Here is a 72089-nt window from a genome sequence, read left to right as displayed (position 1 = left end):
GGTCTGTTTGTTCCGCATTGGTTAATGTCTGAATGAGGTAAAATCTCAGGTTTTCACTTTATAATTTTTCTTTGCTCAAAACAAGAATATCACAGAAGTCCTTTGTGTCTGTTCCTATTTGATTTACATGCTACAGCCATGAATCAGTGTATGACAGAATAAACCGTGATGGTCAAAACCACTGCATTACATAACAAATCACGAGGGCCTGACTTGAGCATGCGAAACAGTGCAGTAAAAGTAGATGTGCCCACTGACTTCATTGTATACTGGTTATAATAGCACTTCCTGTAAGTTTGTGGCATACACAGGGAGTTTCCTGATTGAGACGCATACAATGAAGTGCTTCAATGGGACATTTCCCTCACCACACCTGCAGAAATGACCAAATGTGAAAGAAATATGAAAAAAACACAAATAAACAGTGATGTTGAGATAGCGTTCCTAGTAGCCTGAACCTCACCCATTTGTTTCAAAGCTCAATACTTTTGCACAACTAGCATGCAGGCTTTTCGAACGCACTAAGCCAAACTAGGATAGCTCCTGCTAGAACACCTATATGATCTCTACAACATACTCTCATAATAAATAGTACCAAATGTCTTGTTGTACTTGTTGTTGGGGCAGTACCCTCAAAAAACAAACAACAACAACAAAAAACAAACTATTGTGCATCTTTTCCCTGGAAACATCCCTGCTGAAAACATCAACAAAAGAAACAATCATAGAATTTGTAATGGTTATAATTGGAATTGGAATTGGAATTACTGGAACCTGTAATGATTCCTGTGGGTCTCTACTGGTAATTTGTTTCCTTCTATTGGTGGCATGTTATGTCTAGTGGACACCATAAACGACCAATAATAGTAATGGTTTTAATGGTTAACTGATGATTTGTAGTGGAAACCATTAGAATTTCTGTAAAGGTTTCTGTAAAGGTGTTTGTTTTTTGGCAGGGGTGGATATAGTGTTGTTTAGAGTAAACCTTATATATATATATATATATATATATATATATATATATATATATATATATATATATATATATATAAATAAATAAATAAAGGACAAGGACATTTTAGTACAGTTTAGTAGCCTTTTCTTCTGACAGAGCACTTTAAACTCGACATCTAGTGAGAGGTGGATTGACTGGTTGACATCGAGGAAGAAACAGCTCATTACAAAGCTCAAACAAGAACAAAAACGTGTATTTATTGCTCGCGATCACGGTGATGAGCTGCAATGTGTCAGTCACTGACTTAACAGCTTGCAAGCTTATTATTACATCGTGCAATAATTTATGATTCTTTGCAGCGCTCTTCAAGAACTTAACACCAAGGATATCTAATTACTTTGACTATAAAGGTGGACATGTCCAACCAGGAAAAATAAACTAGTTACTCGTGTTTGTTTAGATGTGGTGTGCCGAATGTTTTGAAACTAATACGCACAAGTGACTTTAAAGACACTTACCGTGTAGTCCATGTTGCTCCTCAAGGGCAGCTCGAGAGAAAACAGGCGTCGTTACTGCTTAAAGAAGTATTAATGAAGAAGTCGACTGGTCAGGTCTTTTGTTCGCGCTGGGTAAATGCGATTGAGCTACATAACAATCACGGGCTCGACCTCAGGAAGTGTACACCGGTGGGCAGATCCGCTAAGCACAGATCTATAAGCCACATGATTTCCTCAGGCGCCGAAGCTCACGCTAAACTATGAGCTAGAGATCCGTGCAGTGTCTCAACCATCTACAACGCCATCGAAACGCTTTGATCGCGTGTGACGTTGTCCCGGAAGATTGCTCGAGCTCGTTTCTGCTTTTATGGTCTCTGTTTAGGTGCACAGGCTGTATATCACTTAAAGAGGGAGTCCAGTCGCTGGGTTTGGGAACACGTTCGAGCTGTAATCAGTATGATGGTTTTACTGCCTTCTTAAATAGTGGTAGAAGTGTGTTGTTCGTGTCTCTCTGGAATAATGTCTGGTTCTTTTCATTTTGGGTCATTTTATTGGGATGGCTGCATCTCTGTATATAACCTGAGACATGTATAGTCTTGTATTCCCCTCAGCAATAAAACTGGACTGAACTCACCCCTTCAGTGGATTCAGATATCTTTGTTGTGACTTTAAATACATTCATAAATTCACATCAACTATGTAAAAGATCTATAATTGGCTAGATATGTGTTGTGTTAGCTGGTGGTCATCCTCTTGGTTTATTTTGCCCTGGTTTCTTACTGGATTCTGCTAACTCACTGTTCTGGAGTCAGGTTTCTCATCATTCACCCTTCGTTCTCCTCACCAGATCAGGTTCTGTCACCCTTAACTATTCAGAGTATTCTACAAACTATGCGGTCTATCCAAACAGCAGGCCTGTGGTTAAATGCTGCTGGAATAGCTGAGTGGTTGTTCTCTGTTGTACCACATGCTGTTCACTACTAAACCTTCCAAATGAGCTGGAATACAGCTCCACGTCTTCAACTGAACCCTTTTTGTAGACCAGTCATAGACTAGTCATAAGAGGAGCACATGGGGCGCTTCTCGTTTCTTATTTGTGCATCCTCATTTCCTTTCCTCGCTTTCCTTCCTTGCATCTTAGCTCCACCCCCTTAGGATGCGAGGGAAGGATGCAAGGATGAGATGCGAGGGGAGAGGAATCGAAGCAAGTCGAATGGAATATCCTCGCTCTCTCGAGCATCACTGCAAAACGACGTCAGTTAATGATGACTGCTCAGCTGGATGACCTCACTGCACTTCAGGGATCTGCTGTTATGTTATTGGAGTTTGGTTAATAACAACAATCTTAATAAAGCAAAATGCACTGAGAGTATTCAACAATTAATTAATGAACAGTACATAATTTATCACATCTTTTGTGCAGCTTTGCATATCCAAGCAGGCATGGGTCAATTCATTACAATACTCATTGTAAGCATATTATTATTTAATTATATTTCACACATAATTCCATCACATCATCATAGGACTTTTTGTTTGATATTATGGCAGATGTAAAGGAGGCGGGGAATATATTTGTGCCTCAGGTTTTTCAACAAGAAACACTTCTGAATAGGATACACCTGTGTATCCTCACTCCTAGCTCCACTGGAAGCTTCCTCGTTCCTCGCCTCTTCCCAGTGCAATTAGAGAATTGATATGTCCTTCAAGATAGTTGACTTTGAATGATTTCCGGGTCACGGACTGGAGGACAGAGGAGCGAGGAAACAAGGAAGCATCAATTTGAGTATTGAGAAGCACCCAAGGATGCTAGGTCTTCAGCCAAGTCCAGATTCTTCTGAGCTGATAATGACCTAGTAGATGAACTGCTGAAGGAAGACTGATGACATTCTTGTCTTATGATATTGCATTTCTTGTGCCACACAACTCCAATAATTTTATCAATTTTATTGCTACCATTGAAGCAATCGACCCATTCTACAGAAATACAGGGCATCCCAAAAGTCTCCATACATAAGGAACTATGTTTGCCAGTACCATTTTGCCTTCGTCAGTCGCTATTCATGGACATCCACTTCTCAGTTGTTTTGAATTTGTTAATAAGTTTGGTAACAGTGTCATGTGTGATGTGTTTACATGTTTCTTGTTAAAGTCCATCGCAACCTTGCAGCAGATTCCTGATCCAGCCATTAGAATGATTTCAATACCTTCTTCTTAAAGGTTATCTGAAAAAATATATAATATACACTAAGTAAAAATTTGGAAGACATTTTGCTTAAAAGTGTTAATTTCCCCAATATATGGACACTTTTGGGAAACCCTGTAGATTCCTCTGTGGGGGGATAGCTAATTGAGGATAAGGAGCAACTGTCTGCCACCCTTGTTTCCACGATGCCAAGTGTGGTTAATACAATCTTTTTTGCTGGCTGTTCAAAACAACAGTGGTATCTGCCCTGGGTACCAAGGTCAGTCCTTGGGCCTGCTGCCAATGCCGGCCTGGAGAGGAGAGCACATGTCTAAAAATCATGAAACCTGCAAGGCCAAACGGACCATCCATGCAACACTTTTAGGTCAATGCAATCTGATTCAATATGCCAAAGTCCACAAAGATTCTGTCTGCCTCATTTAAATCCTAGGTGGAGAGAGCCATGCCCTCAGGCCCATAGCAGGTGCTTGAGCCCCAGCACCCTATCCACCCCCCACCCCCCTTCTTTCTCATGTGGTGAGCATTAAACAGTGAACACCACCACTATAGTGAGGATAGTAAGGATTCTTAAAGCAAGAAATATTGCTCATTATGCAGTGACTGTATCAGATTAGTAAATTAATGACAATTTTACAAGGTTTCTTGGGGCTCAGGGCCTTATTGGTATCAGACCCCAAAGAAGATCTTCTTTTGGCCTAAGAGATTTGTTCTTTCTTGGACACAAACATGATTATATATGTAGACCCCATGGTTCGAGGAACAAGGGTTTTACTTGTACTTCCTTTTTCAGAGGAAGAAGGGTAGTTTCCATCCGATTCTGGGGCTGAATTAGTTTCTATAATTTATCCATATGATACGTTATTAGATTTCATTTTTGCCATGAAGCAAGATCTTTATAATGCCTAGGTTAATGCTGCAATAACCCCATAAACAAGTGCTTTTAAGGTTTGCCTTGGACAGGTTTCAGATTCAGATTCAGAGTCCTACCCTTCTTCCTCTCTCTAGCACCACACTTATTTTTAAGAGCCACTTGTTTTTGAGAGATACAGACAATTCTAGCCATCTTGTCACCACACTATTATAATTATTATATTATTATTAATGACTTATACTACACTATGTTGTATATAATAATAATTACTGTGCGACAGACAATATTATATTTTCAAAATCAGATTCTACTAGGTCGTTATGTGTGGTACCAGCTCCTGTTAAGGATGTTGGATTTTTGATGACTATAGTCTCTTTGGACTAGCTGGAATTACAAGCATTTCACAAATGGGTTATTCGCCTATGGCTGGAACAGCACACTCCACAACAGGGTCACGTCTTTGCCTAAACAAGAGAGGCACACAGTCTCATTTGCTGGAAGCGCAGAGCTTTTCTAACTTAGCAGGGCAGCTTGAAAGCACTTCCCCTTCGGAGAGGAACAGTTACCATGGACACCCTTGGCTAGGAAGCAGTGTGGTGTCACGGGGGCATGTGGATGGCATGCCAGTCTCTCCAGGGGTTTATATACCTATTATGACTTACTGGAAGGGGCAAGGGCCTCCATCTGCCACAATGCCACATTGAACTGAAATGGGTGTCTCTGAAAACTGCCTTTTTGTTAGCAATTAATCCAGTAAAATGAATGGGAGAATGGCATGCTCGCTCTGGTGATAAGCTTGCCTTGTATATGTTGGTAGCCAGGTGACTCTAGGGTGACACTAATCCCGGGATTGATCGATTGATCTTCACCTTCAATGAAGGTGATCTTGCTGAGTGTACCTTGTTGTGCCTGGTGCGCACCCTGTGGTACTATTAAAACTATTTAGACTCTCAAAATTGTGGCATATGTCCATACATATGATTCTCTCTATCAAGGAGTCTCACTACCATTCTCATATTTCTGTGCAAAAATGATTTAACAAGCAAAAATATCTTGAATATGGGTGTTTCTAATATTCTATGATGAGATGAAATATAAGATTATCCTGTCTTTTTACATATGTTTATATATGTTTATATATGTAAATGTTCTTATTCTATTGCTAGATAAAAATTTTAATTAGAAAAAATATCTGCCAGTAGAACAAGACTATTTCAAGCTTGTAATTCATAGAAATTGTCTAGAACAAATCATATATTTAATGTATTCTGGTCTTATAATAGGAAATACTACATAAATTTGATTGTATTTAAGATGTTTTCACTTGCCAAGATGTCTTTTTTTTTTTTGCAGTGTTAGAACCAGCACTTATTCAATAGCTGTATGACTGGTATTTATTGCTTCATACATTACTTTGTGACTTTGTTGGAAGGTCTTGACATTTGTGCATAAGCACACAATTAGGTGTCAAAGTGATTTTTACCATCCTTGTCAGTTATCTGAGTGTATAGAATCAGAATTACATACATAACTAGGGCCAACAGCACCACTAACAAATTTGGATACCTGTGAAGCTCTGGTGTACTCCATGCCCAAGAGGGTTAAGGCAGTGCTGGAAAATAATGGTGGCCACACAAAATATTGACACTTTGGGCCGAAGTTGGACATTTTCACTTAGGGGTGTACTCACTTTTGTTGCCAGCGGTTTAGACATTAATGGCTGTGTGTTGAGTTATTTTGAGGGGACATCAAATTTACACTGTTACACAAGCTGTACACTCACTACTTTACATTGTAGCAAAGTGTCATTTCTTCAGTGTTGTCACATTCAAAGATATAATCAAATATTTACAAAAATGTATTCACTTTTGTGAGTTACTGTATCATAGTGTCATGATTTTGAACCCAACTGATTCGGTATACATTTTAAGGAAGGAGTGTCAAACTGAAAGCAGGCCTAGGCCACATCAGCATTTTGAATCTTTCAAGAGCCATAAGATAGTGTTTGTTTGTTTGTTTGTTTGTTTGTTTGTTTGTTTTTTTAAAAACATATTATTATCTATTCTATTAACACTAAAAACCTAGGACTTGTACCTAGGTTAGGTTATGATTCTGAGAAAAATAATGGCTTACAGAAAATACTCTTCCACTATTATCAACATTTTAAATAATTAATAAAGTTTTTGTTAAAGCTATAGAAGGGGTTGTATAGGCTAGTCGATTTTAATAATTAATTTGTCAGTGCTGTTATGTTGTCGCTTAATCCTGGTGGAAAATACAGTGACGCAAATGCTAAAGAAAATGTAGTTGTTAAAAAACACATTCAAATGTGTAATTCAGAGTAGATGAAGCAAACTCAATTGCACATTAGCCTATGGAAGACTAAGCTGGGAAAGGTATTTTTGTTTGTTTGTTTGTTTGTTTTGTTTTTGTCTTAATTAATAGGTTCCCACCCTGCTCCTGGAGTACCCCCTGTCCTGCACATTTGAGTGTTTTTCCCGCTCTAACACACACACTTCAACTCAGGAAGGGCTGTTCATTAGCTGATTAGTTAAATCTGGTGTGTAGGGAGCAGGGAAAACATTAAAATGTTGGAAGGCGCAGGGTTGGAAATCTGGGGTTTAATTGAACGTTTTTAATTTCTGTATTGAACTATAGAAAACATTTCACGGTAAGAAATTTATTTAAGAAGAACTCCATGTGCAGTCTCTTCCCTCCATCCCTCTCTCTGTCTGTGAGATGAGATGAGATGAGAGCATCTCACGGCCGCGGTACAGTGGCGAGTGAGGAACGCGTGAGGTCGCTGTGCTACAGGTCTGCAGCTAAAATCAGATTTTAAATAATAAGGCTTTATATCTAGTTACAATTTTTTAGTGATTGTAAATTATAGAACTGAGGTCTTTATATATGTGATGCACAGTTTAATATAACATCGATCGTTTTAAAACGTATGCAAAAGCAACATTGTATTCTTGGGAAAATATGTTATGTACAGTAATTAATAATAAATTATGCATGTAAACTTCTATAGGCTAGTGTCTATATCTTAACTAAGAATGGCGAGCTGCAGCTTTTCCCCAAGCGCGTGGGGGTTTCGGTAACACTCTGTAGTGTTACCGAAATATATGCGCAGGGGATACAACGCAATGATCATGACTTATTCATATCTGGCTGCACAGTATTTTCTCGTTCTCGTGGCCACGACTTAATTATTTTTTACCCCCGACTTAATTATCTTGTACCCCCGACTTAATTATCTTGTTCCCAACCACGCAGTAAAATCTTGTTCCAAGTCGTGGCCACGAATGATTATTTTTGTAAGTAAGCAGGCATTAAGTTTAACACATGTTTTAACTAGTATTCATTCTTCTACTTTATGAAATACAGTGTAGTTTGAGGCAAATCTGTGATGATTACAATGGGAAGCTTGCAGGATGATAACTGGTGATAAGAAGCTCTCATTGGTGACTTCTTGTTGCCTATGCATGTTTGAGCTTAATAGCTGTATGTAATTTACATTAGCATTCACTGCAATGGGAATTCGAAATGTGAAATATCACAAAATCGTTGCATGGCCCCAGGGGTTGACTTGCTGCCTCACGACCTCAAGTTAGTGAGTTTCTGTGCTGTGCATGTGCTCCCCATAACCATGTAGGTTTCCCCTGGGTTTTTCTGTTTCCTTCCTCCTCCCCAAACTATGCATGGGTAGGTGGACTGTCCACCTCTGGGGGATCTTGCCTTAGATCGAGTCTTCCTGGCATAGGCTCCAGATCCACTGCGACCCTGACTAGGATAAAGCAGTGAGTGTACTGAAGATGAATGAATGACAAAAATAGCCTTGAATGTACCTTAGAGCTTCTTCATTTGTCGAATTATTTTATTTGTTATTTTTATTATTATTATTATTATTATTATTATTATTATTATTATTATTATTAATAGTAATAATAATAATAATAATAATAATAATTTAAAAAGTCGACGATGATTGCTGTATCAAGGATTCTATTTGTTTATTTTCCCCACGACCATTTAAAGCCAAACGTGGGGGGAAAACATAAATTACCAAATGTAATCAATGATTAAGTTAATTACTTTTTAAAAAATAATGTTTTTAAGTTCCGTCCATGGTGTATTCCTGAGTTCCTCTGTGTCCCCTACATGCTGTAGCACAACATTTGTAAATCAAAAACAAATCCCAACAAGAATATAAATATTTTGAAAATACTAATTAATTAGAGGTACTGTGTGCTGCTCAAATGGGGCCGGGTGTCGAAACTCCCTGGTTTGAATAAACAATCATTCGCAACGTTAAAGCTTGATTAATCTGTGTAACCCCAAGTGCTTAAACGAAACAGAGGTTTACCAAAGTGCTCTTGGCTATTCACTTATAATTGGTGTATTCGGTCATCACAAGCATATGCGTTATACTACAATAGACCGACTCTAAAAGGAACCTCGACAGCACATTAAACTAGCATTAGTTCTTCCAAGAAGTGTACTCAAGGTCATTCTGATCTCGATGCGCACACCTTTCCAAAAGCGCACACGTCTCCAAAAGCGCACGTTTTAGCTCACAAAAGAGTTGACATTGTTTGAGTTTTTTGTACAAGTGGTGTACATATGGCATCCGGGTTGCAATTAAATGTTTTAAGTTGTGTGTTTTTTTTTCCTCCAGAGCGAAGTTTCCTTTTCTTCTTTATATGCAGCCTTTTCCCGTGTCTGAACAAGAGGGAAGATTTCAATAGCTTGTCTGCCAGTTTAGGACAAATGGATGGCAAAAAGCTGGTCAGCGAGTTTTCAGTCTTTCATTGGCCTCTTCATTGGCCTCCTTCAAACAAAAGCTGAGAATGAAAATAAAGCCCCACCTGGTACTTCTGTTTGCTAAAATAATAATAAATAGATTTAATATAGACTTACAACAGATTGCAAAGTGGAGTAGTTGAGGAAGTATTAATCAAGGAGCTGAGGGCAGGTATCACCTGCTCTCGAGTAAGTCTCGTTTATTGTTAAATATTGTTAAATCGCGTTCAGACCAACTCTTTGCCGATATCTCCGATTTCCACAGCAACTGCTCGCCTGTGTTTGCCCATACTTTGCATAACAAGCAGGATATTACACGACACTGATAAAAAATCGGACGACAAATCTGACAGCCCAAACTCACACCTGTCTGCGTTATCCGAACATGGATCTGGCATCACTTGCTATTTGTAAAGCGGTGAGATTTGGTTTACTTTGGATTATTTCAAGGCTTTTTATAACAGCACGACAACATCCCCTATCTCCCTGACTTATTTGTCTAGTTTATTGAAAGCATATGGTTATCAGATACCCTACAAAATACATATTTAGTTAGACTGTAGATGAGTGCTTTTGCGGAGATGTCGTCTACAATGGCAAATATTTTTTGTCCACAGTAACAGACTGACGTCTCTCCAATAAACTAAGATTTATCAAGACTTGTAGGAGAGAGTAAACTTAGGCCAATCATTCGCATTTAAAGGTCTTTTATCCTCAACTGCGAATAGAGACAAACTGCGCACTGGCCTTAGTAAACAATTTGGAGCAATTTGGAGACCACAGGGCGCACGCCAATTTACACAACCTATTTGGAGATGAAGTGTATTTCTTGTCTTGATCAGCAATGGCAAGGGAGATAGAAACAATCTATTTCAAAACATCTTTACCAAAAGATATTTCTACAACTTTTTTTGTTTCTTCGCAAAAAAAACAACAACCCCAAAACAAAAAAACAAAACAACAACAACAACAAAAAACAGACTACGCGCACAATGAAATAGTTTTTTGCGCATGACCATATTAAACCTTAAAATAGGGTTTGAACGTGGTTAATCGTAAATAAAACGCATTTCCTCTTCAGGTCATCTTAAAGTAGAACCATTTTCATTGAATGCTGATGTATGTGGGTAATAATTTCTCCTAAAGCAAAAGTGTGAAACGACGCAGGTCTCCACCGCGCTCTGATATGGAGACTATTATGCTTAGAGACTATGATTAGCCTAAAGCCAGCTGTATGACATACATTTATTATAAATATATAATCTTGGAAAATAGTTGACACTCTTAGCAAAAAGAAATTGTTATCATCATATAGTTTATCATTTTCAGAGTAAAGGCTAATGCATTTGCAATGAGGCACGTTTGCAATTAAACAAACTTGAAATTACGCAAACCTCTGCGTCAGAAAAGGACCAAAAATACAAAGCTATAAAGCTAATCCAAGAAAGTGCATGCGCAAGTCTGATTGGTCTCTTGCTCTCTACACAAAATCCACACGTGCAAATTGGATAAAAGGAACACAAATGAACCAGAGGGCGCGTCACGTCCCCATTGTCCATGTGCATTTATATACAGAGGATTAGGTCTGTATTGAGTCTATCACTCAGTCCAGTTGGACTTAAAGTGCGAAAGGAAAAAAAAAATCTATATATTTTTTTAAAGCTGACTTGCTACTTTTAATAAGGTAAGCTGTGCTGTATTTGTAGATTTGAATTTTGATATTACGTTTTGTTTGTTTATTTTTTGACGCATTATTTAACTTTACAGTGTGTTCTCCAAGTCGGCGCGCGCTTCAGTGGAGAGAAACAGAGCACGTGCATCTCACGTTCATTCAACAGGGTTTTCACGCCCTTGAAGCATGACCAAAGACAGAGCAGTCTTCACGACCGTCCGTGAACCTGGCCAGGAGGTTAGAGCGCCAAGGAGCAGTACATTTTCACTCACGTCATGCAGAAGAAAATCAATAAGAAGTCACCTGAAGGCAAAGCTATCAGCGTGTGGAAATCGCAGGGCGAAAGCGAACGACAGGGAAAGGCATCGCATGCACAACTTAAATTCCGCCCTTGACGCACTGAGGAGAGTGCTTCCCACTTTCCCCGACGACGCCAAGCTAACAAAAATAGAGACCTTAAGATTCGCGCACAATTATATCTGGGCACTGACGGAAACGCTCAGAATTACCGAGCACGTGGGACACACACCGGGTCTGGATATTAATGATGAACATCCGCATGCATCCAGCTCCGTCACTTTCCACTGCAGCTCAGCAAGCAGCTCTTCAGCCAGCTGGACCGGAGCGCAGACTTACTACACAGATCTGCTACTGGAAGAATTTGACTGCACTTTTATAAAACATCTGACATTTGGATGTGATCAAGATGATGAATTTATGAGTAAAGGATTTGACCGTTTTTCACACCCACAGAGCTCTAGCATTAGTAGCTGCTCTTTGTGAAGCACTAATGATTTGATGGGAATTTATCAGTGAACGTTTGTGCTGCACTGGTTCCAAGAGGCGTAATATTCCGTGTCTTGTGTTTATTCTTGTAATATATAATTCCACCACAAATGAACGAAAATATTGCGTGAGACAACATACCCCTCCAAAAATATTTTGTACACATTTTGCAAGGATTATCAGTGTATACATTTTATGTCCACATTACAATAAATTTTGAGGTGAAACAAGAATGCTTTAGTTTGTTATTTGACGTAGGGGGACGTTTTACTTCCTGTGCCCATTACATACTGTGTACACAGTGTAAGGGAATTAATAGCTCAATTATTTAAATACTGTACCTATATTCTAAATTATTTTAGGACTACTGCATAGACCACTGTGTAGCATACATTGAACAAGATAACTACTAACACAATTAATATTTATAATTTGTTTTAGAATATATCTTCTTGTAAGATTTGAATATGCTACACTATCTGTAATTTATTTTAAAAGTCTTAGAGGAGATTAAAGCTGCCAACTGCTCCATTAGAAACAAGCTACAGTAGTGTCATTCACTGTGTGTGTGCTCCGTTTGGTGTAATGTCTGTGGCAAAAGAACACAAATTTTCCCATATATTGACTATACATATGCTAGATTTGACCACTATTTATTTGACTGTTACTTAATATTATTGACTATGTCAGTGTCCAAGTCTTTAGCACATCAGTTTTCATTATGGCTGGCACTGTGAGGTCAGTTGCAATAGTGGAGCTGGGCATGGAGCAAAATGGCAAATGGTACACATGGGCCCTTAGTTAATTATGTCTCCAGTTAAATAAATGTTGCTTACAGTTAAGTCAAAATGTTTGCATCCTAAGCTAAAGATATTCAATCTAAATTTTTTGACACATTTTGCAAAAGTAAAAAAGCATGCACTTCTTTTGTCAAGTTAATTAGGCCATCTACTACATAAAATTAATCAATTAGAGAGATTTATTTCAGCTTTAATTCACTATATCAGAATTTAAGGGGACCAAACATTTACATACACCAAGTTGACTGTCTCTAAAACACTCTGGAAGATTCCAAAAATTGATGTAATGACCTTTAGAAGCTTCTGATTTGCCAGTTGTCATAATTAGACGTTAATTGGGAGTGCACCTGTGGCTGTATTTAGAGCCAGTCCTTTTTGCCCTTGATCAGAATTGGAAAATCCAAGCCACTCAGCCAATAGCTCAGATAAAAATTTGTGGACCTACACAAGTACAATTCTGCCTTAGGAGCAAACAACTGAAGGTACTACATGCATTTGTAAAAAAAACAATTGTTTGCAAATTAAAAAATCTTAGGACCACACAGACACATTGTTCAGGAAGGAGGTAGAAATGATCTACAAAGGATGAACGAACTTTGGTCCAGAAGAATCAACTGAACCCCAAGACAACAACAGAGGAACTGGTGAAGGAGTTGGAGGCATCAGGTACCACAGTATGTGCATCCACCATTAAGAGAGATCTACATTGTCATGGCCTGAAGACACCTCAAAACATCAGCCAGACATTTTAAACTTGGTTTCAATGGAGTCTTCTAGCAGGACAATGATTCTAAGCATACCTCCAAAAATTGCTTAAAGACAACAAAATGAAAGTATTGGAGCATTCATCAGAAAGCCTAGATGTGAATACCATTCAAAATGTGTGGTCTGAACTGAAAAGGCATGTCCAAGCAAGGCCCACAACCCTGACCCAGTTACACCAGTTTTATCAGGAGGAAATGAAAGTATAGTGAGAAGCTTGTGGACGGCTTGCCCCAAGCATATGATTCAAGGTAAGCAAAACTAAAAGGCAATGCCACCAAATACTAACAAAGTGTATGTAGCGTTTTGACCTTGTAAATCTAATATAGTAAATAAAAGCTGAAAAAAATCTCTCTCTTAGCTATTGTTTTGAAATGACCATTTAAGGATATGAAGTAGGTACCTTGATTGACTTAACACAGGAATGCGTGGTAACATATAATGTGCGGAGTTGTGAAAAATTGTGAGTTGAATACCTTTAGCCTAGGTGTATGTAAATATTTGGCCTCAACTGTATATCTGGACATTGTTATGAATGTACATTTATTTGAACAAGATATTTGTAAGGAATTTTACATAGAAAATGTGTTGCATGTTTGCAGCACACAGAAAGTCAAGACAGAGTATGGTGTCTTCTATACTAGAAAAGGCATCTGAAAAAATGGTATCTAGGGGCCAGTCAGTCAGGGTGTTTGACATCTGCTGTGTCACATCATGTATAGCCTATAAAGAGGAAAAGTAACTAGTCAGGGCTCTGTACTGCTCACAAGTGTGGACATGGGGCATCACACCAGACACAGAGGGCCTGTCCCACTCTCAGAGAAATGTAATTATGTTATCTCCACTTTTTGTTAAGGAAAAATAATAATATGTTGCTCAATCCTGAAAATGCATATTTGGGTATATTATAGTGCATCTCTCACCACAATACACTTACTGTGCACTTATAAATCAGAAGCCTTAAGGGCTGTATGTAGAACCCTACAACAGATGTGTGTGTTGTTTTTTTTTAATGGGGGCTAGGAAGACTTAATTATTCAATAAACCTTTAAAGAACTCTTGTTCCAAGTACTAAGATAGTTTACCTAATGTTTTACATGTCTGACAAGTACCCAGTTAATGCATATGCTTGTTGGATAATGTGGTGTGTACAGCAGAACAATGAGAAATAGTTGCTTTTGCACATCTCATCAAGCTGGTTTTCTTCTGTCCACGTCTCACACTGTGGTTTCTGTGATTAAACTTCAAAACTTGACCAGAAATTAAATTTAACGCACACTGCTTTCTCAACAAGAAGGTAAGGACATTCGAAGATATGTTTGTGCATTTTATTTTTATGTAGGCAGCTTTGGATCAGAACCAGAGATACATAACCTTCTGTTTGTCTCCAGATGTAATGATATGGTTCTTTTAAGTAAATAAGTCAGTGCAGAAAGTGGGATATTTTTCCTCTTTCTAATGTCAATGAAAAACAAATCCAAACATATTTAGGACACTAACAATCACATGATGTTATGAAGATGAAAAATAAAATCAGTTTATGTGTGAATAATTTATATGAAATTACAGAAGGACTGAGGCTAATTAAGGTAATTTGGTCAGATACATAGGCTACAATCAGATATTTAACTTCAAGAGCATCACATTCACCTCATCTTTATTCTTTGTAAAAAAAAAAAAAAAAAAAGCAGCTTTTCCTCCTCCCACCCAATAAATAACAAAGCTTTAGCTGTATTTTTCAAGTTGTAATGCTGTTAATGTTATGTAAATCTAAGTTTCCTTTATGAGAGCAAGGAGACTGAAACTGAAAAATTAAGACAGAAAAAAGTGAAATCTTTATCTTTCAATCCATACCTCTTTATCTGAAATTGAACCTAAGAGAGTCTTTGTGACTGTCTAAACAGCACTTTTAAATCCACGTTTTACATGGTAGTGTGATCATTTGCATTTTTGTCATGAACCAACATTATGCTTATTGCTCATTATAATGTAATTTGTGGTAGTCAACTTGACATGTTCAAGTTGATTTATTCCCAGAAGCACAATATTAATTAGGCAAACAAACAAACATGTCTAATATCTTGAATCAGTACAGAATATTAAGAACTAGGAATATAATAACTGTAGGTTATATAGGCTACTACATCGTGTTTTTGGCCACTAGATGGCACATATATACCGCCTTTCATAAGTATTCACACTCCCCGCCCCCCGCCCCTCCCGGAAACCTGTGTAATGTTACAATTTGGCATTTAAATGACATTTTTAAAAACATTGTTAATTAAACAAACAGACAAACTAACAAAAACACACATATTTATTGGTTTGATAAGCATTCACCCTCTGGATCAAGACTTGTTAAAACCACCTGGGCAGTAACAGCTTCAAATCCTACTGTATAAAGGACTATTATGTATATAGCTGTTATATTCTGTTTGAGGTCACTGAGACCTCAGAGTCTCTCATACTTAACATTTTTAATCACTTTTATACTTTATGACCATTCCTATTTTTATGGAAACTACTAATAATGTTTTTTTTAATCATTTAATTTTATTTTACAAAACAAACAAACCGATAGTGTTATAGGCATAGGAATTCACCCTCTGTTTGAGACCCCAGCTATAAAACATGACTGAATTCAATAGATTTTCATGTGAATTTAGTTTATGTTCTGTCTTGAGCAAAACACAAACAGTCTCTCTCTCTCTCTCTCTCTCTCTCTCTCTCTCTCTCTCTCTCACTCACTCACTCACTCACTCTCTCTCACACACACACTCGCACACACACACACACACACACACACACACACACTCTACATATAAAATGGGAGTGCAAGTAATTCCTCTTTCTCTTGTAAATTGTATTTCTTTCTGAGTCATTTCTTTCTCTTTGTTGTGGTTTACTTTTTTTTTTTTTTTTTTTTTAAACAGATACTAAGATATTTTGTGCTACTGAGGCTCCTGCCTCAATTGCAGTATAAGTAATAAGTAATGAACATGTATCTGAAAGGATGTGGAGGACCTGGCTCTGAGGGATCCTCCTCTAATGAGAGCAATTTTTTTAGGTTGATGCTTGAAGGATCTGAAACCCATCAAGACCCTGTTGTTCAGGCACCTATATCAGATACCTTCACAACAATAAAAAAAATTCTCATGGACTCTATCCCCATGTGAAAGACAGGACAATGTGGAAAATACAATCAAAATGCTTCCAGGTCTCACCATATATGCTGCCAAGCAAATCATAGTCTCACCTCCATTTGAAAACCTCATTCTTGAGATGAAAAACATAAAAGGGAGGCAGGTGTATAGACAAAAATCAAATGCTATACAGCTGAATAATCAAAATTATTCAATCCCCACTGCAAATCAGGTTTATTGTACCATACAAATAATATTGAATTGAATTGAATATTGTTAAAATGTACAAACTTTCAGTTGTTTGTAATGAACAAATCAAACAAAAGCAACTGAAATAGTTCAACACAACGAATGCTTCAAGTGGTTTCCCCAAATTCACCTGAAAATGCAACGATTTCTCCAGTTTCAAAATGATTCAACCCCTTCATGGCAAGTATTCTTAGTACTTAGTAGGGCACCCTTTTGCTGTTATGACCTGCTGCAAACGAGATGTATAGCTTCTGGCAGCGTTCCTGAAGAATCTAAGCCCATTCCTCATGAGCTATGGCCTCCAGTTCAGTAATATTCTTGGGTTTGCGTGCTGCAACCGCCTTCTTCTAATCCCATCAGAGATCTTCTATGGTTTTCAAGTCAGGTGACTGTGATGGCCCTGTAGAATCTTCCAGGACTTCTTCTACAACCAAGCCTTGGTGGAATTTGAGATATGCTTGGGATGGTTGTCCTGTTGGAAGGTCCAATGACGCCCAAGCTTCAGCTTCCTCACAGACGGCAGAACTCATTATAAGTTGCATTTTCAGTTGAATTTGGGGAAACCACTTGAAGCATTCGTTGTGTTGAACTATTTCAATTGCTTTTGTTTGATTTGTTCATTGCAAACAGCCGAAAGTCCCATCACTGGTGGCTCAGTGATGCTCTGGGACTGCTTTGCATCCTCTGGCACTGGAAACCTGCAGTGCGTGGAAGTGTGACAATAAACCTGATTTGCAGTGGGGTGAATAATTTTGATTGCAACTGTAGTTATGACCCTCCTCAAAGCCTACCTTGGACTGCTAATACTGGCAGGAGTATACAGGTTAAAAGTGAAGCAAAAGCAAGTGTTTTAAATTCTGATACTAGAAGAGCAATATTTCCTGCTACAATGAATTGTGAGACTTTCCATTTTCTCACCCATGGCAAACCCTTAGAAAACAGGGATGCAAGAATACGTATAAGGAAACATGACAAGCTGCCTTGTCATGTTGGGATCTTTGGGATAGAGGTGTTCAGCAATCTAAGCCCATACATAACTGTTGATGAATGTCTTTTAGAAAAAAAGAAACCATATATGCCCAACAAGTCTGCAAAATTTACAGAATGCAAAATGAAGCTATGCAAATTAAGAAGGCAAATTTATACAAGAAAAAAACTCCAGGTAACACTACAAAAAAGAAAACGAAAAATAACTAGGGCATGTGGGTCATCTTGAATTTGACTGCTGGACTATGAGGTCACAATGCGATTTATGACAGTTTAGTGTCACTCTTGGGGAGGAACTGTTTGGAAGGAAAGCTCATGATTTTGTAAGAAAAAAACAAGCCTGAAGTTCCCAAAGAGCTCACTTGAATGGAGACCAGGAATGTGATTTTACCTGTCTTTGCTTTCACAGACACCATGCACCTGTGTCCTACTGCACCAAGAAAAGCTATTCTCTTGATCAGCACAGTGCATAAAGATGCAACTGTGAGTGACAGACAAGACAAAAAACAGGATGGAGTAAGCAGTTTATACAAAATCATTGCTGCTACACATAGTTGCTTAAAAAATACTCCCCCCCCCAGTATCACTGTACTTTTATCATTTGATTTGAAATCCACAGTGATCAGAACAATGGCAAAATGGACTTGAGGAGAATTTCCTTGGAGCAGTTTGGTCAGGGAAGTCTCAAATAGAGAGGAGATAGCATCTTCCCAGATCACATCTGGCACCAAGACATTAGCAGCAGATCCTTTTAAGTCCTGCAAATTGTGAGGTGGGGCCTCCATGAATTAGACATGTTTGTCTAGCATGTCCCACAGATGTTTGTTCGGACTGAGATCTGGGGAATTTTGAGGTCAACACCATGAACTCTTTGTCGCACGTCAAACCATTCCTGAGCATTTTTGCAGTGTGGCAGGGTGCATTATCCTACTGAAAGTAGCCACTGTCATTAGGGAATACCGTAGCCATGAAGGGGTATACTTGGTCTGCAACAATATTTAGGCAGGTGGTATGTTTCAAAGTAACATCCACATGAATGCTAGGACCCAAGGTTTCAACACAACATTTCCCAGAGTATCACACTGCCTCTGCACTGTGTGTTCTGACACCTTTCTATCATAGCCAGCATGAACTTTTTCAGCAATTCATGTTAATGTAGCTCTTCTGTGGGACTGGACCTGACGGACTAGCCTTCACGCCCCACGTGCATCAATGAGTCTTGGGTGACCATGACCCTGTCCCCGATTCACTGGTTGTCCTTTCTTAGACACTTTTGGTAGGTACTAACCACTACACAAGAGAAACAGCCCACAAGACCTGCACATTTGTCTGCTCGCAACATATCAACTTCAAGAACTCACTGTTCACCCCCACTGCATGTCAGGTTTATTGTAAAAATTTACAGACTTTCAGCTGTTTGCAATGAACAAATCAAACAAAAGCAACTGACATAATTAAACACAAAGAATACTTCATGTGGTTTCCCCAAAGTCAACTAAAAATGCAACTTATAATGATTTCTCCGGTTTCAAAATTATTCAACCCCCTGTATAGAATCCCTCACAAATATGCAAAACAGGTGTTGTCTCAAGCACACCCGATGCAACTATACAAGGGCTTCATTAGTTGCACCAGGTGTACTTGAGCTGGAACACAGGAAATACCTGAACTGGCTAGGGGTAGAAAATGTATGAAATACTTGGATGGCGCAGAAAAAGGAAGCTATCAGAGGCTGCAACCAGATTTCGGAGAAGGCAAGTTGTGAAAAACCCTTGAGTAACTGCAAAAGACTTGTAGCAAGACTTCGTGGCAACAGGCTCTGAGGTTTCCATGAGCACAGTAAGGCACATACTAAATGCAGAATGTTTCCATGCCAGCACTTCAAGACATACACCACTGCTGCCCTAAAAGCAAAACAAAAGTCAGCTTAAAATCATATAAATAAGGCACAGAAGTTTTGGGATTCTGTTCTGTGGAGCAATGAAACAAAACATGATGGATAAGTGGTATGTCTGGAGGAAGAAGAATGAAGAAAGAACACACTGTCCACAGTCAAGCATGGTGGTGGCTCAGTGATGCTCTGGGGCTGCTTTGCATCCTCTGGCACTGGAAACCTGCAGCATGTGGAAGGCAAGATGGATTCATTGAAGTATCAGGAACTCCTAGGAGAAAACTTCATGCCGTCTGTGAGGAAACTGAAGCTTTTGAGTCATTGGACCTTCCAACCGGACAGTGATCCCAAGTATACCTCAAATTCCACCAAGGCTTGGTTGTAGAAGAAGTCCTGGAAGATCCTACAGGACCATCACAGTCACCTGACTTGAACCCCATCGAAAATCTCTTGTGGGATTAGAGGAACGTGGTTGCAGCACACAAACCCAAGAATATTACTGAACTGGAGGCCATTGCTCATATGTGCAGGAAGGGGTTAACATTCCTCGGGAACACTGCCAGAATCTATGCATCTCATTTGCAGTAGGTCATAACAGCAATAGAATGCTCTACTAAGTACTAAAGATGCTTGCCATGAAGGGGCTGAAAAATTCTGAAACTGGAGAAATCATTATAAGTTTTATTTTCAGTTGCGTTTGGGGAAACCACTTGAAGCATTCACTGTAATGAACTATTTCAATTACTTTTGTTTGTGTTCTTTGCAAACAGCAGAAAGTCTGTAAACTTGGACAATAAACCTGATTTGCAATGGGGGCTGAATAATTTTGATTGCAACTGTATATCCCACCCCTTAACAGGTGCCATTGCAACGAGATAATCAAATGTTATTCATGTCACCTATCGGTGGGTTTAATGTTATGGTTGATCGATGTATAAGATGGGTAAGTTGTGGCCATAAAGTAATGTATATACTCAGCAAAAGTACTCAGACAGGCTGTCATTCAAAGGATTGCTATTAAAAAGGTCCCAATATGTACCAAAAAACATTCCCCACACTAGCCTGAACGGTTGAGACAACGAAGGTTGGGTCCATGGATTGCTTTATTTTATTAATTGTACTGTGAGTTAAAACAGTGTATGTAGAAGGCATTAAAAAGAATTAATTTGATTCAGTCATATTTATTACAAAGTTTGCAGAAAAGCAATTGGCAGCAAGGACATAATACTTTACTTGAAATAAACAGTCCTTAAGAAAACAAACTAGATAAAATGAAATGATCTGGTATTATTGCCGATACATGGAGTTTCCAGAGAAAGCTGAAGCACTGAGATTTTTCACTTTTCCAGTGAGCTAAAATTATTGGTCCCAAACATCAAATCCTTTATAGTTACAGTAAATGTGCCAGAAACGTCTAAGTTTACCACTGTAACATATTTACTTTCCTTTATATGCAAGTGCAAAAATTTAGAAAATGTGGCACCTTGTCCTTTTTAATATTAGTATTTTCACAAGGACTTGGACATAAACATAGCACCAATGGACTTATGTTTCACTGCATCACATATGGAATGTCTACGAAACTGGAATGTCTAATATTAGAAGCACTTCATGAGGATAGTCTCCTTGATACGATGAGTAAGTAAATATTCTAATGGACATATGTAGTGTATGAATTTCAATAGACGTAATTGTTTACTTTTTCAAAACACGCTGACAAAATACAATGAAAAACTATCCACATGAAGTGTTTACAATTTGTACAGAATTCCTCAAAACAGGGAAATGTGCAGTTTCTAAGCATCACTGGAGAAGCATCTATTTTGGGAAGACAGTGACGACATCATAACCCTCAGGAGGGGTCACTCGTTCACGTGCATGCTTTTCACAGTAAATCTTGTCCTCGACGAAAAAGTGTCCTTTTTGTTTCAGGTTTGTTCCGCAGTCAGTGCAGACATAGCACTCAGGGTGGCGGTACTTATCTCGCAGTTTGACAAACATGCCCCTATAGTTAAAGACGAAGGTAGTAAGTTAAAAAAAAAAAAGAAGGAACAGAAATAAATAGAACAGTTCAATTTTTCAAACATCAAACGAAATATTAAAATGAGAGGAAAATATGCTATATATCCAGGAAGAAGCCCATGTGGAAAGCTGAACAATAACATACTATGGAGAGTTCCACAGCCTTCCACTAGGTGGCAATAACACTATGCAAGAAATTCTTTTTTTTTTTTTCTTTTTCTTTTTTTTTTTAAAAACATTAAAGCAATAGAAAATTTTGGGTGAATTGTCTTCAATTACTCACCCTCATGTTGTTCCAAACCCATACGACTTTCACTCCTCTTCGGAACACAAATTAAGACATTTTTAATGAAACCTGGGAAATTTCTGTCCCTCCTTTCAGTCCATGTAACCAAAACTTTCAAGGTCCAAAAAATTCATAAAGGCATCGTAAAATAATCCATGTGACTCCAACGGTTTAAACCCAATTTGATAAAGCGATACAAATGCTTTGTGTGTGCAAAACAAACTTAAAATTAAGTCTTTATCACAAAATATCTTCAATTCCGCATAGATCTGTGAAGCGTGTTCATGGGACAACCACAATGCTTGAAAGTTTTGGTTACATGCACTGTAAACAGAGGGATGGAAATCTCCAGATTTCATAAAAATGTCTTCTGAAAATAAATGAAAGTCTTATGGGTTTGGAACAACATGAGGGTGAGTTACCGATGGCAGAATTTTCGTTTTTGAGTGAACTATCCCTATAACAATCTTCCTTGATCCAGGTGACATGATTTTTTCCCCTCAAAAGCAATCTTAATTTACAAAAGATAACTTACACAATCGCTGAGCCACATTTGTCACAGATGGAGAGTTTCTCAGTACTGCCTAGAGAAGAAGCAATTTTTGTAGTGGGTGCTTTCACACTTCTAAACCCAGATGGCTTGTCAGAATCACCTGTGCACGGATTCAGAAAAGAAAAGCTACAAAACTTTTTTTCCAAAACAGCATCTGTGTACAAAAAGTCACTTGAATCATGAATCACTAAATGTGTGCAAAGTGATGGTACACAGTGTAAAAGGTGCAGTACCAGTCTCAAGGATTTCCTGCAGGACTTTGAATGATGCAGACTGACGTGGAGGCTCACATGACTCTTGGTTCTCATTCAGCATTTTATAGACTTCGGAGTCAACAGCAATTGATGGTTTTGGCTGGACTGGTTTGGAGAGATCTGGACTGAAACAGAGCAAAAAGTTTTTAATTGACAACACACAAATGAAACAATTTAAAGATGTATATAAAAATAGTTCACAGTTTAAGTGACACTAAATGTTTCCACTAAGCTAATTACTAATGTGGTAAAAAATGTGATCATTGAGACTGAAATGTAAGCAATTCTTACTTATTACTTGGTTCGCTGGATGTCATAATGGTCTTGGCACCACCAACAGCACTGTTAAAGTTCTTGATGTTATCAGAAGAGTACAAGACAGCTGGATTATTATACTGGCTTGTAACCACCTTGGAACCAGCTGGCGAATTGAACGGAAGAGCACTCCTGTTGTGAGCAGAACCTATGTGTTTCACTTCCTATAGACAGTGAAGGAAGAGGTCAGAGTGTTAAAAGGAAAAGTAAAACCAACATGAATTGCATGGCTTAGAAACCACATGACAAAACAAAATAAACAGCAGTTCAGCTACAGCTACTTATCCATGCAAAAGAACATTAAAGTGTCAAACAAAAGGCAATTGCATTAGGTACAGCATAACATGAAATTTCAGTTAAATGTGCATTCCTCCAAGGTTTCTACAACCTCAATTCCAAAAAAGTTGGGACAGTATGGAAAACACAAAAACAAAAAAACAAAAAGGTCATTTGAAAAATCAATTCACCCTGTACTACATTGAACACACAGTAGCACATTATTTGATGTTTTACTTTGTATATTCTCAAAAATAAACCAAATTCACACTTTCAAGAATAATCACTGCAACACACTCCAAAAAAGTTGGGACAGTCGACTGTTTACCACTGTGTAACATCAGCTTTTCTTTTAATAACACGTAAGTGTTTGGGACTGAAAACACCAGTTGGTTAAGTTTAGCAAGTGAAATTTTCCCCATTCATCTATTATGCATTTCTTCAGCTGCGCAAATGCACAGGGCCTTCGTTGCCTTATTTTGTGCTTCATAATGTGCCACACATCCTCAATCGGCAACAGAACAGGACTGCAGGCAGGCCATGCTAGCACCCAAACTCTCTGCTTACACAACCATGTGGTTTGGTGTTGTCCTGCTCTGGATGGCAGCATTTGTTGCTCCAAAATGTGTACATATCTTTATGCATTAATGTTGCCCTCACAGATGTGCAAGTTACCCATGACATGGGCACTGACACACCCCCATACCATGACAGACGCTGGCTTTTGGGCCGGATGCTGATAACAGCTTGGCAGGTCCTTTTCCTCTTTGGCCGGAAGAGAACACAACGGCTGTTTTGTCCAAAAACTATTTGAAATGTCGACTCCTCTGACCACAAAATGCGATTCCACTGTGCTACTGTCCATCTCAGATGAGACCGAGCCCAGAGAAGTTGGCAGTATGGCTTCTGCTTTGCATAGTAAAGCCTTAACTTGCATCTCTGGATGCAGCGAATGGCATTGACTTAAAGGTTTACCAATGTATTCCCGAGCCCATGTCAGGATATCCATTACAGACTCATGATGGTTTTTAAGACGGTGACGGCTGAGGGATCGGAGATCATGCACAATCAGAAGTGGTTTTCAGCCTTGCCCTTTACGCACCGAGATTTCACCGGATTCCTTGAATCTTTTAATTACATTGTGCACTGTAGAAGGTGAAATGCCAAAAATCCAACCGATTTGTCTTTGGTTAATGTTGTTCTCAAAGTGTTGGATTATTTGCTGATAAATCTTTTGGCAGATTGGCGAGCCTCGACCCATCCTTGCTCTTGAAGGACTAGGGCTTTTTGGAGGCTCCTTAAATACTATGATTAGACGATTGGTTTCAACACGTCACATCGCTACGGTCCTAAATTGCTACTGTCCCAACTTTTTTGGAAAGTGTTGAATGTTTATTTTGAAATTGATGCATGCATCTTTAAAAATATGCAGTTGATTAAGTAAAACATCAAATAGCTTGTCTTTGTACGTTTTTTGTTTAAATACAAGTCAAAGTACATTTACAAATCACTCCTCTTTGTTTTTATTAGCATTTTCCATACTGTCACAACTTTTTCAAAATTGGGGTTGTAGTCATCTACATACAAACTGAAAGATGTTAAACATGTCTGTGTATTCTATAATAAGTAAATCCATAACATAGGACCAGGAAAGGAAAATGCACATTTTTGAACCATTAAATTTTTCATTATTGCTACCTTAATGCACATTATTTATCCATTTTTGATTACGTGTAATAAAGCTACATCTGTGAAACTGAAACACTAAATGTCTAACAGCTCTAAATGAAATGTCTTCATTTAAATTGTCTTTATACCCACAACTTCTGCAAAATAATAATAATTAAAAAAATCATAGAATATAAGCACGCATGGCATAATAATGTGTCTATTAATGGCTTAATATATGCACTGACTCCATTAATCTCTCTGCCTCAGAGTATGTCTAATTCAATGCCAAAAAAAAAAAAAAAACAACATTCAGGAACAGCCTAGAATCAAATGAATCCTTCATGCACATCAGATGTACAACACTGTATGAAGTTCTCTTCAACATGACCTGCTTTAACTTTGAAAACATTCCCACAATGCTAACTGTACCAGAAGTGCATACTTCCGGCATTTGCTCACTCTTTGACCTTTAATTTTAGGTTTGCCTGCAGGGAATGGCAGAAACTCTGCATTACGTCTTGGTCTGGCTCATAAACCGTAGTCTCCATGGATATGGTTTGTTAAGATGTAAATAATGACTTCATTTTGTACCCTGCCTTTGTTTGTTTTTTTTTGTTGTTTTTTTCCCCTCCCATTGCTATATAAAAAGGCTCTGCTCTCTATGACTCTCATTCTCTTCACGGGTCATTGTAAAAGGAAGAGCCTGGCTGGTCAAAGTTCTTTTCAATGTCATGGATTGTTAACGATAGCATGCCTTAATGACACATACCTGTGATTCTGAGGCCAGACTCATCTTGTATGGATGTGTCTTCCCATCTTCAGAGACAAGGGGAGACCACGTTTTCAATTCTGATCTAAGGAATGGAAAAAGCACTGACTCAATGCAAAAAAAATAGATATTTACTGACTTTTCTATGATAATACAGTAAACACAGGATGGCACAATACTAGTGCAGGAAACCTCTAATTAACATAAAGATGCAAAATGACTCTCTTGATTGTGCAAACATTCAACTGCAATCTTGTTTAAATTTTGAAAGGATTACTAACATTTCAAAAAAAGATTTCAACTAATTAAAATAAAGTGACTGAAGAATGGAATCAAGCCAAAGGAAAAAACCCAACATATTATATATCATGGCTCAACCATCTTTCTGTGGCTATTAGAGATAAAATATCATGTTGTGTACCTGTCTATAGAGAGGACCATTTCTTCGACACAACCCTTGATCTTATTCTGGGCTTCCAAGTGAGTCATTCCCTCCGTCGGCTCACCATCAATGGCAATAATAATGTCGCCAATACAGAGGCTGGCCTGGGCTGCTTTACTTCCTGGGGTTACCTGGTGAATAAAGTGGGCACTATTAATTTTTACTCATCTGCCACAGAGTACTGGTATCAGGGATGATTGATACTATGCTGAAATGTTGGATCGGTAACGGATTTGGCATGTTTTCCAAATTCATCCACTGGCATATTTTAAGCATGATACCGACCGACCCACGGGGGCACCTGTATGAATTTTGGGCCGCCTGCTAAGGTTGATTCCTCAGTTGTACAATTTTTGTTCCCATTGGGCCCTTGGGTGCATATGGTACAGATGTTGCATATAAATACAGGACAGAAATGATCCACTGCTACACAGAGCTTGGTCATTGGTGTTGTATTGAAAATGGAAAAAGTGGGATTGGTGTATGACTAAATTTAGACCAGATGTTTTTCAAGCCAGTCCACAGTTTAATTCCTAACACTAACACTAACACACACACACACACACACACACACACACACACACACACTCTCAGTGTTATCAACATTCCACAGCATTACATAGCTCAGGTGATTTTGGAGCTGAAGCTGAATAGAAATATGCACTGGATGAAGGTCCCCAAACAATGGGTTAAGAACTGTTGTTTAAACAGTGTTGTCACTTCAATGGTGCAAAAATAAATAAATAATTAATCAAGGTAAAGCTGCAAGCTATAAAATTTCTTTGTTATCCTTTCACTTGTCACAAGAGGATTTCCTTCTTTAAAAAAAGAAAATAATAAAGGAAGTAAGCCTTCCCTTATCAGTAGTGTCCAAAACAACAAGTCATTCTAAGGCTGTGGCTTGTTAGACGAAGGTGTGTAATACCATTCTCTCTCTCTCTCTCTCTCTCTCTCTCTCTCTCTCTCTCACTCACACACACACACACACACACACACACACACACACACACACACACACACAAAAACATGAAATTTAGAGCAAAATTTCCACTGAAGCGGCCACTGTTAGCTAATGGAAAAAGTGAGGGCTGTGTAATGTCTCTGAAACCGTTCTCACGCTAGCAATATGCCATTACAATGATACTGTTCACATGGGCCTGGGCAGATGCACAAAACATACATATAACTCCTAATAAGCCCACAGAGACATACTACCTGCGAATTACTGAGTAAAATCTAAATTAAAAGTTAACTAGATAATCTACATGGCAGATCATATCATGTCACTTTGGTCAAGGTGTTAAAAACACATTAGCAACACGTTACACAAGCTTTTCCCCCACAAAGAAAATAAGCCTTTTCAGCAACAATAACTAGAGCGTATAGTCAGATAAAGAGCATGCCTTGGTGATACACTATGACACTACTTACCCGTGAAATAGTCAGAGGCTGTTCGAAATCTTTACCACCGACCAGTCTAAATCCCCAAGGTCCAGGACCCTGCATGACAATCCGCTGGGGCATTTTCCCTAATGATTAATAAAAATGTTTTTATAAGAAATCAGACAGATCTAATCCTTTTGCGCGAACTCGGCGAAACAAAACGTGTAACTTTCGGTCTAACTTCAACCTCTCAGGGCGGTAACTTTGTGAAAGTGGGGGACGGGGGCGGGACTTGTACAAACGAGGGCCCAATGGAGTTTAAGGCTGACTTTCAAATGGCTTCCTATTGGATACGTAGTAAGCTACATTGGCTACACAAGGCATTGTTTCTTACCACATGTAGTGCACTTATAAAGGGATTGTGGCGCCATTTGCAATTCAGCCTAAATGTCTGGTTGCTGATAAGAACTACTTTCCTATGTTTGTTTAGGGGAGGGACGTTACGTAATCCTATTGAAGCTTACCATTTATGGTTAGAGCCCAAATCCCAGGATGTGGAATGTGCCACTCCCGACATCGAATTCTTGGCAGCTATAAGCAAGGGCAGATATAAACATGTTAGATTGTGGGTCATATCCTGGACCTGGCATAAGTTAGTTTCGACTAAAGCACAAGAAAATGAAATGTGAGAAATATGTGAACTGTCTGTGGTCTGCATGCTGAATGTGAAAATGATACGCAGGAATGCAGGAGTGTCAGACTCTGGTACCAGAGGGCCTCAGCCCACAGAAATGTATATATTTTCGCACTAACGCACCAAGTTCACCCCGTGAAGGTGTTCATGCTTAGCTCATAAGCTGAGTCAGGTGTGTTAAGTGAAATGGAAAGTTAACACGCATCTCTGTAGCCCACCAGAGCTGGATTCTGACACCACATAGAGGAAACGCTGATTAGTGAAGGGCTACTCAATTCCACTGCTAGCAAACTATTGCCCTGCACAGTTTCAAGTTTAAAAGTGAGCTCAGTGATTTTTTAGTCAGAACACTTTTTGTGTAATACTATATGTGGGTTTGAAGTTCTCACATTTAAGTAGATTCAATAAAATATCTGTTCTGTTGAAAAAAAGAACCCCACTGCTCTCTGTAGCACGCCAGGCTCTGTAAACGCATATAAAACAGATGATCTGAATAACCACCATCTAACCATCCACGACAAGGAGGTGTTGCTACTTGCCTGTCAAGTCATAACGCACCCTCTCTTGCATTAACATTCAGACCTTCTAGCCTACATACTAATATGGATCTTTCACCTGGAGATGGATACAGTGTACCTTTAAAAACTATTTAATGGACCATAGCAGGCACGATGGAGCTAGAGGACGCATTGCTGCTCCAAGAGTCCTTTGTTTGATCCTGATCTCGGGTTACTGTCTGGGTGCAGTTTCACATTTACTTTTTTATGCCATGTAGTCGATTCCCTTATCCACAGCAATTTACATTCATTTCATTTATATACATATAAGCAGTTGCTGGTTAAGGGCCTTGCTCTCATGTTCTCTCCATGTCTGTATGGGTTCCTTCTCCAGTTTCCTACCACTGTCCAAAAACATGTAGATAGGCTGGACTGGTTATGCTAAATTGCTCCTAGGTGTGAATGAATGTGACCTTGCACCCATTGTACCAGGATAGTAACTGAAGTTGAATGAATGAAATAGACCATAATTAGTTTTTAGAGTAAAAATATTTTCCCACGGAGAAAAAACACGGTGGTGGAAATGTTTTGGTTTGGGTCTGCTTTGCTGTCTCGGGGACAAGACAGCTTGCATTCACTGATTCAACTATGAATTCTGCATCATATCAAAGAGTGCTTGAAGATAATGTGAGGCCATCTGTCTGAAAGTTCAAGTTGAACTGAAAGTGGACCATTCAAAAGGATTATGATCCTAAGAACACTAGCAAATCCATTAAGGAATTGCTCGAAAAGAAGAAATGGAGGGTTATGGAATGGCCTAATCAAACCCTGGATTTGAATCCCGTTGACATGTTGTGAGGGGATTTGAAACTAGCAGTACATGCAAGTACCCTCAAACATCTTGTAACTTAAAGTATATTGCTTGGAAGAGAGGTCAAACATTTCAGCAAGCCTGGTGTACAATCATGCAAAACGCCTGCAAGAAGTTATTTCTGCTAAAGGAGGCAATACTAGCTTTTGAGGTCAAGGTTGTACTTGTTTTTTTCTACAGAAGAATATCACATCTATTGATATTTCTGTTGAATACATGATTGAAAAAGCTAATTTTCCTTGTGGATTTGTTCAAGTATATGAACTTCATTAATAGGAGTATGGGGTGTACTGATTTTTTCACACAACTGTGTATTACATTGATGGGAGGGAAAATTAACAGGAGGGAATGCATATTTTTTTATTTTTGAAATTCAATACAACTATCTTTAGTTAATTCAACAAAATCACTGACTACATATTGAACAAGCTGTTGATAAGATGGATCAACTGTGATGAAGTAAGGAACATTTGAAACTGTTCAAAGCAGTTGGTTCCTAAAACTGGAGCTGAGAGCCTCTGGATTAGAAAAAACAGTTAAGTATATTTATACAAAAATAATTTGTGGATGCGATAACCTTTTTAAGCCAGCAGAGGTCAGGTCCATCCTGCTCACAGTCACCGTTCTCATATCTTTCATTTTCTACTCTCTTTTCCATTACAGTGTAAAGGATAACAGTAAAAGCACTTCAGAACTGCAGTAGTGTCTTAAAGATGATCATTTAAGATTTTTTTTACATTTTAGTGTCAATTTTACAGTTCAGATTTATTTGTTGTTCCATATAAAAAGCAAACTACTGGTACAAGTTTGAGCAATAGATAAGTGTCTTCAGTTCATGACAATCATTTATATGTTGTTTAAGACACACAGTAGTAATATTTTCTTTTAAGTATATGAGAGAGGTCTGGATTATGTTGTCTTTGACAATTTTGTTTAGTTAAGCAGGTGTACCTGTCATTGCGTTTCCGCTGTGAAAATGTGCACAGATGAAAAGCAGAAGTGAGCCATGTGACTCATGTAAAGTGTGGGAGGTTGCTCAAGAGTAGCCTGTGCCCTGTTTGGATTTTGATCAGGCAAAAGTCACTGGTGGTCTCTTATGTCACTGGTAGCCTCAGAAAGTATGTGGGTCTATATTACGTCCGTACATTCTCACTTCCAGACAGGGATCTGTATTGATTTGATGTTAAAGTGTGAGTGTAAGAGTGACATTGATGTTTGTGGTTTTGTAGGGTGCAGGGCTCTCGGTGACATTTCAAGTTGTGTTTACACCCTCTCACTCCCACCTTAGCTGTCTCTGACGCATATGTTCTTGACCACGGTGTTAACAGGTGCAGAGGGCACACATTCTCAAATCAAACCTTACAAGATACTAACTAACATGAACTTAAGTGAGAGCAGGTTCTGCCAGTGGGTTCTCACTGCCTCTACATACTCATGTACACCCCCTCAAAGTAGATAACCCACAGAGTCAGCAATTCAGAATCAAATTCTTAATAGATTTGAATTTACAATGAACTGATTTGAGTTTGCATTTGGAGAGAAGGTAATGCAATCAATGATTAATTAAAATCTGGAGTACAATTTAGTTATTTTTGCTAGATTCACACTATCTGTCAGAAGACTTACCATGTCAAATAATATTTATCAAAATGGATCACTTTAGGAAAAGTTTAACCCCTAAAATCCCACAACGTGTCAGCAAATCTAGACTTAGATTTTACATCTTGCAGCTAAAAAGCTTCCATATTTATAGTTACTATAGTTACCAAATAATTAATACTACTTACAGAAAAATGTTGCTTAAGGAAAATAAATTAATAATACGTTGGGAATTACTAAGCTGGTACTTAAATTGAAATAAAATGGTAAGAAAATGTGTAACATTGGTTAATATTAGGCAAACTGATATAAATCTAATATCTTAGCTTTTATTTCCAGTACATAGCACTCATTCGCTCCTAAATAGTGGAAAGTTGAAAATGAAGAAGGAGAAATGCAGACTGTCAGATGTAATTAGATATAGAAATTTCGTATAGAAATCCACAATCAACGATATAGGAATTCTTTTTATACAGCCCTTCCATTTCAGTGGACCAGAAATACCTGGAAAACTTTCTCAATACTTGTTTCTTAGGCACTTGTGTGTGACTGGTAAATTAAATTATTGGATGATGGACAATGGAATCATGAATAATATAAGAATAATGACAAACTGTTAAACAGACCAAGAGTACTATGAAGGATATAGGAAATAAGCAGCATAAATAAAAGAATATAACAGCTTCATTGATGTCAAATTTTAAATGTAACTATGTTAAAAGCTGTGTTATAGTTTGCAATAAAAAGCCTGTAAAGATCTGTTTAAAACTGAATGGACTGACAGGTTATAAACTAAAATGATCTCTCTGTACTGAAGTAGAATGAAAAAAAGTAACTGCTCATGATTCAAACCAACCCACTTCATTTTGAAACATGACTATCTGAGCACTTACAGCTGCCATTGAAACTGGCTTACTTTTCTCCGTTGGTGTTGGAGGTGTCACAGTAGCCAGTGTGTATGGAAAAACACCAAAAGAAATTGCACAAACTGAAAATGACAGTAGAACAGATCTGGCATGTCTGCACTATAGACCCAGGACCTCTCTATGGACCACAGAGTCCATAGAGAGGTCGTCAGAGTTAAGATTATGTTAATTTGAAGATTGAAATGGGAGCATACCATAATGTAGTTCTCAGGCGTGCATGGATGTATGATTCATAGCCAGGGGGTGTGTAATTAGACAAATTTTTCCAGTGATAGGTATCACAACCCACTATTATCAAAATGAGGATAATATTATTGAGTTCTTTATAGTTATTAGCTTTTCATGACTGGTCACTTGAATTTAATGAGTTTGATCCAAACCTCAATAACTTAACAACTTGGGGGATGGGGGTGGAGATCATTATAAATAATGTGAAACTTAATCTAATCTGTTCTGTGAGTGGAAGGAATTTAAAAAAACCTCCATGGCTACCATAAATAACCAGAATTTTATACACATTTGAATAATGGACCTAATATTTGAATAGTTGGATTATGTTTGAAGAAGGTCTGTGGAATTTATTTTACAGCCAGGTCCCTGGCTGCAAAACGTTTCCTAGACTTTTCAGTATAGGTCTAATTACTCTCAATGTAATACAAATCAAATTCAATATGCTGAAGTACTGAACTAAAGTGTCACTACTCACACTCTTTGGGGATTTATTATTATTATTATTTTTAATCTAGGACCCCTAAAGGTTCTTCAGTTTGTGTCTCTTTGAGGATTCTCTGTAGAACCCTACAATACAGTGTATCCTATTAAATCTTATTTACTAGGATAAAGCAGTTGCTAAAATGAATGAATAAATGAATGAATGTGAACGCTTAACTATCCAAAGAATATATGGTAGGGTTTTTTTTTTTAATCTTACCATTTTACTTCACACTTATATAGATATGCAGTAAGCTGATACAATTATCATACAAACAGTATTAAGGTTTCACAATAAAATTGTAAGTGTAAAAGTGAGAGCTCAGCTTTAATTTGTAATGGCATATTCTGTGTTTATCTTAGTAACTCTTAGGAAAATGCCAGAGTACAATGAATGTTCTGCTGTACCTATATTATATAGGGATTTTCCCTGCACTCTGTGATCTGAGATTCACTGTATGAGGTAAGCACAAGCAGCCAAACAGTCAAGCAGCATGTAATTAAGCAATGCACAAGGAACATTATTTTCTACTACACTCTCTCCTGGGAATAAAAAATACATATTGCCATGTCATTATAGGCTTCCTCATGGCTGTGCAGATGGATATGTAATATAGTCTGTTTCTAGAATTAAATACAGAATAAAATATTTATTTTCCCTCCGTAAAATTAGTCCAATTTTGTCCCAAATTAGATTTATGTTTCAGCAACCTGTGTGTACATCAACACATCACGTCTTTAGTGCATGAACTGATATATGGAAATAGGGCGCTCTTTCTCAGACATGGATTAGATAAATTGTAAACACTACGAATAGATTTGTAACCTGATCCTGTAACTTCCTCATTCCACTGGAGAGGGTTGAAACTCACACCGAGCAGGTTTTTGAGGTGTACCATAAAATTCTTTTGTGTGTGTGTGTGGGCTTGTGATGAAGGACATGGGAGGAGCCTGACTGGAACTGATAGAGCTGATTATGATGATGTTTTTGCCCTGGCAATGTTCCAGGGCAGAAGAGTTATTCAAAACTTACACCATTAAACCAAAACACTCAGGTGTATGTCATTCGCAAGTCGGTTCATGTAATATGATTACCAGTCTCCTTTTTTTTTCTTTCTTTTTTACCTTGGTGGTGAGCTTTCTAATTCCTTCCTCTCTCAGACATGTGTACAACACAAGAATGCTGGAGAACAATATTAGATTTTTTCCCCCTCATAATTAGGTCCTAATTGAATATTTCCAATTGGCTAATTGGCTTTCTTCCTTAAATCTAGACTAACAGATTAATCTCTTATCCTAAAAGTCAACCTGTGCAAAATCTTACAGATTTAGTCAGTGTTGTTGCCTTATTTGGGCCACACATTTACTGCATATAATACAAACTGCTCATTCACCTAAATTGTGTAGGCAAATGACAAGAAAGGAAATCCCATAGTGGCATCCTCGTCACCAAAACACCCTAATCTCTCTATCTCTCTCTCTCTCTCTCTCTCTCTCTCTCTCTCTCACTCTCTCTCTCTCTCTCTCTCTCTCTCTGTCTCTTTCTTTTTCCCTATGTGTTTATGCTCTGCACATGGCTGAATTGTTTGCTGTTTGTGGTTTGGTGTGCTACAGTCTGACAGGAAGCATCTGCAAGTGCTCTTGATGAGACAAAAAAAGAGAGAGACTGTCATGTAGCGCATACACTGACATCTATTTAAAGAAATGCATTCTCACTTTTTTTAATGGCAAGAACCATTTTACACATGAAGTCTCTATATATACTACATTACATAATTCCCTATAGCCTCTCTGTGTTGGATAATAGAACCTTGATAAAATCTTAGAGTGGTGGTAGCTCAGTGATTAAGGTTCTGTGCTAGTGACTAGAAGGTTGTGAGTACAAATCACAACTCCGCCAGTATTTGCGCAAGGGTTATTGCATCACTTGTAAGTCAATATACTTGTAAATGTAAATAGTATACCAACCACTCATGTTTGTACCATAAATACAATGGTTTACCTTGATAACACACAATATTAACACATGAAGAAACGGCACCTTGTTCTGTGCCTCTGAAATAGTCATTCTCTGTCTACCTTTACAGTAAACCCTTCAGGCAAGACTTCTTAACAATTCTTGTTTTTTTTCCCCACTTTTCTTTTGACTTTCCAGCAAACAAGGCCATGCAATGTATGAAAGACTGCCTAGGTTTTGGGATGGTCTCTAATTCTAGACTAATCTGAAAACTAGAAAGGAAGGGATTGTGAGTGGGATTCACAAAACCACATATCCAAACGTGCAGCATAGAACACTGGAACATAACATGTCGGATCCTGTTGCTGAGGGTTTGAGGAATGGGGTGTCATAAAAGAACAATCGCAAAGTCTGGAAGCCTCTACTGTCTCTAAATGAGCTGATATTTGTTCCATCAGAGAAGCTTTATGGCTGTAAAACTTTATGCAGAGTTAAAAATGGTTGTCTTGAAAACATCCATTGGAAAGAAAGAAGTCTGTGTCTTAGTGAGTTACTGGTTTGTGGCTGCACTTCAATAATCAGGATAACTTACTATTATTCTGTCCATAAGAGATGTCATTGTTTGATCTATTCACTATAGTGAATTATAGTTGAAAATGTATTACTATGAAATATGCCTTCAGGGGAAAACATTGCAGACTTTGATGGTAAAGTAGAAATGTCTATACAGCAGATCAGAATGAAGACTTCAGACTTCAGTAACAATCTTTCATATTTAGCCAAATCTGCAATAAAAGTATTTTAAATATATCCTTAGACCAATTGTGTTGTCTTCTCCCGTGCAAATGTTCAGAATATGAAAGAAAAACCAAACAAGGAAAAACAAAAAAGAACTGAGTTCTTCTAAGTTGTGAAACAAACAATCCAGAATTGCAAAAGAGGTTGAGTAAATGGGCTAACCATAATGCATCACATAGCACTAGACACTTTTTCAAAAAAAAACTTTTTCATTAGAACAAGTGCCAAAACATTTGATCATTAGAGGTGTGTGTCAAATATGAGCACATACATGCCTATTTAAAAAAAAAAGAAAGAAAGAAAGAAAGAAAGAAAAGCTCTGTACTATAGACAGTTCAGTGAGAGATGACAGTGGTGTGTTGCAATGGATTTTTTTTTTTGAGGATGTCAGAGCTACAAACCAATCAATGTGATTCTCATGACAATTACTTTTAGAAAAAATGTACTTCTGCATCAATTAAAATCTCAACAGTAGGGTGTTTCATAAAGTGATACACAAAGACTATTTCATCTTTTTATTGTATAAAAATACAAAACATAAAAGTTGCAATAGATAAAATGATCTTGATTTCACTGTGAAGCTGAAACAAGCACGCATACACTACAATCAACATATAATAATCTTTTCCAGTAAATGTTTGTAAAAAAATAAGCAGAAAATATCAGCATCATGTTCTAAAGGCATAACTTAACTTCAATTATTTTTTGAGAAGGATTAACCCAGCATTTTGAGAACTTTGGATAGAACGTGTGTTTAATATGACATAGCCATTACACAGGGTCCGAGGGTCCCTACAAGTTCCAGAGAACAGAATTACTTCCTCACACTTGAGAAAGTTTGGACAGGTTTTCCAGAATTCTCAAAGATTTTCCTCAAAATCTATATACATGTTCATTAAAATCATTGCTGCCTTTTTTTTTTTTTTTTAATATGACAGTGATGTCCAACAGTAATGGCTTTGGAGGCCCAATAAGCTTATTGTTAGAGTAAATGTTTATTGCAGCATTTGCTCGAGTGTTACTTGTTCCAGCTACGGTATCATCCACTATAACCATAAACTCAGTGCCTCATCATTGACTCAACTAAATTGTAAGGACTAAAGATTATTCCAGACATCCAGCAAAGCTATATAAACAGTAAAAAATATAGTTTCAGTTATTCACTTTCACACTTACATACATTTATTATTATCCATAGTTTAAAACTGTTGAACTTTTCTCTTATTCGCCACCAAATTGATTGTAGGGCCAGTTGAGGGTATCGAGATTAGCTTCTTGGGCCATGTTCCTGATGGAGTAGGATGGGGTCTGTGTGTTCCTCTGTCCTGACCCACTGGCTCCACTACTGGCTGCATGTCTCATGGCCTCCTGATTGCTGCTGCTGGTCGGTGGATAGTTGAGCATGGTGTAGGACTCAAAGAGGTTGGTGTTAGGGTCCAGCATTGCCAAGGTACTTTGCCCTTGAGGCTCTTGTTTTAAATTAAGACCTGTCTGAGGGCCTACTAAGCTATGAAGAATTTCACTTCCATCCTGACAATCTGGATATGTGTAATTCATCCCTGTGCTTGCAGGCCCATTTTGTGTTCCTGATGAGGGATCAAAGTTAGGCCAGAGGCTTTCACCAGCAGGCATGGTTTCCTTCCTGTGGAGAGGCTGTTGTGAATGCTGGACACTGTGCTCCAGCTGCTCCTGCCGAGGCTGGTTGGCAGAAGCACCTTGAGGATCAAGAAACTCCAGATCCCTTGGACTCAGTAAGGGGAGGCTGTTTCCACTCTCCCCTGTGGTGTTTAGGGAGGGAACTGTGTTAACTTGGTTAACCTGTGACATACCCCCTCCATTACTAGCCCCAGGGTTGCTGCTAGCTGGGCTGAAGTGAAGTGAAGAAGTAGCCCATTGATCTTGATTGAATGATACTGGTGCTGGACATGCTGAAGTGGATGGCATTATACGGGGCTGATAGGAATTATACATGTGTTGTTGACTTGGCCTCCTTGTACCATGAAGAGGATTTACATAGGAAGTTTTCTCTGTGGAAGACGAATTCATGCACAATAAGATACACAATGGAGCGTGATACTTTATAAACATGAAAATATTTTAAAATGTTGCTGCAAATATTTTAGCTTCTCACCATATTTAATCCTTGAGTTTAATCCTTGAGGTTGATATCCTTGTTTTCTGTCCATAGGTCCCACAGGTCCAGATGTGAAACTAGGGAACGACTTCATTAGATCATCAAGTTTTCGCTTCTTTTCTCGACAGCCATATGGATCTGAAAGGAAAACATACATTCTAAGCATGCAACATCTCTACGATTGAGGATCTAGGCTCAACATACATAGCGCAGCAACTTCAATATTACTTTGCCAGAAGGCCTTAGATTTATACATTTTGTGTAAATTTGTAAGAGCTGAAGAACTGGCTGACATTCTGTAACAATTGTGACATGAGAAAAACAAAGTCTTACCTTTGTCATCGGGCAGGTATCTAAATTCCATGGGTTCACTCACTTCCTGGTCAGTGGGGCGGCGCAGCTGCATGTGCACAGTGACGGGAGACGTGATGGAGGTGTCGCAGTAGGCAGGCGTACGGAAAACGATAGCCACCTGCCTGTGCACATCTGCCTGGGAGAAGGAGCCTCTGGCCTCCCAGGTCTGGGTGAAGAAGCGCACTTCTATATCATCTAGTGTGATGAAGCAAGCAATGAAGGATGAGGTGAAAGATGACTGATGTATGTTACATGGTAGCATGAGGAAAGCATGAATCTATTATTTTAAATGAATGGCTGTAACAAGTATGCCAACGAATTACAGTACAATGGAAAGATTCACAGATGAATGGGTAAATGAAGAAACTGATGAACATTGAAGCACTGTGGGAAGAGTCAAACCAAAGTGTGGTTTGGTTCAACAGTAAATCTTTTTGAGTGTTAATCATAAATATAGAAACTTTTCTACCTTTCTGGACTTTGTCACAGAGCAGGAAGATCTCATCACCACCCTTCACGCTGCCACTGTTTTTGTTGACGCGGCAGATGCGCAGCTCAGCTGTGTTTGGTGCACCTGCAGAACAGATCATTGGTTAAAAGTTCACATCACTATTCAGGACACAAATGGTACACAAGACCATCCATCCATCTTCTACCGCTTACTCCTTTTCAGGGTCACGGGGAACCTGGAGTCTATCCCAGGGAGCATCGGGCACAAGGCGGGGTACACCCTGGACAGGGTGCCAGTGTTACACAAGAACATGAAATCAAATACAACCATGAGTTGTGATGTGTCTTAGAATTCCTATCTCACTCTCTGTCTGTGTTTCAGTCTGAAGTGATCACGACAATGCCCTACTCCCTGAAAAGCCCCACACTTCTCACTGAGAACTCTGAAGGGTCCCCTTTATAATGGGTCAAAAGTAACAGGCATTTCAAACACACTATAACATCATTTTTCAAAAACAATAATGAGATTTCAGAGAGCTTATTTACTGCCACACTACTTTTAGCTGTTTTGTTTAGTTGTAATTTACTATTACTACAATTGCTATTAATGCACATGAACTTGACCTACAGTTATGAATAATTTCACTTTTTTTCATTTAGCATGCAAGAATAAATTGGTGCAAAGAGTCTCAGGAGCAAAGTGTCAAAAAGGATGACTTGAACAAGCCCTTTATCACTTCAAAATGTACCTGAATTAAACAGTGCCTCAGAAATCTCAAGCTTTCTGCTTTGAAAGGAAGTGAGTGAATTATTAAAGTATACAACAGGCTGGCAGATCCTGTTTTAGAATGTGAGGGTGGGGCTGTTTTGCACTTCCTCTTTAAGTGTTTTAAACGTGTTAAACTAGCTAATTTAGGGAAGTGTATCTCAGTAACAATGGTTCATGCGCTATCAGTGACCACAACAAAAAGAACTCACCTCACGTGTATTATACACACACATATATAACGCTTTTTCCTTCACTCTATCTTTTGTTGTTACCCAGCGTGACAGTGGCCCATAAAGCCCTCTGAAGAGTGGCTTCCGCTTAGACACTGTACTCACACTACCTAGCAACTCAGGAAGTGCTAAATGGGGCCATACTCACTTCCTGTAATATGATAAAGTCCCACTTCACAGCTCTGTGACATCTGCGAATTCTAACCCAATAAACTTTTCGGAATATTTCGCTCCAAATCATCCATTTACCAAAATATTTTTTTGTAAATAAAATGTTAGTTTTCTACTGAAAGTAATGAATATGCTGGCACAATTATATTTAAACACCGATTTCAAACATTTAATCATAAAAACCTTTTGATCTGAAGGTGTAAGGTCATGACAAACTTTTCAGTCAAGTGTCTCCAAACTTTTGACCAGTAGTGTGTGTTTTTATCTGCATATAATTTTGCATATTGACTATAATGATTTTTCCTTCCACTTCAATAATATGGGTTATTTTGTGTAGATTCCTGACATATAATCCCAATTAGGTCAATTTTAGTTCCAGGTTGTAACACAACAAGATGTGGAAAAGTTACAGGGGTGTAGGCTAATGTTATTCTTTAAATCCCAAAGCAGTCTAACTGCTTTAACATGTCATAATGAAACTTCACCAAATCTGCCATAATCTTAGTTACTGCAAGAGGTGTGTTTTGTGGCAACTCACGGTTGTCATAGATAGGATTGGAGATGACAGGTGGCAGTGCAATGCTGTAGCATCCAGTCTCATCTTGCAAAAGGACCTGGAAACACAGACGCACCACGTTCAGGTCGTATTCCTCCGTCTGCAAGAGCTGCTCCCGAGGAACTGTACATCCAAACACATACATAGACAGAACAGATGTTAGTATGCATCACTATTACACTGTTGTATTATCCCACCACATTAAAAATCAGAGGAATGTAAAAATACAGCGCACAGATTCTCAGATCAGGGACAGCATCACCAGAGTCAGAGTGAAGTCATGTGACAGACCAAAAATTAAGTTAATTCAAAGCCTAATTATCTTGAATATCTCAGAGTGACACTCTCTCTACGTCATGCTGCTGCAAAAGCTATTCAGCGGTATCCCCGGGTAAGTCACCGGCATGTGCCCACGCACTGTGGCTCACATCTAGAGATGCAGACACTCACATCCCACACAAAATGCGTGTGAAGATGTTTCTCAGTACGTGCACCCAAGCCCACACGTTCTCTCTTTCAGGAGAGTGTTCGCAGTGGACTATCCCACCCACGGGCAGTGTGACGTGCGGCTGACAACCGAGGTGAGGTCACCGCAGGTGGAAATATCACAGAGAACCAAGAATCAAGAGAGCAGTGAGAACAGATGACGACTCTGTAGTGAAGAGGCCGCTAACTTGACGTTCGGAGCTCTGCCTCTGCTCAAACCACAAGGCCTCTGAGAGGAAAAAATTGAGAGGGAGAGGTGGATAGATATAGAAACGGAGAGTGAAGAACACACAGAAGGAGAAGCAGGTTTGTAGACACACTGATACATGAGAGAAGGTAGGAGGGGGTGAGTGGGTGTAGCGTCAGAGGCAGAGTGTGAAAATGAGGAGGTGATGTGCGTGCACAGTTTTTGCATATATCTATGTGTATAAAGGGACACAGCAACACACTGATGAACGCACAAGGCTTGTGGGTGTTGCTAGACCCAGCATTTGGGTGAATGTGGGCAGATGGGAGGATAAAATAGGGACAGGGAGACCTACACGAAAGACCTACACATGTCTCCAGCCACTGCTTTCTGCACTTTTTCTCACCTCACTGAGCCCCCCCCCATCTACAGAAAAGTCATTCAAATATTATACAGTTATTAAATGAATGCCAATTACAAACCATACAGAACATGAGTCAAAAAGGCCAATAACTCATGACGGCATTAGTGAAGTGAGATCATTGTTGGCAAGCTCTCCCTTCCACGCATGATCAAACATCCCAACTAATATCAAAAAAGTCATTTCACTACAGTGACACAGCCAAGAGATTTGTTTCACTCCCATTGTACTTAAAAGCTTTATCAGATTCCTCTCTATTCTGTATTTGAACAGAAAAGATTTTGTTGCTTTTAGGAAGTAAGAGTGGCCACGTAAACAGTTTAGGAAGCACTGAGCTCTCAGCAGAAGTGAGAGTTATCTTCAAGTTAAAAGAAGTGGACAAGAGGAAGTAATAACAGGACAACCCAGTCTGTTGCTTCAACACTGTCCAAATGACATTCTAATGCTTCTGTTATGTACTTTAAGTGGTGTTATGGGCCCCTGGGTCTAAAATGCTTTGTGTGTCAATTCCTTAAGCCTCCTTGCTGTTATGATAAGCCATGTTAACAGAGCAATCCAAAGGAAGTCTTTATGAAAATGAGTAACCTGATACATGAATGGACGCTCTGTATTGCAGGTTTCTAACCCTTCTTCTGGAGTACCTCATGTCCTGCACATTTTAGTGTACTCCCAACACACCTGATTCAACTAAATTCAGCTAATTAACAGCCCTTTCTGAGTTGAAGTGGGTGTGTTCGAGTAGGGAAAACACTCAAATGTGCATAACAGGGGGTACTCCAGGGCCAGGGTTGGGAACCTGGGCTCAATAGGGACAAACCCACGAGCATCAAAATGGTCCTACACGTAACAGTTTTGTTTAAGTGTACCATCAACGACATGGTGACCGTGGTAAAGCCTATGTATTCCTTAATGTGCTAATTGAAATTACTTTTACAATTATTTTTGCTGTATTGTTAATACTTACATTTAGATTTTACAAGCACTAATATATAGCTATACTTTATCTTGATATATCAGGCAGAGTCCTCTATTCCTGCACTGAATAAATTTCCCCTGGTCACATGCCATGTGACACTGCAGCCACTTATGCAACAGCAGTACTAAAACGAGAAGTAGCCTTTTTTTTCTTTCCTAATGATACAACTGTTGCTTAAACATAATCAGTATAGCGATAACAGAAAGGATGTAGTGATTTAGTGTCAGACCTACTAATAGACGTGACCCTTTGATTTGTACAAACGATGTCCTGATATTATCCTTATAACAATGAAATGTGAGACTGCAGAGAGAAGTGCTATAAAACCATAAGAATCTAAAAAAAAGAAATCTTACCATTGAAGGGGTTGAGGCCTCGGTTCACTCTCTGCAATATGGCATCCCTGACTTCTCTTCTCCTTACACATTGGATACCCAGGTTCTGGAAGCTAAGGAAGAAAGAAAAATCACGGTCAAACCAAGGATATAATCAAGTGCAGTTAGCGAGCCATAGAACAGGATAGACATTCAGCGTAGTGGGCAGTGGTAGGACAAAGCACTGCAGGTTTAAGTTACACATTTTGCATACCAGGGGAATCCCCTCACTTCAATCCTTCTCGGAAACATTTTGATATTAAACAAAAGATGGACAGACCTTCAGAAGAGAAGTGTTATGAGTAGAAGAGTATTTGCATGGTGGTGTGTGGGCTAGTAAGTGGACAGAGGCCATTTAAATATTAAAAATCAATAAAGAGTGCTGGCAGGGGGAGATGGGTTCATGCAAAACCATACATACAAAAATATTCTACACAAAATAAGCAGTACGTTTTCTAGGCAAAACATTTTGAAGCCCTATTTTATCGTGACTGTTCTGCTTTATGTGCATTTGAAAATATAAAATGAATGCTTGGTGTTTAGCCACAATAACATTAACTTCACACAGTGCGTCTGTGAAGGTAGTTAACTTAGTAAGTTAATAAGTAGTATAGATATCAGACTTACGCAATAACTCTGCGTTCAGGTCCAAATTCTGCCTCGTAATATCCATCCTTGCAGTCTTTCCCCACCAGGTCATGTGGGTGTGGTCTGTACGGCTCATTTTTGGTTACCAATGACACGCGCACTTTTCCTCTTCCACAGGTGTTCAGAATCTGATGGCAAGGAGGAAACAATTTAGGAAGGTTGATCGCGGCTTCATAAAGATGACCAAGGAATGGGAACCTATATGAGATATGGGTTTTATGCCGCATACCTGGATGCTTGGATAAGTCCTATTATTGTCAGAACTTCTTTCTCCAGGTATACTCCCTGCTGAACGGCCTTCGCACTTATACCTAAAGCGCATGCCTCTTTGCTTGGGTTGTTCAAAGATCTGAACACAGGGCTCTCCCACTAATCAGAGAGAGAGAGGGGGGGAACAGAGCTCAACAGTGAATGCAGACTCCATTAGTCTAGTTTATATAAGCAATTTTAGAAACAAAGAAACAATGAACACATGGACAGATCCCCTTAAAAAGCGAAACAACCAGATTTTTAGGGAAACCAGCATGCCATGAAAACAGGCAATGTGATACATGAGCAGAATCTTCACCTGTCCTGAGAAATAATGAAAAATAATCAACATCTGTACACCACAGCGTTTTTTCCTCAGAACCTGATTGTAACCACAACCAACATCAAATAATTTCCCCGTTGGTACACCTGCCCGTATACACTGCTCACTGACGTACCAGTGGACCACAAGGTACGATTATGATTATCAAAGCTTTATCACACAGCTGTTCAGGCACAGCTGTGCATGGCATGAAATGCCCAATTCCTGTTCCTTCTTGTAAACCAAGTACACCATCATCTCTGCCTGTTTTGTTTGGGTGGGTTTTTTTTTTTTTTTTTTTAGCCAAGCATACAGTGTAGTATATCAACACTACAGTTGGGAGCTGAGGTCTGCATTGCTCTCCATCAAACACACATAGAAAGTGCAATAGAGCAGTGAGCACACACAGCTGACCTCAGTCACTATAATCTACCTGCTCTGCATGCAACACACAAGAAGTAACCTCCACTACAACCTCATCAAGCCACCCATAGTATAAAAAAGAAGGAGTTACAAAAAAAGAGGGAAGTAGGCAAATAAGCAAGAGCTGTAAATTATCAATAGCAGTTATTAACTTACTGTTCAGTACAGGGAAATGAGCTGTACAAGAAAAGACGAGAGATAATCAGTATGTGAAAGAAACAAGCGCACAATTTGATAACGACGCTACAGTACTAATGGGAACTTGAAGTCGAAAGCAGTTGACCGATGTTCCTCATTTTAATTTCCTTCTGCGTATATGTCTGCCATGAATGTCATAATTTACTCACAATTTTTCATGTCATTTCAAACTTTCTAAATCACTTGGCTTAAATCAATTCAATTAATTGGCATTTTTATGTTTGTAAACGTAGCAACATCCTCTCAGTTATGAAGTACAATCACTATTTCAAACTGGCACTTCCATTAAAGATAACTAAAATCAAAGTAAACTAGTTCATTACTGAATATAGTCTATGAGATGCTGTAAAAGTTTAAAAGGTAATTATACTTATTAGTCATTATCAGGTTAAAGCAGCTCGCTAAATTTACTCAGAAAATTAAATAATCTCATAATTACCATCCATTTCTGTGGACACCCTGAGAGCAGGTTATAGCACTCGACTATTCAGTGAATGAGTGACGAATGAATTGTGCAGTGATGTTAAGTAGTGATGTGTCGTTCGCGAGCGAGTCGACTCTTTTATGTGAGCGCTGGGAGTCGACTCGCATTTCTGAAGAATCGTTTGTAAGAAGAAAAGTCAATCAGATCATTCGTCAGTACTCTGTATTCCCGATTCTCACATACATTAATTAATTCATCTAAAAGCATCCAAATCCACGACCAACACAGAAGTATTTGGCGCATAATAACGATGTAAGAGCCAGTTCTCGTACAACTAGGCTGCATGTTTCAGTCTGTCTTCGGCATGAAGGTCAGACTGCACTGCTGCTAGTGTGTAGTGCAAGTGTGGTGTTTTGGGGAGACAAATACCAGAACAAAAGACAGGAATTATCTTCAGTTTACCGGTTCAGTTGACAGTTTTCATGTTAGTTCATGTGCAGACACAGCAGCAAAACAATATTAATGTCGTAGCCTCCCTGCTGAACCCCCCCCCTCCCAAAAAAAAAAAACCCCAACAACCCTACAACAAACAAACAAGCAATAGAAACCATAACAGAAATTCTAATGGTTTCCATTACAAACCACCAGCTATCCATTAAAACCATTATAGGTCCTTAATCGTATGCACTAGACAGAACATCCTACCAATAGAAGTCAACAAATTACCAGTAGAGACCAACGGGGACCATTACAGTTTCCATTTAAACCAATACAATTCCCATTATAACCATTAATTTCAACAGTATGCAGTACAATGCTATTTCTTTGCTTTTAATTAAATAGATTTAATAAAAACACACACAATTCAATTTATAGTATTTTTTATGATCACAAAGGGACTAATAAATTTGTTGAAACTGACACAGAGCCGATTAGAAGCCAAAAGTGTCGGCTCTTATTGTTGAGCTGAACCGAATGCACTGACTCCCTGAAGAGAGTCGAAATTCACAACACTTGTCACGTCTCGGGAATTCCCCGGCTAACAGCACGTCCCTCCCCTCACCAACCAATCAGAATAAAGCTTAGCCTAGAATGACACGCCTACTGATCACACCCCTTTTACAAACACTTAATACTTTATCTATTGGTTTTCACGAAATGTAAGAAAACATAAGCTACAAAATTTTTAAACATCATAACTGGCAGCCTTGTAGCTTGTTCAAAAACTAGTGTGAAAACTAAAGACACAAAAATCGATAAAAAGACAAAAATTAAATTAATTTAGTACACTTAGTATTAGTACACTTATAGCCGATAATTGTGACTTCTGGCAAAGTGACTCACTAAATGTTTGCAAATGAACGTTAACATTGTAAACATCGTATAAAACCTACAAAGCTCGCTCTCGCTGTAGTTACTCCGTCATCTGAAGGGTAATCCCCATATAACGTCATTCGCCTACGCGGAGAAATGGGAATCTCCCAAAAAACAAGAACGAGGAAGTTTATTTCAGACAACAGAAAAATAAATAGATAGGGATTCGCTGACTATCAAAACACGACAGGAGCGAAGAGCAACACCACAAGTTAATTGGCTACATACAACAAAATATAAAACAGTGAAAATAGCTTTCGCCGAAGAGATAAACTTGAGCTAAATGCGGAACAACCTAAATACACTTCCAAAAGGTCAGACTCGCGCCCTAAAATGGCAAGCAAAGAACGCGTGCATAAATATGGACGAGAGATAACAGAATATTATTTGGCCATAAACACCTTGCTACGTTAGTGAACTACAGCTACCTCAGAAGGGAGGGGGAATCTTACGGCAATGAATAAACGTAGTTATACTACTATTACGGCACAGGTTCCTTATACTGAGCTTTCATTCCGAGCAAATAAGGAGCGACATTCAGTAACTTCGCAAGACAAATCGTCAGAAAGAAACACTACGTAAACCCGCCTCCAGAGTTCCTCCGAATTACAGACACAAACAAGAGGTATCATCATAAAGAAGTAATCACATTCCCACAAATTTAGTTTATATTACGTAATCTCATTCTACAAAAAAAAAAAAAAAAAAACAATAAATAAAAACATTTAAAAAAAAAAATTCCCCATTACACCCATCATTTCCCTTTTGCTTTTTTTTTTTTAAACTTCCGAAATGAACGACTCCAGGAGCAAGACAGGACCATTCCACCAAAGTTCCTATGAGGAAATGGATGTGTGCGCGCGCACCACGATGGAAATTACGGAGTATATAAACCAATAGATGTGCAGTAAAGACACCAGACTTTATGGGGTTTTGTAACTTTTTTTATGGTCTCAGTTTCAATGAGGCAGAATACATTATATACAAAAATACGTATTGAAATAGAACTTTTGCCCTACCAAAAGGTGGGGGGGAGGGGGAAAAAAAAAAAAAAAAAAAAAAAAAAAAAAAAAGGGGAGACGTGTGTATATATGGTTGGTATTTTCCCCAAAACAAGTTCAACAGGAGATGTCAAAACCTGTTGGTGGAAATGAGGTTTGAAGAAATCTCAAACTGCAATATAAAAGTTATTCGGTACAAATAAGCAAATAAATAAATGGTGAAGAAACCCCAAAATGAGTAGCAAGCCTCGTTTTTAAATACTTTTTGTTGTTGTTGCTTAAACTGTACATCTACAGGGAGAGCAGTGGGTTTTTTTTGGGGGTGGGGTGGGGGTGGGGGTGTTGGGGTTCTGGGGCACTGAGGAATAACATTTTTCTGCATTTTCTGTTTGCTGAAAGTAATATGCTGCTGCCAAAGAAACCTCCATGGGAGGCACAGGGGTGAAGCCCTAAAGTCAGGGAATAAATCTCTCACTCGCACAGACACGCACGCACACACATTTCACTCTGACCTCATACTGCAATAATATAACCGCTTTTAGCAAAACACAAGCTTTACATGACCTGCTCTGTCCACCTTGGCCTTACAAACAATATCCAACCTCAGCCTTCACACTGTTACAGGAGTGGTAAATACATGCGTGCTAAGACAGTGGGTTGATATCAGTAAATAGGTCATGTTTAGGACAAGGCAGGCCCACTCAACTTCCTCAGTCTCCAAAAATGTCCTGGTCTAAACACTATTAGAGCCATGACGTCATATCAAAAGACTGGGAAGTTAAAAAAAAAAAAAAAAAAAAAAAAACTTTTTTTTTTTTTTAAACTTTTTTTGTTAGTAAAAACTACAATAGAATGGTATAGAAAGATTAACAATGACTTTAAAGACATTATATACAAACTACATCTACTGTACAAGTTACATGTCAAAGCACGCTCAGATAGATGTCCACTCAGCAAGTATTTGACACATTGAGGCAGAGATATATATATATATATATATATATATATATATATATATATATATATATATATATATATATATATATATATATATAAAAATCCATAGTCTACACTTTATACTGATGATGTTTTACAATGTCTCAAGGAAGATCAGATGAGCACCTGTGGCAACCTGAAATTAAAAGCATTGACGCTGTCCACAGCTTTCTGGCTCGCTCAAGTAGCCTCCAGGCAGACAGTCTGAATGATGGTAAATTAAGATGAAAAAGAAAATCCTGGAATGGCTGCCAGATTTACCATTGCCTATGGAGAATTCACTGCTATCGGTTAAGAGTGAGTCTGATTGAGTTCTTAATGACACGCAGGTTGCTTGTAGGTATTGGAGAGGAAGCATCTGGCAGTTCTTTACTGGGCAGTCTCTGAAAAGCACACATACATGTCATACAACCTACTTTATTCTGTATTTGGAATGACAAGGATCTTGACATGACAAATACCTGTGTTCTTGATGTATCGATAGTGGGAATGGGCATAGGCTTTGTAATTGCATGACCCTCCTGTTCAGAAAAGATTTTAATGAAGAGAGATTTGACAAATATACATACATTTTTATTTATTTACTTATTTAAGTATACACACACACACACACACACACACACACACACACACACACACACACACACACGTGCAGTAAAGGTTTAAAGAAAGATAAGATACCTGTAACACATAAGAAACCTGTATACAAGAAATTAACATGTAGGCTAAACTTACCCCTGTTGGGCCATCTCCTGTTTCCTGGCCATTAGAGGAAGGTGGGTATGGTTCTTTAAATGTATCTTCATCAGCAAATACCTGCTGTACAATAATAGAAAAGGTTCAGAAGAATAACTGAGGATAGAGGCAAAATTCAATAAATAAACATAGAAACTATTAAGTGAATGCACCAGATCACTTAATGCAAAAAGAAGGGAATGTTTAACCAAACATCATGTAAGAAATCTTACTAATGCACTGTGCACTTGCATATTACAGTGAACAATATACAACAATTTGGGTGGAAGTGGGCTATTTACCTGCTCTGTGTCCTTCAGTTTCTTGTGTGGCTCCTCCAGTGAAGGCGAGTGGGGCCTCTTAGGTGCAGCTCCATTGAGGCCGTTGGTCAGGTCAGATGAGCTGGTGTTGGGTGGGCTCATACGCGGCATCACATTTCGGCCCACCACTGTGGGAATGGTGCTCCCTGTGACAGGCACTGTGGGCTTGGCCACCTGTGTGACTGATGTCTCTGAGAGGGAACGTGTGAGAAAGTGGTAAGACCAAATATATATGACCACACTTCAGGAAATGACTATACAAAGAATTCACATATGGGCTAATCAAAACTAAATAAGGAGTACATGTATCCATTACATAATTAATAGCGGGGGGGAAGGAAAAAAGAAAGGAAAAAAAAAAGAAGAAGAAGAAAAAAAGAAGAAAAAAAAGGAAAAAAAAAAAAACACACAAGAAACTCACGCGCTCCAATTACTGGAATAGACATTCCTGGCCCTTTCTGTGGAGGAGATGACTCTGAGGATGGGGAGCTATCCACAAACATGGGAACTGAAAGCGTTGGTGGGGTAATGCTACAAAAAACACAAGAGAAAAGAACAGAAGTCAAGACAGGAAAACTAAAAAGATAGTAATATTCAGAGTTACAATGCTAAATTACAAAAATGACTCCTGACTAGAATTACCTGTCATCAGGTGTGGAGACTGACTTGCAGCTTTTTATGATTGCGGTAGGAGAGCTGAACGGTGTGCCTGTATCGGTGTCTCTGGAACTGTCCAGCTGACTGCCATCGAGCGAACAGCGTTTAGACCCACCACCATTTGAACTGCGATTCAGGTCTCCCGAGCTCTGAAGGAGTTGTTAAAATTATTATTATTAATAATAATAATAATAATAATAATAATAATAATAATAATAAACAAACAAAATGACAGTTTAAGCTGTGCAAAACTAACCAGTCATTAATATTAGATAAATAAATTATGATTTGTAATAATTGTCAAACTGATTTTCAGAGAATGCCTCTACCTTCTTCTTGCCTCTGTGCACAAGTTCAGCAGGCAGGTACTGATGTAGCTGCTTCTTCCTCACGTGTGTGGCTTCGATGGTCATCCCTTCCTTCAGCATGTTAATGTTACTGGCTTGCCTGTAGACTGCATAGACAGCAGCTGTCAGCCAAACCAAAATCCTTACTTCTTTAACGTGATAACTTTGTCCAAATGATGCAATTTACACAAGATAGACATTAAAAAAAAAAGAGAGACCAAAAGAATTACCAGTGTCTGTAAAGGACTGGATGTCATAAGTCAGATCAATATTCACACAGTCAGCATTCTCCAACTTTTTGAAAATGATTCCAATGAACCACATTGAAACAAAGTCATTGCTGTAAAAACAAGTTGACAGTAAAAACCTCACAACTATGCCTACAACATGGCTAATGTATTCAATACATTGAACTATTTCTACACAAGAGGACCTCACATGCATTTGAATGTGGTGCGTGAACATTACTTGAAAGATACTCACTCATTACGGCTTTCCTTCGACCAGGGAAAAGACTGCGGGTTCACGTGAGCAAGAGTGATGTATTCATTTCGCTCCAAGTTACCAACCAGCACTCTAATCTTCGACTCAACCAGCCCAACCCTAAGGAAAGATGGAGGACCACATGAATAAGGCTATCCACACAGTGTTATAGTCTCTTCTGATTGTGGATGCGTAAGCATTTAAAAATATCCAACCATAAAGACTTGATTACAATTTTTTCTTCATAACTGTCATTATTTTTCACTATTTTCATAACACTCCTTGAAGTACTAAAGGGACTACAATAAAGTCCACAGACAATTACAGCATAAGAAAACACTAGATCATAAATGAAGTAGTGAAAACTCCTTTGTTGTGTATTGTGACTTGCCACATGCAACCAATATAATCCATTAATATGGCATTACAAAATGCTTCTTGTTAAGTTACTTGCAACAATACTTCTACCAAAGAGGTTTCCAAAACCACTATATCTTCAAATGTCACATTGTCCTGCTTAAAGCAGAAAAGTCACAGAGACTGGGCATCTAATCCACCCAGTACAAATAGTAACAAAGTTTTACCACAATCTGATTATAGCACTAGTACTAGTTACAATCTAAAAATACATGATTATGAAATAAATCATAAATTGAAGTGAAATTATTTCATATTACACACAGAGAAATAAATATTGAACGCATCAACATTTTTCTTAAATAAATATAGGTTTTCAATGGGTTTCATGTCAGGGGACTGGGATGGCCATGGCAAGACCTTGATTTTGTGGTCAGTAAACCATTTTTGTGTTGATTTTGATGTACATTTTGGATCATTGTCCTGCTGGAAGATCCAACCACAGCACATTTTAAGCTTTCTGGCAGAGGCAGTCAGGTTTTCATTTAATATCTGTTGATATTTGATAGAGTCCATGATACCATGTGTCGTAACAAAATGTTGAGGTCCTCTGGCAGGAAAGCAGCCCCAAAACATTATAGCCACCACCGTATTTAACCGTGGGCATGAGGTACTTTTCCCATATGGCTACCTCTGTGTGTGTCAAAACCACCGCTGGTATTTATTGCCAAAAAAGCTCTAGTTTGGTTTCATCTGATCATAGAACCCGATCCCGTTTGAAGTTCCAGTATTGTCTAGCAAACAGAAGACGCTCGAGTTTGTTTTTGGATGAGAGTAGAGACTTTTTTTTTTTCTTGAAACCCCTCCAAGCTACTTGTGTTGATGTAGAATTGTAGTTTTGGAGACTTTCTGACCCCCAAGGCACAACTAACTTCAGCAATTCTCCAGCTGTGATACTTGGAGATTTTTTGGCCACTCAAACCATCCTCTTCTCTGTGCGTTGAGAGAATATAGACACGTCCAATTCCAGGTTGATTCATAACATTTCCACTTGACTGGGACTTCTTAATTATTGCCCTGATGGTGGAAATGGCCATTTTCAATGCTTGTGCTATTTTCTTATAGCCCACTTTCCCTTTTGTGAAGCTCAACAACCTTTTGTCACACATCACAGGTATATTCCTTGGTCTTACCCATTGTTATGAATGACTAAGGGAATTTGGCCTGTGTGTTACGTCATTTACACCCCTGTGAAACATGAACTTGTTGCTCTGTGAAATAGAAATCATTTCCTGTTCCTAGTCACAGAAGTGTACAAAAATTTACATTGGAATATATTTCAAATATATTTCTCATTTGAATTGATAGGGGTGCCAATAATTGTTGCACACACATTTAACAAAGATTCTTTTTGATAAACCTGTGTTGTGCTTGCAATTGTTTGATATCCATGAGAGCAGAGTCATTTTTAACAAACAATCAAAAGATCTATAGAGACGATTAAACTATAAGGAGGATTCTTTACAGCCTTCTTTGCTCATATTTACCAAGGGTGTCAATATTAGTGAAGGACACTGTCATTATACATATACACAAACAAACATACATATGTACACATACACACACACTTTTTTTTTACCATTCTAGGTGGTTCTCCTCAGTGGATGCACTGGCAGTAAGCACAATATAATGTCTGTAACAAACAAAAGAGTCAAGAGGCCTCAGTATTTACACAACTAATCAGTATTGATATATTAAACTATGCTATTAGCCATACATTATACATACTTGTACTTTTGAAAAAAGTTTGGTGGCTCGAACAACTTGGACCAGTCAGCCTTACCCTGAAGGATTTCATCTGTAACTGTAAGGCCTGAGAGAAGAACACAAATGTACACGTATTGTAAATAGGATAAGTGTTTCCAGTAAAAGGGTGCTCAGAGTGGTGTCTGTGCTGCATAGCCATGGAGTCTAGTCATAGCAGATTTTTTTTTTAAAATCTTATTTAGCTCACCATTTAGGTTAACTCACTATTATGAAACTAGTCATTTGAGCTGTTATAGTTGTTAGCCTGTTTGATTGGTCCCTTGAATTTTTATGCTAACCCTCAATAACCCAAAAACAAAGTACAAATAATGTCATGTTCAAACAATTTTGTTCTGCTGGTGGAAAGGTCAGGAATAAAAAAAAAAAAAAAGCTGTATGGCTCTATAAAAAAAAATAATAAAAAAAATAAATAGATAGGCAAAATATAACTTTACATACTTAAATAAATGTTCATGAAAAAAAATCTATGGAATTTATTTTAGAGTTAAAGGGGCCCCAGGCAACAAGTAGCACTGCAGTAGACCATCATTTAATTAAAACAAACCATATTTGAACTCTTCGCTCATGATTGTGCGGGTGGAGGTGGACACATTGTAGGTAGAATTCTGCTGGGGATATGCAGGTGTGATAATTGGCATCAAATGGTACCTGTCTGATGGGTTTACCTAAAGGCAGAACAGGTAATAATATGAGTACTGAATATGAAGCGTGTTCAAGTTTCCATTATTAGCCTCTGGGTGTTCTTGTTCATTAAAAACACTTACCCGTGGGTCCCAGACTGGCAGATTCAAGTTACTGTCTTCAGGTTGCTTTAAAAGGACAGGATTTGGCCACTCCCTGATGAACAAAAAATATTACTGTGTAAAAATGTACATAAAAAAATTTTATCTAGCTGTAAATAAAAGACAAAACATAGTTGAAAGTTTATTCAAGTGCACTACCTACCTTCCCACAAATTATACCTTGTCATGCAGACCGACATTTCTAGCTAAATGATAAAATGAGTGGCCTTATGGAGCTTTTCCACTGCCTGGTATGGCTCGACTCGCTTTTCGGGGGTTTTCACTGTTGACAGTACCTGGTTCTTTTTTTTTTTTTTAGTACTACCTCGGTTGAGGTTCCAATCGAGCAGAGCCGATACCAAACGTGAGCCACGCGCTGAGGGAGTAAGGATTCTCCTTAACGAGTGGTTCTGCATTGTGCCTGAATAAATGAGTCATTTAATACAGACTTTGCACATGGTAATATTCTAATAGAAAATGCTATCATTTCTCTCATTACAGATAAAATGACAAAGGTTTCTGTCTTAGATTTTTACACCTCGCTTGTTACGGATCTCCAAACAGGTATTTATCGAAGTCACTCCTGTTGCGACAAAATCGAGCTTAATCATATCGAGCACTATGTAGGGTCTAAAACACCGTTATTCAACATCCTCAATAGGGTCCATTTTCAGTGAACAGGAAAGGCATTTGAAGTAAGGCCTGACCGTGTATTTGTAAAGGGCGTCAATAATATAACATTATTCCTGCATGGAGGCGAGTAGAAGATGACACCCAAGTCGAGGCAGCACTAAACTGCAGTGGAAAAGCAAGCTCAGAAAAGTAAAGCAAGCCAAGTCAAGCTGAACCGACAAAAACTGGCTTTAGTAACTTTCAATGTGGCTCAGCAGACAAAAAGAGCTTGTGAGTTACATCAATAACAGCTCCAAACAGAGTTTTCGAGGCTCTTTTGTGGCCACCACTCTACACTCAACCCTATTAAGCATCTTTATTAGATGGAAAGGGCTGCTTAAAGCAAGACTGAACAGTAGTATAATTCACAGCAATTCCACAGTGCATTCAAGCATGCCATCAAACTTCTTGTGGAATCTGTGACCAGACAAATTCATGCTGTTCATTAGGCCAAAGAAGAGACAATCTGCTACAACAGAAGAAATGATGACACTTCTGTTCCCAACCCATCCTAAAAACTGTTTTCAGTTACAATAAATTATGTAAAATCTAGGAGTGTAAAAATTTGATTCATGATACCAGTATCACGATTCAAAATTCAATTCCTAGAACAAAATTTTTGTTGGAAAAAATTATGACTGAAAAGACTCCTTTTTCTTTTTTATTTCTTTATAATAAACAATGCAGAACAATGTGCATTTTGTCTGTATAAAAATAAATACATCAAAAAATTGCTATGAACAGAGGTTTAATATTGTACACATACACTACAGGTTCACCATATTTAAAATTAATAAAATGTATAAATTCTCCCAAAAAATTTGACCCAGGGAAAATGATTGAAACATAATGAGCTCCAAAGCAGCATCTGAGGAGTCATATCAACGGGAATTACAGCCAGGTATTAATTTTTTTTTATTTATTTTTTTTTAAAAGCTTGACTTCTATGACCTCCTTTCTCAGGCACTGTAGATCACAGTGGGGCTGGTGCCATTTGAAAAAAAAACAGAAGACCTCTTTTTAAACTGTTGTAAGGTGGTTGTGTAACCAAATAACCTATGTAATGCGTGTCGGTTATTGTGATCCAGAGCTTGAGTTATGTGTTAGACACAATGAGACCTTTGGTGTTCCAACAGTTGCAGTGCAACTGCATTAGATGCATAATAAATAGAATGCAAATACACACAATGTGAATTGCACAAATTCCCCATGATCAATTTTTTGCATCGTGTCATGATTCTACTGTTACACCCCTAGTAGAATCTATATTTAAAAAAAATAATAAATGGGGGAAAAAAAAAAAAAAAAAAAAGGTAAAGCACACATCACTGTCCTACTGAATGCTGTAAATTAGGTTATGCTGTGACCAGTGTAAAACTGCAAGCAACAAAAGTGAAAGTGAGAAATTAGTATTGAAAAGCAGAGGCACAACTCTAAAAAAATTTTAAGAGAGAACCAGGTCAATCCAAAGTTGTGTGTAAAGTACCGCAAGCAGCAGCTTTTAAAATAAATTGTAGCTTAAATGGAGTATGTCTGTGAATATCAAATGTAGTGTACTACAGAGGGTATACAGCACAATTACATTATACAATTTTGTGTGCATAACCAGAACTTTTACAACACTGGCTCCACTATTATTTTAAGTAAAAATGACTTACTCCTTAATTATAGTTGACTGGACATTGACTCATTAACACACACCACCAAAAAACAAAACAAAAAACCCATGTTTGAAAACCTGAATATTGTGGAAAATTGTGCATTTTGAATGCCTTCTAGTAGCGTGAAGTGACACTTTTGCCATACTTCCACTACTGGATGGAGTGTCCCTAATAAACTCAATGCACATGATCTATATGAGTAATGCGTAACTGTAATAAACTTATGACTCCTGGGATCTGATTTATAAGGGTCATACCATTTGGAGAAGACAAGGAAGAATTTGTGCACAAGTGTGGCAGCCACAGCGTTTGGGTAAAGCTGACAGGTTCTGGCCACCAGCATGGCCCAGGACACACCACCCAGGAAGCCAAGCATGTTTGAGTAGATTCCACGACCTAGAAAGGATTGGGGGGGAGGGGGGGGGGGTTAAAAAAGAATGAACGAACGAAAACTATTGTACACCTTACTTGAACTTTGTGTGAGTGGATCATTTAAGTTGTCATGTTTCAGTGCACAGATGTTAAAAACTGGCCAATTGTTTCTTTTTTTATTTTTAGATAATCTAATAATCTACTACAAGTACATAATATTACTCCCAAAACTGCAAGCAATAGAAAGCAATTCTGAGAATTTCAATACAGGTTCAGGTCCCTGAAAAGATTTTACACAAGCAGTGTTCTGGCACCCCCTAGTGTATCAAAAGATAACTTCAGAAAAGGTTGAATTAATTCTTTAATTCATCCGTTTTTTTGTTAAAATGTCTGGTAAAGTAGAGTGACATGGCATGCATATCAAAGACTAATTTCAATATACACTTCACATATTGGGATATTTTGTTCTGTTAAACCAACACACAGAAATAACAAGTGTAGATGTGGAACATACTTAGCAAAATGTTTGCTATATTTTGTGTAAAATGCAGTGCTGGTAAGGGCTCTAACAATTACAAACCGGTTAAGATATGATTTGCAAGTTGCTATACTGGCTTCAAGATTCAAGTCAAGTCTCAATTTTTCAATAAAACTTTAATGAAGAAAATTTGAATGAAAGACTTTTCATTTGAGTCAAACAATACATAATGTGCCTTTTTTGTCTGTATAAAACTAAATAATTATAAAAAAATAAAATAAAAAAATAAAAATAAAAAAGCTATGAACAGAGGTTTAATAAGTTTAAACAAACTGTATTACAGGCTCACCATATCTTAAGAAATAAATACATTTATAAATTCTCCCCAAAATTTGAGTGAATAAACAAAGCCTCTGACCCAGAGAACATGATTGACTGAAACAATGAGCTCTGAGGCAGCATCTGAATCAACAGAATCAGAAATCAAGCTCCCAAGTTAGCCAAAATGACTAACATCTGCTGCTTCTTTCTCAGGCACTGTAGATTGCAGAGACATGGGGCTGGTGTTCTTTGAACGCTACTGAAGAGCTCTTTTTAACGGTTGTAACCTGGTTGTGTAGTCACAAGTGCCGGAAAGCTCTGTAAAAGGTACAAGTTCTCCAGAAAAACAAACAAACAAAAAAAAAAACAACCACACATTTCACCAGCATGCTTTCTACACTCACCGGCCACTTTATCAGGAAAACCTGTACACTCTTGCATTTCACAGCCTACAGACCCTCTGCTCACAGGATGTTTGTCATGTTTATTTGTATTCTGTGTAAACTCTAGAGATTGTTGTGTGTGAGAATCCCTGGAGATCAGCAGTTTCTGAAGTACTCAAACCAGCCCATCCGGCACCAACAACCATGCCATGATTAAAGTCACAGAGATCAAACATTTTCTTCATTCTGATGTTCGATATGAACATTAGCTGAAGCTCTTGGCCTGTATCTCCATTGGGCTGCTGCCACATGATTGGCTGATTAGATAACTGAATGAATGTGCAGGTGCCTAATAGAGGGGATGGTGAGTATATACTTTCTCTCTATGGATTAGGCAGATTGGGACCTCTAGTGCTCAAACAGTGCAATTGCATTAAGATGCATCATTAACAGAATGCTGATTTCCATGATGAACATCACACCTTCAAGTGCTTGCTAATGTAATTTACTGGGATAAATGTGACAAAGCTGACGTACTGCACTCAAAGTATTACTTTTCAAAGCCATGTCAATCTGAGGTCATATTTACAGTAAGTCTGAAGAAAACCAGCAAACAGAACTAGCAAAAGAAGAAATGTTCCAGTTAAGACTTACGCTTAGCCCACAGTTTGATGGCCCGTAGAGTAAGTCTGAAGTTCTCTTTGTTGGGCACCAAGTACAGGATTTCATCAGTAACACGACAACCTGTACCACATGGCACATACCACGGAGAAAGGACATGTTAAGCAAAAGAACGACTAAAAATAGAGCGGTGAAAATAGACAAGGTTAAGCACATGCCGAAAGGACAGAAAGAATTACCGTTTAAACTGCGAATACATCTAATATCCAGGTTTCTGAGCAGAGAATCTCCTCTAAGGTCCAGGTTATCTGGGATAGACTGCAGGGCAAGCCTTGCAAAAAGAAGATCAATCTGTAGAGGAAGAGGTTGAGGTTAAAATCAAGAATACCGTTCACATTTTACACATTTGAAAATATCCTCACTGTGTATCCACTTTACCTCGATCCCATCAAACTTGAATTTGATCACTGGGACAAATGCATCTTCGACAGCCTGAAATGGAAATAGTCAGATAAATAAAACCACACATTAACTTGTGTTAGGAAATAAATGTTCATTCAAACAGATGGAGACAGCGTAAAGAGGAGGATTCACCCGTAGGTCCTTGATCTCATCATGCTGTTTGAGTTTTTCAAAAAAAGATGCAAAGAAATCACTCCTTTCAACATGTCGAGGTGCCACACACAAGGCATCTATATCAGCACCTGCATAACACATTTGTACAGATTTAAGGCGTAGACTCATTCCAGACAAAAGCTACACGTGGTGTGAACGTCTGACTCAAAGACACTTTAAGTCGCTAATCAACGGTCAAGTGTACCTTTTGTGTGCACTCCCAGTCTATAGGACCCAAAGGTAAAGATTTTGCCGCCAACATTTGCTACAGCCGAAGGGGGCAGATTCTGAAATAGGAAACGTTCATTTAGGAGAGCGATACTAATTCATCCAAAGACAAACAAAAGAGGGAAGGCAGGTAGGTAGGTTTACCTTTGATTCACTGATCTCTGCAATCCACTCTTTAACAAATGAATTCAGCTTACCAAGAACTGCAAGCCTGTAGTAATTAAAAAAAAATATATATGTGTCACAAATGGGGAAACCCCTCCCCAAAAAACATCTCAGTACACCGTCAGTGCAACACCTAATTGTTTACCTGGTTGGAATTGTTGAACATTACTGGGAAATGGTACTGTACAATTACAAAAACAGCCTGCTATGGGTCTACAATGAAAAACTAAGGATTATGAGAATCAGGTTCACAAGAATATATGAACGTTTCAAAACAGCAAAGGAACAGGTTTCAAACATGTAAACAAGAAGATATTCCTACAATATTAGTTAGAAATTCAGGTCCTCTCAGTTGAATGAATGGGAAAACCATGTTATTAAAAATAAAAATTACACCAATGAAAATGACAAATGACTTTCATGCTACAGTACAGTTCTATACTTATTAGGACCAACATCTTTTTCTCTCCTTTTATTTTTAAGTAGGTCTCCTACAACATGCATTTAGACCAATGGTGATCATGGAATCATGGTTTTGTAAAACCTGCATGCAATGTGTACAATAAAATGTCATCTGAATTTAAAAAAAAAAAAAACTTATTTAAAAGCTTGCGTAAAATATCACTTTTAGGACACAGATTAATTTTTATATGCACCTGGAAAATACATTTAAGAAATGTGGAAAAAAAGTTGCCATAAAAGAGAGTTACTTATACTGAACCCATCTCTGTACTGTAGCTCAAGTGATATTAGTGATTTGGCCAAAATGTACCCATGTTGGGTGACTAAAAGAAGTTTTTGGAATCATACATTTGAAAGTGATTTTCTTTGGCCATTGAATATAATACATTTTAATTATTTGGACAGTATTAAAATATTGAATTTGTTCTTACAGCCTTAAAAACACTCACCTGTGATTAAGCTCATCTTCATCCTCAAACACTCCAAAAGGTTTCATGGCCTCCATGAGTTTCTGAGTGTACAGGTGGTCGATATCCCGGGGAAAGGCCAGGCTGATTGAGGACGTGATGCCATAGTGTTTCTGAGGCTGCTGCCCGCCAAGCATATTATTTCCCGAACTGCTGAGAAGAAAATAAAACCAAGTGCAACTGAGGGACAAAAATCTTAACATAATGGAAGATATTTTCATAATATGTACGTGATATTTTATTTAGCTAACAAAGACAAAACATGACTTCCAGTTTCAGTAAACCATTTGAAGTGATCGGGTTCCTTTAAAGTTGCTCAAACTTCACCATTTAACCAGGCACAATAAGAGAAATTGGGTTAAACAAATGAATATCCAATGAGCTACTTGATGCTGCCAGTTGCAGTTAGTTGGCATTACAGAAATGCTGATGATACCCACAATACTTCTGGAAGAGTGACAGTTCTGTCTCAGCTCCTCCAATGTTAACCCATCATCTTGACCTCAGACTTTACATTAGCAGCTACACAAGAAATAGACTGGACTAAGAATGGCCAACTTCTTTGAGAAAGAAGAAAGAAAAAGGGGAAAAAATGAAAAGTTATATGCGTGAGATATATACATATCAATTTTCATTTATATGGAAATTAGGGTTGTTACAGTGCCACATTTCGATGGATTTTGCAACTCCCTCCCTCTCTGAACTCCCCATAAATCATACTACTGCAACATCTGTCTCAGAATAGAAGACATGAACTGCACTGAAAACACTTCGGTTGTGTAATCCGCTACTGTTATAAGTATTGTCATCTCTGCTGCTACTCCTAGCATGTTTGCAAGTTCATCATACACAATGGCTATCAAACATACAGAAGAACATGACATTAGCTTTGTTTCCATCCAAGTTGTGTATTTAACTTCTGTGAAAAATTGGAATATCACACAAAACATTTGTGAATAAAGCACCATTTCCATCCCGTGTGTTCAAGAAAATAAAATCGTCACTTCTGGGGAAACTGGCGCAAAGTATCAATACAAATGGTAGTTGTTGCAACCGGGGAAGACACTGTGGCTCTTTTCTCCAATACAATAAATGACTTGCACTTCAGACCATGCAGACGAAATGCTATCACAAACCTCATGTTATTGCAGTTGCAGGCAGAGGCCTGATATTTGGGAACGTGATTGTGTGAGACAGTTCTGGGAGATAAATACCAAACCATTTTGATTTGGCTCAGGCATTTCAGAATTACAAAAAGAACATTTGAGACGCTATGCAATGAGATTGGGCCACTAATTTTACTTTTCTGAGCCAATCATAGAATCAAGTTTTGTTGAGGCAAAAACAAGATTTTTATTTATGCACATCGCTAAATATATTCGGTAAATGTGATTTCCATTGTACAGTCTGTACTCGCTGAGTTTTTTGTGATTGTTGCAGCATCTTGATTTTACTGCGATTTTTTTAAACGACTTTTTTTATATATAAAAAATAATTGGCGATGCAATTTGAGGGTTTTTTTTGGTGAAAAAACTACTCGAACTGGCAAAAATGCAATTGCACATTCTTTCACAAGTATGTCTGTTGGTAAATGAGATCTTTTAGCTGTACTCACATTCCACGCATTCAAATCGAAGGGGACTTTGGCTGAATGCGCATTGTAATGACATCACATGACGCATCCTGGACCAAATCTGAGGAAAATCTGCAATCATTTAAATAATAATAAAAAATAAAATAAAAAAATGCAAGCTCCTGCAAACGTTGTGGATGGAAACATAGCTATTTAGCTGTCCAGTCCTAAACCAACCACCTCTTTTTACCTTTTCTTTGACTCAGTGTGCTGTATTTCCTCAGTCACTCTCTCCTTCATCTTACAACAATTTGAGAAATACTAACAATGTACGAGAACGTCCCTCTCAAAAATAAGAAAACAACAATTTGGGGGTCTTTTCCTCCTGCTAAAGATACAAAGATGTATAAAAAGACATACACAAAGTGTTTTTAAATGGCCCATTAATACTGCGATACTAGGTTATTATACCATGCACCATAAAAACCTGAAGAAATATAAGGAGATTCTTATTTGTCAGATGTATGATATACAAGCTGAATATGGCAACCTTTTATTAACTAAAACTAAGAGTGCACTTGTTGAATGTTGACTCAAAAAAACACCACCACACAATCTATGAACTGATGAATTGCAACGTATTCTTACTAACTGCTTCGTTGACTGTGACAAAGTAGGATACACCAAGAACACCAGTGCACTAATATATGCTTCTTTTATCGGAATAACACCACTATATTAACATAATCACAAATCCAATAAACAAACACACTTCTGTGTACCAAAAAGTCTTTGAGGTTGCGTAATAATGATGCTAGCTCAATTCCACAGCTAGTCAATGGTCGCTTGCTTGCTGTGGCCACCAAGTTAACGTGAGTGCGTTTGAGCCAAACTTGTTCTCCTTTAAATGCATAAGCCACTACAGCGCAAAGTGACCAATTAACAGACGTAAAACCCTAACCATCAAGTGCTAAAGAAGCGGGTTGTGTTTATACTGCTAGCTAACTACAAACACAGCACAGCTACTCCAGCGGTGCTACCCCCAGCTCCTTTATCCGATCTAACGTTCTTCCTAATTTAGCGCCTCGCCTGGTAAACAAATAAATATTAGCTAATCCAAACACAAAATCAACAAGGCAAATGTCATCCCATATCTTGTGCGGAATAAAACCCATTTTATTTGACTGGAGAATCTGTGAACACCGTGAAGAACACTATTTTCATAAAGGACATTTTGGTTGTTGATGTTCTATCTGCTAAGCACGCTAGAGAATACAAAATACGCTAGCTGGCTAATTAGCTTAGCAACGACTATTTCACCATCTCAAACAGTTATTTCTAATAGGAAACTCGCTGCTGTGCGGTTGTGACTTACGCTGACATTTCTCTCATGACCCTTCGTAGAAAATACCTTATAATTTTAAATCACACTTGAAGAAAACATAAACTCAGCTAACAGCAGCCCCGTCTCTTTTTATAACAATAGTTGTACTCCAATATGGCGCCCACCGGCCAACGATATCCCGATAGGCTTTGCGCAAATGTTCTGCTACACCGGAAACGCCTCCGAGGACTGCGCTCAGATGTTTATGAACGAAGACATGGCGATGATTTTCACAATTATGGTTGATTAGTGTTCCGTTTGACACGTCTAAAACGGGAAAAGGAAAGGAAATTACTGGATAGAAAAATATATTAAAAATAAACAGACTTTTCGCGCTTGTAATTATGCAAAAACAAGAACTAAAAGACAGGCTTCTTTTACGCTAGCCTAATGCGACATCATTTTAACCTGACAAAATATAATTATTTCCAACATTCTTATGAACCCGCAATTTAGAAACAACAGAAAATGTATTATCTGGAAAAACAAAGCAAACAAACAAACAAACAAAAACCCTGATCGGTTCTTTATGAGTAATAAAAAGCTATAAACTGCTGAGTGGTAATCAAAAGACCATGGCTATTAAAAAGTAAATAAAATAAAATATCATGCTATTATTGAATGTGGAGACATTTGTTTGAGCAGTATAGTCTCACTGTTTGAAAGCTAGGCATCTCATTTGCAGCAGGTCATAACAGCAAAATGGTGCTCTACTAATACTAAATATTTTTTTCCATGAAGGGGTTGAATCATTTTGAAACTGGAGATGTCATTATAAGTCACATTTTCAGTTGAATTTGGGGAAAACACTTGAATAATTTGTTGTGTTGTAAGTTCAATTGCTTTTGTTTGATTTGTTCATTGCGAACAGCTGAAAGTCTGTAAATTTTGACAATAAACCTGATTTGCAATTTTGATTGCGATTGTATGAGTTTTGTGTGTTTATACTTTCAGCATTCCAAGGAACAGAATTTATTATCTTTGATATGATGAATAAGATCTGTCTCAGACATGTATATAAACAATCATGTCCCTATTTACTGTATCTATTCTTTAATTTAAGCCATGGATTAGTCTGTATTAAGATTCTTAACTCAGAGAAATATGGCTTTTCACATAATGTTTTCCTTAATGTTAGTCCTTGAGCATTCAGTGAAACAAAACATAACTGAGATAACTTAGAAGGACAGTCCCTGTGGGGAAGTACCATGTAGGCTAAACCAGAAGACAAACAGTAAACAGAAATAGTTGATTGACTGATTACTCATAAATTGCTCATCTTTAAGAATAACTGTAAAAGACAGTTATGATGCCAATGAATTTATATATATATATATATATATATATATATATATATATATATATATATATATATATATATATAGGTTCTATGCTTTAATTTCAGAGTGCGTTGAGACATTATGTATATATATATATATATATATATATATATATATATATATATATATATATATATATATATAATGTCTCAACGCACTCTGAAATTAAAGCATAGAACCAATAAACAATTGGAGATAAAAAAGAAATCATAGATACGTTTTGTTGAACAAAATTGAATCACATTTTTTGACTCATCAAAGTAGCCACCTTCTGCAGATATAGCAGCCAAACCACACTTGTGGAATTCTTTCTACAATACTATACCGATACAGATAGTTCTGCCTTTTATGCCTTCTTAGAAATTAATAATAATTAATTCCTCAATTCTGAAGGAATTGCAAATAAAACTTTATTCTCTCCATTTCAAAAAGTTGTTTCACAGAAACCGGTCTCATAAACAGAAAACACATTACTCAAATTAATATTAACACATGAACTAAATTCTGAAGATTAAAGTACGATTTGCTAACTTATTGAATGTTTTTAATTCATATTAACATTGACTGAATTCTAAAAATCCTCCTGTTAGGCTTCACATTCACTCACCACAAACAAAAGCATTTCTACTTCATCACTGAACATCAAACTGGTAATATATAATGTAAACTTTTTATATATTAACATTAACTGGATATGAAATACACTACTCTACAAATATATTTTTCTGTGCAATATATATTTTTTTGTCAACTCATCCTCATTTAAATCTTTCAACGGTGTACTGGTGCTTTAAATCAGCGCAAGCAGCTCAAGCAGCACAAAAAAAATAAATAAATAAAAAATTAGACTCAAGGCCGAAACTCCTGCTTCACTGCTGTTCACTTCTGTTGTAAAATTGCAGAGCTTACATAGATTACAAACTGGAGTTTTGTCTTCATTCCACAAAAGAGACATCTTCTTTACACATAGCATGAAATCGATGTGTTTTCCCGCCCTCTTTTGATCGACAGGATATAATCGGCCCTGATCATCAGATGTTTTTAACTAGCGTGAACAGCAATGCATCTCTAGTAATCAACAAAAGTTGAGATACTTGTAGGGATTGTTAGCATCAACTTTCAAGGCTTAATTTACTTGCATTGCTGCAGAAGAGCTGTAAGTTGTTAACCCATTACTTGTTCCCTGAAAAAGGCCTTTTTATATAACTCTAAAATACAGATTATGTTTCAGTTTTTGGTAACCTAAACTTTTTTTAACCTCTGGCAGTTTACCGCTTACCTTTGTACGATTTCAGGTTATTCACTGGACTTGAACTGCATAAATGTCAATAAAAACTGGAAAAATGGGGGCGTTCTAAAACTTTTGACTGATAGTGTAATCAATCACTTAATGACTTATATGTTTTTATGGCAGTGTTGTATAGACCTACTCTTATCTGCTGTCTATTGTAAATGCAATATAACTGTCTCCCCTTGCTTTGTTTTCTGTTCTAATTTTCAAACTGCAATAAAAATAAGAGTCTTGTTTGGGTGCATTGTCAAGTATGACGTGTGGTATGTCACAGTTACCAATGTAACTGTGTTATCCTGATCAGCATCACAGTGGATCCAGAGTCTATTCCGGGAACACTGGGTGTGAGGCACACACCCTAGAAGGGACACTGGTCTGTAACAGGGCACCGTGGTCAATATTATATTTTCTTGTTGTTTTGTATCAATTGAGCTTGAGCTTGAGCTACTTTCTTCATGAGAAAGTAGAAGGCTATGTAAAATTTTACTAATGAATCTTAAAGACATCTCGCCACTAATTTGTCTTAATTCCTTCCTTCCTTCCTTGCTTCCTTATATAACATGTTATATATGTGGTATTAATTTATAATTTTTGAAATTCCTCATTTTTAATTGAACAAACAAATCATTATTTTATTTCTAAAATTATTTAAATTAACCCCAAAAGTTAAACAAAATTCATTCTCCAGAGCTGCAACAGAAAGATAATGAGGTCTTCTTGTCCTTTTGCATATGTCAGGAATTGCATTAACTGGGAAACTTCTATTTTGCTTCAAAGCTAATGATACAACATAAGCATGTCAAAGTTAGTACATTATTCTTTCAGTAATAAAAAGCTATAAACTGCTGAGTTTTAATCAAAAGACCATGGCCATTTAAAATAAAATAAAATATCATGCTATTGTTTAATGTGAAGAGATTTGCTTTCAAACAGTCTAGTCTCACTGTTTGAAATATAATATTTGTTCTGGTAGATTTATATATAAATATATGTAAGGTTTTTTTTGTGTGTGTATATACTTTCAGCATTCCAAGGAACTGAATTTATTGTCTTTGATAAAATGAATAAGATCTGTCTCAGACATGTATATAAACAATCATGTCCCCATTTGCTGTATCTATTCATTAATTTAAGGCATGGATTAGTCCGTATTAAGTTTGTATTCTTAAAGCACAGAAATATGACCTTGCACATAATGTTCTCCTTAATGTTAGTCCTTGAGCATTCAGTTAAACAAAACATAACTAAGATATCTCAGAAGGACTGTCACTGTGGGTGCCATGTAGGCTAAAGCAGAAGACAAATAATATATATATATATATATATATATATATATATATATATATATATATATATATATATATATATATATATATATATATATTATGTTTGTGTGTGTGTGTGTGTGTGTGTGTGTGTGTGTGTGTGTGTGTATAGCAAAGAAGGGTGTGAAAAAATTGTCTCTCTTGTTTAACCTTTTGATCTTTGTTTAAAAAGCCCCTCAAAAAACAGAACTGAGGCATTTTTATGTGAATGCTCATTTGCCTAAACCAGTGAAATTTGGTCCCTCTAGTGGACCCCTGTAGTACTGCAGAAATCGTCAATGTACTACATATACGCTGTATGCTGGAAAACACTCTTTAGACACGACGTTGGTACTATGCAAAGCTAGAAGCTATATCAGCCTTCATCTTTTAGCCACATTCCCTTAACATTGTAGTCTGAGTGCACGAAGAGCAAACGTTAGTTATCAAACATACTGATTGACTAAATTTGGAGCAAGAGGCCAGTTGGTCCTGTATCTGTATATGGAGCTGTATATGATTGAAATGACCATAAAGCCACTTGAACTTGAACTTGAATATACAATATATTTTAGGAAACTGGTTTAAGTAGAATAATGTGAATGTCACCAGAATGATCTTTATGGGCCAATTTAAAATTAAGCCATGATGGCCCAGTTATGGACGTCCATACAGTAGACACTGCTTGTGAGTCATTTATTACTGGGTATGCCATGGTTTATTTTTTACTCCTTTTCACAACACATTTTGGAAATATAGCAAAAATAAGAGTGTGGCTATGTGATCAAGACTGTATTATAGTCTTTCTGTTTTCCAAGACATTTAATCCCACTTCTCTATTTTATCTTTATTCAGATAATCCACTCTAAATAAGTTAAATTTCACAACCTCTAATATTAACATTTTTCATGCTAATGTGGCTTATATCATGTTTCACAGATTACAGTTGGTGAAAAATTGATAATTCGTGATGAATATTTTCATAGGCTTTTATTCCAGGTAGAAGTAATATCCAAATGTATAAATTCAGATTCAATAATCGGAAATTAAATTGATCAATACTGACAAATGTCTAGATGTACAGATGCAAATATATAAATATTTTCTAATTGGACAGCATTTATATGAATTCTTTTGTGCATATCGGAAACATATGTGTTACCACCTTTGATTATTTATAATTCAGCATATAAATTGGTGGATAATGTAATATAGAGTTATATTTAATGCCAAGGTTCTGATTCTCTCCAGTGGTCCATGAAACAGAAAAGAAGGGAATTGTTAGCTGGAAACTAAATATCCACACTGACATCTAGTGATCACTGCCTAATCATAAAAATAAAGGCACGTATTTCTATTTAAATGTTTATTCTACAATGCAAACATAATAATTGGGACATTATTACTGAATTGTAATATATACAGTATACATTGCAAAAGTCTTAGGTGCCTTAATATTTTTTTCGTGACTTCATCATTATACAAAAAACATTTTAGATTTCTGAAGATTACTTTTCCAACAAAAAAATATTTGTATCTCAGTAAAGACTATGTGCAAAAACAGAAGCAAGTGCGACAGTCAGAGTCTCCAGAAGAACTGTCACAGATTCTCCAAGATGCTTAGAAAAACTAACCTGCCAATTTCCTTCCTTCCACACCACTTATAAACGCTTAATACAAACATATAAATGCAACCTGCACAGGATTTTCACTATGTAGACTTCAAAAATAAGGTCATAGTTTTTGACCCACCATTTGCTCTTTTTATGCTCCTGTCAATGAAATGTCTACTTATGCTCACTTATGCAATACAGTCTATGTAACTGGACAGAAAATTGGAAACTCTGTATAAAAGGGCTATGATTCCTATATGGTTTATATCAAAGAAACTAAACGTATGTCAGTGTTCAGTGTTAATACTAACTAACTGTGCTGTATTTATCCAATGTTACAGAAGTCCTGTTCTTTACTCAGATCCTCCAAACATCAGCCATGCACTTATTCTTTTGAAGAGCAGATGCTTCGTCCTTATTTCACCTCGGGTGTATGCTGCATTGGTATAGTCTTATTTTCTTGGTTGACTCTTGAGTTTTGTCCCCCACCCCTTCTTCTTCTTCCTTTTTTCATTCTTTCTTTTTTCTTTTCAGAGTGATCTTGGCAAGTTTCCTGTAGATCCCTTGATATAATTACAGACTTCTTTGAGACACCTTTCAGCTCCTAGACTGAATTTGGTAGGAGGCACTGAAATGGATAGCTTGCTAGTTGTCTGAAATGATGTAAGCTAGATGATATTTTACACAAAGGAAGGAATGACATTTGTATTGTTATGCAATGTAGAAGTGACCTTGCACATTTACAGTAACTTACTTAAAGTAATTTAATTAAAAAAATCTTAAACATGAGAGTTTAATATTATAACAAATGTATCAGACAAAATGTGTTTATTAAAGCATCATTTCATTTCAGTTTACATAAACATAAGATATCAAATTATACAGCAGGAGCCTGATGAATTGAACAATCAATAATTAAGATAAGAAACAGTTCAAATGGACAGTGAGCACAACAGAGACAGAATCAATGGATTAAAGTCCACAGAAAAATAAAGCAAGCTATATTAAATATATATTTAAAATATCAGACTAAGTAACAAATGTTAGATGCCCAGCTAGACTAACATTATCTAGTGCTGCTTAGCTTTACCTCCACTTTATATATGTTGTACTTACCCTGCTTCACTAAAATAACTGAAGCTGTGCATTATTTAAATCAAAGCTTAGGATAACAACATAAAGGAAGAAATGAAAAATAGCCAGATGACATTCCTCTGCTGCTTCAGGTAAAATGTTTTTTGTGCCTAGTTTTAAAGCAAAGTTAATAATACTGTATACTAAATGGTATATTACTAATATAGCTGCAGCAGGGTTACAGTGTATACAGTAAGCTCATTGTTACAATAGAGTTCGTCAATGTTGTAAATATTTCCCTTAATAACAGCTCGGTTTTTTATGGTAGAATTGACAGAAATAATTTACAATCATTCACAAATCAACAGCCTTTGAAATGTTCTAACAAAATTGAGATCAATTTTATTATTATTATTATTATTATTATTATTATTATTATTATTATTAAGCAGAATCAATATGCTATATCCTAACTTTATGCTAATCCTAAATAAATCAATATCCTAACTTTTAAGTTAAAAATTATTGTTCACCATTTTATTGTAAATCAATAACATGCATAACATTTATAACATATCTTTTTAATATCAGTATAAACTATATATATATATCCATCCATCTTCTATACCGCTTATCCTACAGGATTGTGGGAAACCTGGATCACAAGGTGCGTCGGGCACAAGATGGGATACACCCTGGATGGGGTGCCAATCCAGCGCAGGGCATAATCACATACACATTCACTCACCCACTCATATACTACGGACATGCATGTCTTTGGACTGGGGGAGGAAACCGGAGTACTCAGAGGAAACCCCCACAGCATGGGGAGAACATGCAAACTGCTGCGATGGGAATCGAACCCCCATATTGTGAGGTGAATGTGCAAATGTGCTAACCACTAAGCCACCTAAGCCATTTTTTATTATGATAAAAAATATTACCAAAAAAAGGGAAATCTCGTAAATATTTGCAGTTCCAAAAATACATTACTTTTCCAAATCCATTTCCGATCTTTGCCATTTACCATGGGTTACAGGGGCCGATATCTGATATGATTTCTCCGATATCTGATCCTCCATTTTTTGCTGGTATTGATTACTGATACTGATCTGTGGCATCTCTACTTATAACACCATTAGCTGTAAGCAAGGCTTGTTGATGAACATGTAGGTTTAATTAAAGTTAGTATTTCAGAAGGATAATACACACTCCTGATATGTAACCTATTCCAAGATACTACAAACATATAATAAAATATAATTAATAAATCACTGAGTCTGTGAAATTAAACATTTGCTGTTGCTTCAATGATGACAAATACTGTCAGTATACTGTGAATAAATACTACTGTGAGTATTGTCATTTCTTCTTACACTTTTTTGAGCTGAAATTGTCAGGTTATCCTGGTATATTATTATTATTATTATTATTATTATTATTATTATTATTATTATTATTATTAGTACTAGTAAGATAATTAATTATTATTATAATTAATATAACGATAATTATAATTAAAGGATATTTTTAAGCAAAGCTTGGAACATACCTTACAACCAATCTAAGCTAAGAATTACTTCCATAAAGCAAGCTGAGATGAATGTACTATTTAAAACTATTTAAATGTTTTCAAAATTGTTTGGGGCGCCATCACGTGGTTACTAACTATACTGCATTCACTTCTTAGATTTAGCAGCCTATAACCTACGTACTGCAAAATCATATTGAGCACAATTTCTGTCTATTCGTGGATGTATTACTTATTTGGTTAATTACTTGTGTGTGGTTGGATTCGTCAAGCTGGGAAGCAGCGATGTATCAGGTATGAGTTGGATTTCATGCGGATGCAGTCACACTGTTGTCCGAACCGTTGAGACAAGCACAAGGAATGTTGTTGTCTTTGGTTGACTGCAGGAGTTGTTTTGACATGGTCTGCCTGCAACTTAATAACTGTTTCTAGCAGAGCTGCACCAATATTGCAAATCCTTGCATCAGTGCCTATTGTTTCTACGGAGTGTGCCCATACTAATACTAAGGCTTTGCTCTTCTAATTACATTTACATTTAGCATGTGCTGTTCATTTGGCGTCGACTTATAAGAGATTCATAATCCAATTTCATCTGTTCAGGTTGCTGACAGTGATACAAGCGCCGCAAGACAAAGTT

The 72089-nt window shown here is 37.5% G+C and overlaps 5 protein-coding genes across 28 annotated transcripts in view; 1 reads left to right on the top strand and 4 right to left on the bottom strand.

Annotated features, from left to right (window-relative positions):
- The window catches only part of sgpl1 (sphingosine-1-phosphate lyase 1), a 15829-nt gene extending 14103 nt beyond the window's left edge, over nucleotides 1-1726 (bottom strand). Inside the window, exon 1 of the mRNA XM_017464725.3 lies at nucleotides 1474-1726. Coding sequence (XP_017320214.1) covers nucleotides 1474-1485 — 12 coding nt within the window. The 5' untranslated portion in view covers nucleotides 1486-1726. The remainder of the gene's footprint in view (nucleotides 1-1473) is intronic.
- A 9356-nt stretch (nucleotides 1727-11082) lies between these two features.
- Nucleotides 11083-12092, top strand: neurog3 (neurogenin 3). The gene has a single exon (XM_047153550.2). The coding sequence runs from the start codon at nucleotides 11191-11193 to the stop codon at nucleotides 11785-11787; it is 597 nt and encodes a 198-aa protein (XP_047009506.1). The 5' UTR covers nucleotides 11083-11190; the 3' UTR covers nucleotides 11788-12092.
- Nucleotides 12093-20707: 8615 nt separating this feature from the next.
- pdlim1 (PDZ and LIM domain 1 (elfin)) lies at nucleotides 20708-27868 on the bottom strand. The gene is made up of 7 exons (XM_017464846.3): nucleotides 27642-27868; nucleotides 26190-26341; nucleotides 25769-25853; nucleotides 23029-23216; nucleotides 22717-22862; nucleotides 22466-22583; nucleotides 20708-21627 (listed from the first exon to the last, which is right to left on the bottom strand). Exons 1-7 carry the CDS (start codon nucleotides 27732-27734, stop codon nucleotides 21441-21443), a joined length of 969 nt encoding a protein of 322 aa, XP_017320335.1. The 5' UTR covers nucleotides 27735-27868; the 3' UTR covers nucleotides 20708-21440.
- An 8278-nt stretch (nucleotides 27869-36146) lies between these two features.
- rel (v-rel avian reticuloendotheliosis viral oncogene homolog) lies at nucleotides 36147-45135 on the bottom strand. 2 transcript variants are annotated; one of them, XM_017464726.3, is made up of 10 exons: nucleotides 45034-45134; nucleotides 44553-44573; nucleotides 43632-43771; nucleotides 43382-43530; nucleotides 42737-42828; nucleotides 40293-40433; nucleotides 38604-38708; nucleotides 38114-38329; nucleotides 37778-37918; nucleotides 36147-37673 (listed from the first exon to the last, which is right to left on the bottom strand). In XM_017464726.3, exons 1-10 carry the CDS (start codon nucleotides 45038-45040, stop codon nucleotides 36868-36870), a joined length of 1818 nt encoding a protein of 605 aa, XP_017320215.1. In that variant the 5' UTR covers nucleotides 45041-45134; the 3' UTR covers nucleotides 36147-36867. The 2 variants fall into 2 exon arrangements, with proteins under 2 accessions (XP_017320215.1, XP_017320216.1); XM_017464727.2 differs by lacking the exon at nucleotides 44553-44573 and having other exon boundaries at nucleotides 45034-45135.
- A 2581-nt stretch (nucleotides 45136-47716) lies between these two features.
- Nucleotides 47717-63447, bottom strand: papolg (poly(A) polymerase gamma). Of its 23 annotated transcripts, none has more exons than XM_053679760.1 (23): nucleotides 61958-63435; nucleotides 60783-60899; nucleotides 60325-60492; nucleotides 59393-59459; nucleotides 59226-59307; nucleotides 59000-59109; nucleotides 58844-58897; nucleotides 58645-58756; nucleotides 58439-58528; nucleotides 56488-56626; nucleotides 53880-53952; nucleotides 53660-53780; nucleotides 53077-53161; nucleotides 52928-52981; nucleotides 50932-51051; nucleotides 50679-50788; nucleotides 50431-50555; nucleotides 50087-50250; nucleotides 49866-49975; nucleotides 49427-49635; nucleotides 49125-49208; nucleotides 48851-48910; nucleotides 47717-48772 (listed from the first exon to the last, which is right to left on the bottom strand). In XM_053679760.1, the coding sequence occupies exons 3-23, from the start codon at nucleotides 60477-60479 to the stop codon at nucleotides 48674-48676; spliced, it is 2223 nt and encodes a 740-aa protein (XP_053535735.1). In that variant the 5' UTR covers nucleotides 60480-60492; nucleotides 60783-60899; nucleotides 61958-63435; the 3' UTR covers nucleotides 47717-48673. The 23 variants fall into 23 exon arrangements, with proteins under 23 accessions (XP_053535735.1, XP_053535732.1, XP_053535727.1 ...); XM_053679757.1 differs by lacking the exon at nucleotides 60783-60899 and having other exon boundaries at nucleotides 61958-62047; nucleotides 63291-63435; XM_053679752.1 differs by having other exon boundaries at nucleotides 60325-60663; nucleotides 60783-60902; nucleotides 61958-63434.
- Nucleotides 63448-72089: the final 8642 nt, after the last annotated feature.

Source organism: Ictalurus punctatus, chromosome 3, assembly GCF_001660625.3.
Source record: "Ictalurus punctatus breed USDA103 chromosome 3, Coco_2.0, whole genome shotgun sequence".
NCBI classification, from domain to species: domain Eukaryota; kingdom Metazoa; phylum Chordata; class Actinopteri; order Siluriformes; family Ictaluridae; genus Ictalurus; species Ictalurus punctatus.
Note: the sequence above shows the minus strand (reverse complement) of the source record. Positions and strands in the feature narration are given on the sequence as shown.

Excerpts from the sequence above, each read along its gene's own strand:
- neurog3 (XM_047153550.2), top strand. The coding sequence starts at position 11,191 with ATGACCAAAGACAGAGCAGTCTTCACGACCGTCCGTGAACCTGGCCAG.
- pdlim1 (XM_017464846.3), bottom strand. The coding sequence starts at position 27,734 with ATGCCCCAGCGGATTGTCATGCAGGGTCCTGGACCTTGGGGATTTAGA. Across the intron at positions 26,342-27,641 it reads AGCCTCTGACTATTTCACGG|GTAACCCCAGGAAGTAAAGC; the intron begins GTAAGTAGTGTC and ends TTTATTCACCAG. Across the intron at positions 22,584-22,716 it reads GCAGGAAATCCTTGAGACTG|GTGATTCTGACAAGCCATCT; the intron begins GTACTGCACCTT and ends ATCCGTGCACAG.
- rel (XM_017464726.3), bottom strand. Across the intron at positions 43,772-44,552 it reads TCATTTCCCTGTACTGAACA|TGGGAGAGCCCTGTGTTCAG; the intron begins GTAAGTTAATAA and ends CTCTCTGATTAG. Across the intron at positions 43,531-43,631 it reads GGACTTATCCAAGCATCCAG|ATTCTGAACACCTGTGGAAG; the intron begins GTATGCGGCATA and ends CCTTGCCATCAG.
- papolg (XM_053679750.1), bottom strand. The coding sequence starts at position 60,563 with ATGAAAATATCTTCCATTATGTTAAGATTTTTGTCCCTCAGTTGCACT. Across the intron at positions 59,460-60,324 it reads GAAGATGAGCTTAATCACAG|GCTTGCAGTTCTTGGTAAGC; the intron begins GTGAGTGTTTTT and ends TAATTACTACAG. Across the intron at positions 53,953-56,487 it reads TTCCTTGTCTTCTCCAAATG|GGAGTGGCCAAATCCTGTCC; the intron begins GTATGACCCTTA and ends TTTGTTCATCAG.